This window comes from Equus quagga, unplaced genomic scaffold, assembly GCF_021613505.1.
Source record: "Equus quagga isolate Etosha38 unplaced genomic scaffold, UCLA_HA_Equagga_1.0 72115_RagTag, whole genome shotgun sequence".
Taxonomy (NCBI): Eukaryota; Metazoa; Chordata; class Mammalia; order Perissodactyla; family Equidae; genus Equus; species Equus quagga.
In genome coordinates, this window is record NW_025802337.1 from 200,576 (window position 1) to 260,465 (window position 59,890).

The 59,890-nt window shown below is 42.7% G+C and overlaps 1 pseudogene; it reads right to left on the reverse strand.

The window, feature by feature from the left end:
* Positions 1-32,343: 32,343 nt before the first annotated feature.
* LOC124234157 (butyrophilin subfamily 3 member A3-like) lies at positions 32,344-40,344 on the reverse strand (annotated as a pseudogene).
* Positions 40,345-59,890: the final 19,546 nt, after the last annotated feature.

Below are 59,890 nucleotides of genomic sequence, written 5' to 3' on the forward strand. Positions count from 1 at the left end.
TCTTAATTATAAGCAGTGTTAAAATAGACAAAAATATAAAAGAATGAAATTTAAGTAATCTGTAACGGTAATCTTATACTTTGCTTCATGGGAATGTAAACGTTTCTGGAAGTATTTTGGCCATATGTATATACCAAATGCCTTAAAAATGTTTTATCCTTTGACCGAGAAATTCTACTTTTAGAAATTACTCTTAAAGAAAAATACTCATGTGTTAACACAAAGATTTATGTTTAAGGGTGTTCATCATAGTAAAATCTACAATAGCAAAATGTAGATACAATTTCAATATTCAGATTGGATCTGGTTTTGTTACAATCACAAATAAATGTCTTTATTAAAAACACGATTCTTAATGACTGTATGGAAATCCCTTTATGATTGGACAATGTGTTGTTTATCCATCCTCCAATTGTTTTATATTTATATGTATGATATATATGGAGGCGGGTTCAGATTTTTCTATATTACAAATGACTCTGTAATGAATATCTTTACATATAAATCTTTAAGGTGCATTTCATTTTAAAAAGTCTTAGAATACATTTCCAGACACGACCAGGAGAGATTATAAGAGTCCTTTGCTCCATTCTGACCACAGTAAGTTCCTAAGAACACGCGGTTGGTAAATTTCTTCATTCAGGTTTTCTCCCTCTCACCAAATTTCCCAATGTAGGTCCTGACCTTTTGCACTGCCTCCCACCCCCACCCACATCCCCTCACCACACACAAGCACCAAATCCCTTTTTTTGAGCAAGTTCTTCCCTGTACCCACTCTCAGCATTTTAGCCTCTCTCATTCCATGACCTGAAGCCCTGGCTTTTACCAATTTCCCCCAGTTACCCCTTGGCATTCCCATCTGAAAATCACAGCCCATGGAATGAAGGGAATCAATAGTTTTCCTTTAATGTTAACAGTCTGCTCTGGAAGAAAGAGAAAAGGAGGAGAGGCTGCTCACTGTGGGAAACGGTAGCAGAGTCCCTTTCTGGAGGAATTACTTCTTTGATTGGCTCAGATGGGTGTTTCTTATTAGTTGCTGGACAGACACCAGTGGAGAAGGTTAGAATGAAAACTGAAACTGGACTGGACTGTACAAAATGAAGACAAATTTTAGCCCTAATTCTCACACTGCTTGTGCCTCTGTGTTTACCTGTTTGAATCTTTGATTGGCATCACTGTGTATAATCAGTATTTCATACTGATTATATACACCTGTTTTATGTCTTTATATCACAATAGATTTATCAGCAGAAGTAAGCAGAAAAATTACAAAATTTTACTCTGTGAAGAGAAGAAGATGTGCATTAATTAAAGCGTTTCTGTGGCCATTTGCTAACATCTGTGTAGGTGGGCACATGGAGGAGGACATCATTTACAACTGAGCCAATGGAAGTACAAGTGGAAAGAAAATAACATCCACGCTACATTTTTAGCACCTCTGACACTCAAGTCTCAGATCCATGACAAAATTATATAATTTTCAGGTTTCCAGAGGCAGTGCTGCCAGTGACTGATGGGCATGTCTGACATTTTCAGAACATTCTTATTTGGAGTGCCCTGAGCAGCTTCCTTCACCCTCTGCGCCTTATTTGTGCTACATTTGTATTTTCACATGTATTTGTTTCTCCTCTGCCTGCAGGATTCTGTATTTTCTGAGGTTAGACTCTGGATAAGCTGTTTGTACTAGGAGTCTTTGTCACAAACTGGTCTTACCTGTGGCCTATGGGCTCCCAAGATATTTCACTGTAATCTTGAGATGGTGATTAAAACTCCAAGGGTTTTGATGTGACCTTGGCTGATGGAATTTGATTATATTCCAACAGTTTGAATTTAGGCTTTGGTAGACATGGCTGGTTGCTGGTGCAATATCTATTCCCTAATTCTTCTTAGTGATCAAACCAAATTTTGTAGTTTACTGTAATGTTTCCATCACTCTTATAGATCATATAGACCAAGGGACTAAGTCTGAGCCAATGATTTGTAGGTGGAAGTTGTTGTATTGTTTTTCTCAAGAGAGGTCCATAACCTTCTGACTTCATCCTTCCTTTTGCCTAGAACATGGTCTTTGGAGCTGGAGTGCAGAGACCATTTTGAAACCATGAGGCAACCTTGAGAATTGAAGCCACGTGCTGAAATGGCAGATAATAAAGACAGAAGGAGTCTGGGGTATGAGTGCATCTCTGAGCTGCCAGACCAACTCTGGACAGCTGCTCTCTGACTTCATTTTACATGGAAGGAAAACAAACACTTATTCTGTTGATTCCAGTAGCAGTGCTGGTCTCTGTTATCAGCAGTGAAATATAATTCTTCCCCCTCCACTCCTGACTATTTACAGTTTATCAGGAAACTTTTCAAACAGAGAACAAAGTTAAAAGACTTTTTCAATGAGCATCAAATTTACCTACTATCTAGATTATACAGTGAACATTTTATTTTACTTGCTTTATTATATCTATCCTTCTGTTTACTCCATCCATCCTTATTGATTTATTTCAATTATTTTTTATTTATTTATTTAGTGTCTTTTAAGGTTAGTGACAAACATCTATGCACTTTCCCCTGGTTACTTCAACACATCTATCATGCAGAAGAACACAGTTCTGAAATGCTTGAGGCACCAAGGCTGTGTTTGCAACACAAATTTAGGAGGACCTTTCAGTTATATGTTCTAAAATGCTCAGTGGGGTATTTTTATCTGGGGATCTCTAGCTCCTAAATGCCTCACAATTCCCAAAGATATTTACAGTCTAGCCCCAGGTATCTGGCCCCTCCTAGTAAGAGTCAGGCTCCCTCCAGGAGGCTGTGTGAGCAGGAGGCTCCAGGACTGCCTCTCAGGAACAGCTTGAGACAGGGACAAGCACTGTCTCAGGGCCCTTCTGTCCATTCTCTGGCATCTGCTGGGAAAAGTGCTCTCTTCTCCACTGATGCCGCAAGAAGGGAATCAATGTTCTTGAGGACCTGTAGGATGTAGGGCCCCACAAATCACTTAAAGAAGAGCTGGCGTCAAATTAATTGTGAACGAAGCTGAGGAGAGGCATGGGGTTGAGTTCAGAGACAAAATAAAACAGGAGAGTGGACATTACACTATAGAGGGATGAAAATGCAAAAATTAGTTCAGAATGTAAAAATCTGCCTTGCCAGTTATCAAGCTGGGAAAACAGACATATTTGATGAAGCCAACTACATAGTTATCAGAAAGAATATTTTTCCCAAGTATGCTGCAGCAGCAAAGGGGCAAAACCCCCTCTTCTGAGTGCTTCCTGCTTTCTTACTCACTGAGAAACTTTCCTATAAAAATTCACAATCTACTTTCATTCTCTTGCACGTGGCTGTTTAGTTATCCCAGAACCATTTATTGGTGAGACTTTCCCTTCTCCATTGTATGTTCTTGGCTTCTTTGTTGAAGACTAGCTGTCCCTTATCTTACATCATATACAAAAATTAACTCAAAATGGATTAAAGACTTGTATGTAAGACTTGAAACTGTAAAACACCTAGAAGAAAACATAGGGAAGTATTCTCTTTGACATTAGTCTTAGCAATATCTTTTCAAATATCCTGTCTACTCAGGCAAGGGAAACAAAAGAAAAAATAAACAAGTGGGACTACATGAGACTAAAAAGCTTCTGCAGAGCAAAGGAAATCAACAACAAGACAATGAGACTACCCACCAACTGGGAGAAAATATTTGAAAATCATACATCTGACAAGGAGTTATACCCCAAAATATATAAAGAATTCATTCAAACCAACAACAAAAAAAGTGAACAATCCTATCAACAGTGGACAGAAAATAAGAAAAGACATTTTCCACAGAAGATATACAGATGGCCAAGAGGCACATGAAAAGATGTTCAACATGCCTAATTATGAGGGAAATAGAAACCAAAACTACAATGAAATGCCACTTTACACCCATCAGAATGGGTATAATTAACAAGATCAGAAATAACCAGTGTTGGAGAGGATGTGGAGAAAAGGGAACCCTCATATACAGTTAGTGGGAATGCAAACTGATGCAACCACTGTGGAAAAAAGTATGGAGATTTCTCAAAAATTAAAAATAGAAATATCATATGATCCAGCTATTCCACCACTGGGTATTTATCAAAAGAACCAGAAATCAATAATTCAAAAAGATTTATGAACCCCTGTGTTCATTGCAGAATTATTCACAATAGCCAAAATGTGGAAGCAACACAAGTGCCCATCAACAGATGAATGGATAAAGAAGATGTGTTATATAAAGACAATGGAATATGACTCAGCCATAAAAAGACAAAATAGTGCCATTTGTGAAAACATGGATGGACCTTGAGGGTATTATGCTAAGTGCAATAAGTCAGACAGAAAAAGACAAACACCGTATGATTTCATTCACATGTGGAAGAGAAGCAAACAAACAAATAGATAAGGAGAACAGATTGCTGGTTACCAGGGGGGAAGCTGATGGGGGAAAGGTGAAAGGGGTAAAGGAACACATATGTATGCTGACAGTTAAAAGCTAGACTAGACTATTGGTGGTGAACATGATGTAGTCTGTACAGAAATTCAAATATAATAAGGTACCCCTGGATTCACACAATGTTATAAGCCAACAGAACCTCAACAAAATAATTAAAAAATAAAAATAAATAAACATTCACAGTCTATCAAAAGCTTTGCTGCTGGAAATCATAGCAACAGGAATAAACCATTCTATTCTTGTCTGGAGGATCCAATTTACTTTGACCCAGAAAAGCAGGCTTGATTGCCAATCTACATACTGAATTCAGATAAGGAGTTTCTGGCATTATGGAGTAGTTAAACCATAGATTCTGAATCCAGGTTGTCTGGGTAAGCTTTATCAGATGTGTGACCTTGGGTCAATTACTTATCCTCTCTGTGCCTTAGTTTTTCTATCTGTAAAACAAGGATAATGATAGCATTAGCCTTTTCGGGTTTTATTGTGAGGATGAAATGTGATAATTCAGGCAATTTTCTTCCAAGAGTGCTTCATACAGAATAAGCCATAGAAGTATATGCTAAGCAAAAGTAGATTTGTTCCTCCTTCCCAGAGTTGATAGGTTGGAGTTTTCCCTTGAGGAGAGTGAGATGCCTGGGACTGATGCTGAAGGAATGCACAACTGAAGGGTGGGCTTCTACTGTTGACTTCAGGAGATCACCCTGATAGATACCAAAATGCATGCAGAGACTTCTTTCCTGTAGCAAATAGATAGGCGTGTGCATATACTTAATAACAATTCAAGTCCCTTTTGTACAGCAATTGCACTTTCAAGAGTTTATCCTAATGACAAATGTCATTTGGAAATTTATTCTGTGCTATGCATAACAATTTACATACAAAAATGCTTATAGTAGCATTATGTGTAACAGGAAAACAAGAAAACCATCTTCATTATGAAGAATATAAGTATTTAAGGTTTAGTGTTGTAAAACAAGCATGTCATGGGACAATATATGGAGTAAGGTCCAATCTTCATTAGAAAAACTCTGTATGTATGTGTATTTCTATAGGCACAAAAGAAAGTTAAAGAATATGCACTTAACTGTTGATGAAGTTAAATATTTTAAGGGTAGGAAGTTATTTAGGGAAAAGACTAGTAAACAAATTCACAACCCAGAAAAGAGACCTTGAAAATTCTGGGGTGAGAAGTGTCATTGAAAAGGTCATTGAAATCGCTTGGTAAGGAACGACTGGATTCTCAGAGTTGGTGTGATGTAACATTAGATATAAGAATGTTGAAGGCAGCATCAAGTCCCAGATCAGCAGGTGACCTGGAGAAGTGACTTTTCTCTGTGCGCTTTATTTAGGATCTCCCAGGGTTGCATGTGGGTCAAAATGAAATAAAGTCCTTGTATGAAAAGACTCTGAAAACAGCAAAGCTCCTTCCAGATCCAGCTTCCTGCTGTGGCTCTGTTGTGCAGGCATTCAAGACAACAACTGCTTGTGGGCACTGGCCTTTCTTCTCTTTATGACATTTCCAGGAGATCAAGGTCAGAGGTCACTCTCCAGGCCACTAGTCTTTAGTTTTTTCCATCAGTATTTCTTGTCTCTTGGAGTACCTCTTTCAATTTCCAGCTGAGGTGGCAACACCAGACAGACTCTCTTAACAAGACTCTGAGGATGGCATTGTCCTTTCTGGCCCTCTCCACCACCCTGCCCTGGAGCATTATAAACTGTCCCTTACTTTGTCCAGTCCCCTGGAGGACTGGGAAAGAAATGGCTGCAGCTCTGAGAGCAAAGGTCAGAGGGGCTCCACCTCCACTGTGGTCTCAGGTGGAGCTCTGGGGGAGTTCTCCCTAGAAGCGGCTCCTCAACTCCAGTGCCCAGTTCTCCCTGGAGGTTCAACTGAGAGAAAGTCTGGGGACCGATGGCCTCAGTTGTAGATGGTCAGAGGGGTTGGGTGATAGAACCAGAGGCAGAAGAAAGGGCGGGGGGGGGGGGCCAGAGAAAGAGGCCTGAGGGAAAGTGTAGATGTGGGACCCATCAGCCACACTGTAGAAGGAGACCTCCCCAGTTTCATAGTCCAAGAAGAATTTCAGAGAGGTTAGGGAACCTGTCCCCATTTCTCAGAGTAAGTAGGATAAACAGGGTCCAAGCATGTGTGTTGACCAAACAGAGGAAATGGGCACAGACATGTGAAACCCAGTGATGAATTTGGGGCACTGGAGGTGGTGTGGTCAGGCTGGTACAGGGTGGCACATGGCAGGGAGTGTCCAAGGATGGAGCAGAAATAGGAAGACTGGACCATTGGGTGCCTGCAATGCAAGGATACATCGTCCAGGGATTCGACTTTATCTGTTAGAGTAGTGTTTCTTTAATGGAGTTATGCGAAAAACTTGTGTAGACAAAAATTTATTTCTAGAATACATCTGAAAATATATCTTCAAACTCCTGAGAAAGCCAACTTGAAAATGTGGCACTGAAAGTTAAAATCTGTCAGTAGGGAGTTCATTTGTCAGTGATGGGATTATAAACATAGCAGTTAGCTTGGAAACTGGAACCACTCTGGGATAACTGATTATAAGGATGTTAACCAGGTGACACAGTCTGCTTATGTTGTGTTTGTTTAGATTCAAATTGACATCAAGACCATTTTTCAAAAAATTCTGAAAATTCCTTTAGAGTTTACAAATCTCCATAGCATCCCCAGCTCCAGTGAGACTGCAGGAGGCAATGGGAAGCCACAGGAGGTTTGGGAACTCAGAGGACTATATCAAATGTCCACTTTAGCAAGTATACTCTGAAACTCTAGACTACGGTCAATCTTATAATAACATTTAAAAAGCAATGTGTCGTCTATGCTGGTTCTTTTCCAAATTTCTTGTCTGTCTGTTTCCTAATACTTATTTAAACTAAAAGTCTGAAGAGGAAAAGGACAGCAGTAGTTCTTGGAGGAAGGAAAGCAGAAACCAGAGAGGTAGAGTGGTTTGCTGGAGACGGCTGTGACGAGAACGACTGTGGGAAACTGAGTCCCAGGGAACTGTGATAAAAGAAGAGAGAGAAATTGAGGGAGGTGGTCCATGCTAAGAAGGGGCCCTGGGCTAAGCAGTAAAAAGGACTTTTCCTGAGGGTTAGGAGGGAAAGGAGCCCACCTGGCTGGGTGGTGGCAGCCTTGAGGAATCAAGGGTTCACAGGAGGAAGAGCAGGTGACAGGAAAGGACATGAAGTTCAGTTTTGGACACAGGTTTCAAAAACCTTGGGGGCATCCATGAGGTGTGAGGGAGAGATATTGGGATTATACGGGTTAAGCCCAGATTGTATAAGAGTGAGCAAGGCCTCAGGGGAAAGAATCGAGATAAAGGCACCTATTCAATGAGTCAGATGAAGTCTAAGAGTAAAAATGAAAATTTCAATTTATTTACCATCTACTTTCTGGGCTTTTCTCCAGCCTGAAGCAGAACAAAGAAACCTCATGAGATAGCTGGCACCTGAGAGGGTCTTAAATCCTACACAGAGGAGAGGGAAGCACAGAACTTACTGAGCTCTCCTTGGAGTTTCCCTGCAAAAGGACAAGATATTATTATTATTATTACTGTTATTGTTATTATTATTATTATTATTATCACTTTTACAGAAGAAGATTGGTCCTGGGCTAACATCTGTGCCAATCTTCCTCTTTTTGCTTGAGGAAGATTGTTGCTGAGCTAACATTTGTGGCAATTTTCCTCTGTTTTGTATGTAGGATGCCACCACAGCATAGCTTGATGAACTGTGTGTAGATCTGCACCCTGGATCCGAACCTACAATCCCTGGGCTGCTGAAGCAGAGCATGTGAACTTCACCACTACGCCACCGGACTGGCCCCAAGACAAGATATTAACGATTACTGTTCAAAGCAGAGGAACAAGATCTACTGGGCAATTGGGCCCCTAGGACACCCCTTCTTGGGCTGTATTCAGTGTATCCTTGGAGCTCTCCCAGGACTAAGAAGACTGTGTAGAGTCAGGGTCACAGGTAGGGAGAGAAATGGAGCAGAGCAGGTGGAATTGAGTGGGAAGGACTGCATTAAAAATTTCAATTAAAACATCACCTGATCATCTGATCCTTGCTGTCTCCCTTTCCATCTGTCCAACCTCCTGTTCCACAGTCTTCCTTGGACCTCACTGCCTCTATCTTCTGATTGCTTTACCTTTGGTCAGCCATTCTCGCTCTTTCTCCTGGTGAGGTTTCCAGATGAAACCCAGGACACCATCAGGAGAAGTCCCAGAAGAAGCAAGAGTGAAGTCTGAGCTGCCACCCAAGGAGTCTTTCAGGAAGAAGATGTCTGAGCAGGAATTGATGAGCATTATTCTTGCAGAGAATAGCAGGAGAGGACCAAAGATAGCCTGGTGTTGGGATACAGAGATGCCTCAAGGCATCTCCAAGGTTCCTGGTCCAGCCCAAAGGCAGGGAGGGGCCTGGGTAGGATAGTGACTCCAGCCTTTCTCCATTCTCTCCCACCCGATGGTGGGGAAACCAAGAAACCTTGAGAGTAATTGTGAAAAAAACAAAAAAGAAAGCCCCTGGGACTTAAATCAGGGAGGCATAAATTACCCCTGAATATGAAACTGAATCTGAGATCTGGAGGAATTGTTGGACACTGTTCCCTTTTCCTCAAATCGTGGGAAGAGGAGCCTTCCACTGAGAATTACCTTGAATCACCTAAAGACTTTTTGCTTCTTTTTCTAAGATGCTTTCAGGGACTTGTGCAAGCTCAGAACTAGTTGGTTTTCTGATTTCTAGCCTAGTGATCTTTCCCTGGCCCCAAGCTGCTCATGCTCAACTCTGAGAGGCTCCCTAGGGGGAAAGAGTCCCTCATCCCAGGTATGTGGACAACTTAATTGGCAGTTTTGTCTTTGCATTCAGGCAGAAAGGCTTCTTCTACAAAGGACCAATCTATGCATAGAAGATGAAGGCATCTCCTGGATGGTACAAGGGCAGGGGTCTACAATAGCACAGGTGATGCTTGGATGCAGGAAAGGAATGCACCAAAATAGACAGGAGAAGCTGGTTCTAAAGAGAAGGAGGTGGTGGAGATGGTGGAGGGCAGGGTTGCAGTCTCACTTCTGGGTGCTTCTTCTTTCTGTGGGTAGCACTCCTTAAGCTCCATCACTAGTCTTTCAAACTGCATCCAGTCTCAACCCTTTCTCTTCTCCTCTGTCCTCTCTTCCCACCTCTTGCTTGCTATTAAACCTTTGAAGTGAGAGCCCCCATACCCAAAAGTTTCCTCTGCAGCTAGAACAGCTGTCACCTCAAGGATGGAATGAGCATTCCCACAATTGGCTGTAGACTGTTCTTCCTAGAACAGCCCATGTCTCTAGGATATTCTCATTCAACCCTGCTGCTACTATAGGTCTGTGAATGCTGAGACTCTAGGATCCTTGTCGGCCTTCCATTCAATCCCTGCCCCCTGGACTTACATAAACAAAGCAAACACCCAGATCCAGAGTGTCTTAATGACTCTTTTCCTTAACATCCTTTAGCACAGTGACAGGTCTGGACCTCTCTGACTAAACTTCATTACTGTGATTGCAACTCACTGCTAGTGTTCTTCACACCCAACACTGCTTTCCCAAATACTGTAATGTGACAACGTATTTGACAAAGTTGGTGACTGTGGAGGACATCCATGCCTCCAAAATCTTCATCATCTCCCATCCTTTACCCTGTTGACATTTTCTTCAATTGCATGAGAAGTGCTGTCCACATGTGCTGTGCATATGCAGCTTTAGGTCACCCAAGACATGCACACACACCTGCCCCTCTGTAGAGAATTCTTGAGCCTTCCATCACCTTCTCAGATGAAAATTAGAGAGTTCTCTGAAGTGAGGAGGAAGATCACAGAAGAGGAGGGGAAGAATCTCTCCTTCATTCCTCCAAACTTTGCTCCTTCCTGGGAAAAGATCACACTTCAGAATCCTTGTTGTGCCCTCTCTCTAGGACCCCAATAATAACACCCAGTAGTTATTCAGTGCCCCCCCTGCTGTATGGGCTGTGTGCATCCTTACGACTCAAGCAAGCCCCAGGGGATGAGTTTTTGTTTATCCTTCTCATTGCACCAAACCTGCCAGGGAGGTATTATGATCCCAATTTGTCTCATTGAACCAAACCTGCCAGGCAGGTATTATGGTCCCAATTTTTGTAGGCAACTGAGGCTGAGAGAAGTTGAATGACCTGATCAAAGTCATCAGGCTAGTGAGCAACAATGCCAGGGTTGAACCCAGCTCTGTCTGCCCACAAAGCTTGACCTCTGGACCTTGTCTTCTGTGCAGCAGGACTTGCCTTCATTGCCTTGGCCTGCCGTGGCCCCCAGGACTGACCAGGGAACCAGGACCTCAGCTGAGATTGGTGCAGGCCCCTGATGACCACACTTGGCCAACGAAAACAGGAGAGAAATTGCTGTCCAGCTGAGAACCATCACACAACAGTGCAAAGGTCCTTGGCCAGGGCACAGGAGGTCTTTTTCCTCCCCTCCCCAACCCAGAGTTTATTTGCCCAAAGAGGGTAACACGAAAGTGATAATATAGGTTTCTTTTTCCCTCTCAGGCTTTCCCCGATACTTACACAGAATGTCCCTTGCCTTTCTACTTCCCTTTCTTCCAACACCTCAGGTTGAGCGATATGAGATGTTTATTCTCTGGAGTTTGTCAAATCTGGGTTCCAGGAGCAGAAGAGCCTGGGTCAGAGGCTGGACCAGGAGAGGACAGGCAGGGGAGTGCACAGTAGCCCCCTCTCTCTGCCTGCAGAGATGGCTCAGCTCCAGATCTAGCAACCACTGCCTCTAAGATGAGAGAATGACAGAGCCAGGGAGGTGATGAGACCTAGAAATAGGCAGGTATGTGGAGGTAGCAGAAGCCTGGGTGGAGAGCGGCCCCAGGAAGGACATCCATGGGGCCTGGGAAAGATAGAGCCCTGTGAACAGGAGCCTTCTTGACTCTGGATAAAGCCTAGGCCAGGTAAGGATTTATAATCTTCCTCCTCAAGGTTCTAGGTTGGAATTTAAAGCAGACAAGTTCAGGGGCCAGCCTGGTGGTACAGCCATTAAATTCACAGGTTCTGCTTCGGTAACCCAGGGATTGCCAGTTTGGCTCCTGGGTGTGGACCTATGCACCACTTGTCAAGCCATGCTGTGGCAGGCGTCCCACATATAAAGTAGAGGAAGATGGTCATGGATATTCCCTCAGGGCCAGTCTTCCTCAGCGAAAAAAAAAAAAAAAAAAAAGAGGATTGGCGGCAGATGTTAGCTCAGGGCTAATCTTCCTCAAAAACAAATAAATAAAAAATTAAAGCAGACAAGTTCAATCAATAAGCACACCTCATTGTGTGCCAGGGATTGTATGAGGAGCCAGGGGTGCAATAAATACAACATAGTTCCTGCTGGCCAGGAACTCACAGCCAAGTCATCAAACAGCAAATAATACCATTTACTATGTGTCAGAAATCATTCTAAGTGGTTTATACACATGTGGTTTATACACTGAGTCCTTACAACAACCCTCAGAGGCAGGCACTGTTACTCTCATCCCCACCCTCCTCATCACGCTCATTTTACAGACATGGGAAGTGAGTCAGAAAGAGATTAAGGAACTTGTCACAATTAGAGAAGAGTGACTCTTTCTAAACTTTGAAATCAGGCTATTGGATCCCAGAGTCTGCTGTGAGCCAAACAGCACTGACTATACTAACAAGGAGCCATGTGTTGGTGCTGTGATAAGGGGAGTGATGGGAGAGGCCAGGGAGACTTCCAGGAGGGGGCAGCCTCTGAGATGTGACTTGGAGGAAAGGAGGGAGAAAGTAGCTAATACAGATAACGCCCAGTTAAAATTTGAATTTCAGATAAACAACAAATAATTTTTAAATACGTCCCAAATATTGCATGGGGAAAATTTAAATGGGCATCCTGTATTTTTATTTGCTAAATATGGCAACACTCCCTGTCAGGCAGGCTTTTCCTTATATAAAGATTGTGTGTCAGGAGTTGAGGGTGTGGAGAAGATGAGACTGTAGAGACAGGCAGAGGCAGATCATAGTGAGACTTGGATGCCGTGCTTAGCATTTTATACTTTATTCTCATGGAAGGATTTAAAAGGAGAGGGAATGAGAGGCCCAGATTAAGTATGTGCTCAATGAAGGCCTATCTCAGGACAACGAGGAGGAAGGATAGTAAAGGAAACAGGAAGTAGGGCAACTACTGTGACAGTCCAGGGGAGAAATTACAGTGACTTGGACAGAGATCAGAGGGCTGAAGAGGAGGGGCAGTTCCAAGAGGTAATGAAGAGAAAGAAATAGGCTGGCTTCACAGGGTGTCACCTGTGCAGTTGCACAGGACCCTGCACTCAGAAGGTCCTCACACTTGCTACAATGCTCTGCTGTTGTCATGTTGAAATTCTTAATAATTTTATCTTTGAACTTGCAGGTTTTTTAAATTAAGATATAATTTACATATAACATTATATTACTTCCAGGTGTATGACATAATGATTGGACATTTTTATATATTGCAAAATGATCAACACAATAAGTCTAGTTAATATCCATCACCACACATAGCTATACATTTTCTTTTTCTTTTGATAAGAACTTTTAGAATCTACTCTCTTAGCCACTTTCAAATATACCATACAGTATTGTTACATTACAGCCCCATGTGTTACTATTTTATAACTGGAACTTTGTTCCTTTTGACTCCTTTCACCCACTTTATCCACTCCCCACATTTCATCCACTCCCCACCCCCTCCTCTGGCACCTACCAATCTGTACTCTATGTCTATGAGTTTGGGTTTGGGGTTTTTTTTTAGGTTCTACATATAAGCGAGGTCATATGGTATTTGCCTTTCTCTATCTGACTTATTTCACTTAGCTTAATAAGATTTGTTTATGTTATTGCAAATGGAAAGATTCTCTTCTTTCTCATGGATAAATAATATTCCATTATGAATATATATACACAACACATTTTCTTTATCCATTCATCCATTGATGGGTGCTTTGGTTGTTTCCGTATCCTGTCTATCATAAATAATACTGCAATGAACATGGGGGTGGACATACCTTTTCAAGTTAGTGTCATAATTTTCTTCAGACAAATGCCTATAAGTGGAATTGCTGAATCATATGGTAGTTCACTTTTTAATTTTTTGAAAAACTGTTTTTCATAGTGGCTGCACCAATTTACATTCCCACTAACAGTGCACAAGGGTTCCCTTTTCTACATCTTCTTGCCAAGACTTATTATCTCTAATCTTTTTGCTAATGGTCAGGCTAAGAGGTGTGAGGTGGTTTTGCTTTGCATTTCCCTGATGAGTAGTGATGTTGAGCACCTTTTCATGTACCTGTTGGCCATCTGTATGTCTTTTTTGGAAAAATATCTTATTACTTCCTCTACCAATTTTTAAACTGGATTTTTTTTTTTTTTGCTATTGAGTTGTATGAATGCTTTATATATTTTAAATATTAACCCCGTTCAAATATAAGATTTACAAATATTTTCTCCCATTCAGTAGATTGACTTTTCATTTTGTTAGTGGCTTCCTTTGCTGTGAAGAAGTTTTTAGTTTGATATAGTCCTACTTGATTATGTTTACTTTTGTTGCCTTTGCTTTTGGTGTTAAGTCCAAATTATCATTCTCAAGACTGATGTCAAGGAGCTTACCACCTACATTTTCTTCTAGGAGTTCTATGGTTGCAGGTCTTATGTTTAGGTCTTTAATCCATTTTGATTTAATTTTTGTGTTTAGTTTAAGATAGTGGCTCAGCTTCATTCTTTTGCATGTGGCTGTCCAGTGAACTCATGTTTTTTAAGTGAAATCCAATGGACTAACAGAGGATATATGCCCAATATGCATGTCCACCATTCCTTGCCACTCCATTCACATATAGCACTTGTGATGCTCCATGAGTACAGCTTTCCAGTGGATCCACATGCAATGGAGTTCAGCAAAGCTCAGGATGTGTACAGGGTAAGCCACTTACATCTATGACTGAGTAAATGTAATATCTACATAAAATGCTGATAGCACCAAGAAGTCATGCTTCCCTTTTGAACCAAACCTTGCTCCAAATGCGAAAAGAAGTCAATGGAGTTCTAAGAAACATAATCCTATCATATCCTCTCATGTGTTACTTCCCTGTATTTGCCAAAAAATAGTGCTTAAAATAATGACATAGATGGTAAGGAAAAGATGGGGAAACCTACAGTTCCTTTTCCTTCTGTTCCTTCCCTGCTCATCAATACCAAAGAAAGTGTTAGCAGAATGTCCACATACCAAGAAGAGAAATAAAAACAGTTAAGTTAGTTTTGTGCAGGGTTTCCACTGTTCTGGTAAGAGTGGAATACATGTACAAGCTATAAATGCAACTGATGCAAGTTTAGTAATTCTGTATGTGCATCAAATGCTCTTATTTTAGCATTTAAAACTTGCATTGCACATCACAAAGATGAGCGGTAAAGTTCATGCTAATAGTTAAAAATTCCAATGTTTCTTTGCTTAGAACAGTGATAATTAACAGATAAAAGCCACTATGACAAGTTGAGAGAGAGAAAGAAAGAGTGTAGGAGAAAGGGAAAAACTTTATATTTTAGTAGTTTTAAGCCACTTTTTCCTGCTTTTAGAACAAGGGGCCCAATATTGTCATTGTGCCATGAGCCCTGCAAATTACGTAGGCAGCCCCGATTAAAAATGGCACCTGCTAGACGTGGGATGGAGAAAATGAGTTTTTTGGCATGATTTGAAGGTCTTGGTTTAGTGACTAGGGATGACAGTGCCATTACTGGGTCAGGGGAACCAGGAGGAAGAGCAGGGGGAGATAATGATGACAGCTCAGTAAATATTGCATTTGAGGTGACTGTGGGACATTTAGGGAGACATATAAGGCAGATGGGGAGACAGGCCTGGGCTTATGAGAGAGGTGGGTTATCCATGGAAGAGGGAGCTCATGGAAATGGTGAAGATCATCCAGGGAGCAGTCAGAGAGAGAGAAAACAGCTCTGAGAGGAGACTCCAGGTGAAATGAGGATCAGTGTGGAAGCAGAACCTCATGTGTAGGGCAGGACTTGAACACAACACTCCAGGTTTAAGAAATGTCATATTTTTTAACGTTTCTAAATAAATTAAATTCTGCCTTGGATCCCATGTGAAAGATTGGCAAGCAGCTCTCTACACAGTCACTTTGCATGGCTCCATGTCCCTCTGCTGGTGGAGAGCACTCTCGAGGGTTACACAATCTTGCAAACTCTTTTGGCTTCACAGTATTGCTACAAAGCCCCTTAGCTGAGAGAGGGAAAATGTGTAGGCAGTGTTCTTTCTTTTTGACCTGAAAGCCTCCTTTGCTGTCCATCTTCTTCTGCAGGCATGAGAGGTGGATTTAGCTGGATACAAATAAAACTTAAGTTTCAGAGCTCCTTCCAAGGGCCTCTACTTAGTTTATATGCATAATTTTGTATCTTTTCCTTAAAAAGGAGCTGAAAATTTCATAAGCTTCAGGGCCCCAGAAGGGACAGTTTTTCCCCAGATACCACATAACATACACACCCAAGCCCCAGACATGCTGATAAGGCCATATGCTCTAGGCCAGGGTGTCTTGATTGCAATGTGAATGTTACACAATTCCTCTGATGCCATTTTCATCAGAGCCTTTTAGGGAGGGACTACCACACTGGGGAAAGTGAGAAAACTTTTTGAGATACAACCTTCCTGGAGAACTGTTGCTATTTCTATATATTCTGGAATATGCAAGGTATAGATGTTGCTTAAAGGATTGCCAGCTGCTGCAACAAATATCTTCCAAAATGTCAGGGGCCAAACCCGACAGTAATTGAGTTCTTACTCAGGAAATTGTCAATGCAGTTGCTCCTGGCTGGCAGGCAGGTTTCATGGGTGTGACTCCTTTCATCTGACTCCCCATCCCCAGAGCACAGAGTGTCTACAACTAGCAAGAAAGAAGGAGGAGAAAGTGGCCACCTCCTAAAGGCCTTGGCCCAGAGGAGACATACCTCGCTTCCACCCATATTCCATTGCTGAGAAACAGTCCATGGACCCACCTAGATGCAAGGGGTGCTGGGAAATGCCTTCCCTGGCTGGATAACTGGTTACCAGTGATAATTCTATATTATGGAAGGAAAAAACATGAATCGTGGTGGAGAGGGAGATTTCTCACCCTTAGTAGGGGAAGCTGCTGTTCAGACCACACACAAAGGGCAAATCCCACTTTCTGATTACACTGGGAAAAGTAAATAAATGTTGCAGGTAATATCTTCTGCTTTTTTTTTTCCCTGTGGGACTATCATTAGCCAAAAGGAAGGTGGTCTCCAGACATGTAAGTCTCTGCTCCAGGGATGGTAACTAACAGAGCACTTGTAAAGGCTGCTCCAGGATCTGAATGAAGCACATGCCTTTAAACCCAACTTAAGTTTGCTTCAAAAATAGACCGTACCAGAGGCCAATTTGTGGAATTTGAGAAGTTTGACTGCAGGATGTCCAGTCTCCTCTTGGTACTCAGTTTCAGATGCCCAGGGCCTGCTGACTCTGTAAACCTACCCCTTAATAGACAAGCTGCTCCAAGGCAAGGCCCTTATCCATTTCATATTTGCATACTGGAAGGAGTGGAGTTAGTGCCTGAAAGACAGGGGTAGGTGCCCAAAGTATTTGTAGAATAAAAAGAGAAAGAGACAGAGAGAAATTATGATCACTGTTTACTTTAATAACTCATTTGCTCTACTTCTTTTACATGCATTTGACGTCTTTTCTTTCTCATTGTGGAATAAAGGCTCTCTCCTTCCTTAAACAGACTTCAGGCAACAGGAAGCAGGTGGGAGTCTTCTGGTGCAAGGGAGTCTCCTCACCCCAGGATTATCCTTTATCCAAATCCTGCCCTGGGGTTAATCCTGTTTTCAACACTTCCCCTTTGGGCGAGGGAGAGCAAGAGCCCTTCCTCCTCACGTTCCTTCCCCACCTTCAAGCTTAGCAAGATGATTAAGCTGCTCTGATCCACTAAAGAGGGAACCTCAGACCTAGCCAAAATAGTCCTCCAAACAATCTGTTGCAAGGAAATACGACTATTATGAAAACTAATAATAATGGTAATAACATTTACTCTGTACTGGGTGTATGTGTATGAGACAGGTTTTTATGGCAATCATGCCTCAGAACAAACACCAAACGTCTCAAGAGATTACATCAATATTTACTTTTCTCCTTCGTGGGTCTGCAGGGTGACTGGAGTGCAGCTGGTCTTGGGTGAGCTCCCCTGGGCTTGGCTGACTAGGTTGGATTCCAGGCTGGAAGTTGGTTCCAGTCAACTCCAGAGGTCTCTTTATTCTGGGACCAGGAGCCACAAGACATGAGCTTCTCCCAGTGCTGGCAGATTACAGTATCAAAGGGGCCAAGACAAACCACACAAGCATATTTAGAGCCTCTATTTCACTGACATTCCATTAACCAAGCAAGTCACATGGCCAAGCCCAAAGTCAATGAGGTGTGACACTGCAAAGACTCATGGCTGACAACAGGTGAACTGCGGACAGTGAGTCTGTCTTCCACAGGAGAAAGCTCTGACCACAAAAGTATCACGTGCTAAACACAGAAAACCAGAAACACCCCCCTACACACACACGCTCACAATCACACAGAGCATACATAATCCCACCACCAAAGGAAACACAATTGAAATACTTTTCTCCTAGTCTCCCACCATCCACCCAGATGCTCAATCCAAAACCTAAAAGTCATCCTTGCTTCTATCCTCCTCTCACCCCAGCATCTAACCCATCAGCAAGTCCTATCGCTAAAGAAATCCCGAATCTACTACATTCTGCAACTTCATGGTTACCACCATGGTCGAAAGCTACATCATCATCTCTTGCATAGACAACTGCAATTGTTTCCTAATTGGTCTCCCTCCTCCGCACTTGCTCCTGCCGCAGGGACCCACCACAGGATAGACACAAGATGTACCCACAACACGGCAGACACAGCATGCACCCACCACAGGACAGATAGAGTGATCTTTACCATGTCAGACTCCTACCTATACCTTTCACTGGTCCTTGTAGTTCAAATAATGTCCAAATTCCTTACCATTCTCCAGAGCAGGACTTCTCTAACTATAATGAGGATATCAGTCACCTGGGTACAGATGTTACTAAAATGTAGACTGACTTAATGAGTCTGAGATGGGGCCTGAGATTTGACATTTTTAGTGATCTTAGTGATTTTGGTTCATGTACTCTAGTGGAACACCCTATCTGCTCTGGCCCACTCCTTCCTCTTCAGCCACATCCCCTCACAGGCCTTCTCTCTATTCCTCTCCCACAGAGATCTCTTCCTGCTCCAAGCACTCTGCTTCCTCTGCCTGGATGCTCCCCTCTCAGCTCTGCACCTGGCTTAATCCTTCTTGTCATTCATGTTCAACTCAACCATCCTCTCCTTAAACAGGCTATTCCTGAGCACCCAAGCCCCAGCCCCATCTTACTTGGGAGTTTCTCAACCTCAGCACTGTTGACAGTGGGGAGCTGTCCTGTACATTGTAGGATGTTTAGTAGCTTCCCTGGACTCTCTCCTCTAGATGCCAGTAGCATAACCTGCCCTCCCAATTTGTAGTAATCAAAAATATCTCCAGATGTTGCCAAAGGTTCCCTGAAGGGCCAATCATCCTCGATCCCCAGCTGAGAAACACTGCTCTGTCTTGACCCCTTTATTTCCTTCATTCCTCTGGTTTATCAGTCTTTATCATTATCTTGTTTACTTGTTTGTTATCATTCTAGAGTGTGAACTTGTTCACATCTTGACCTTTGTCCTGGGCACTTTGAACAGTACCCGACACATAGTAGGTGTTTGGTAAATATTTGTGGAATGGATCAATGAATAAATGTGCTTTTCTTCCAAATGAATTCTTAATGTTTTGTGGGCTACGTTTTTATACTTAGCAATGTTCTAGGAAGATTTTCATGCCATTTTGTTTTTAGTATATTTTAAAACTTTTTATTATGAAAATTTTCAAACATACACAGAAGTAGAGAAAACAGTACAATGAGTCCCTCACGTGTCCATCCCCAGCTTCAGTAACTTTAACATTTTGCCAGATGGAAAATGTTTTATCTCTCCACCCTCACTTTTCTCCCCACACACCATACTATTTCATTCATAAAGATAAATCTACAATAGATAAGAGTGTTTTTATAGAAGCACGATACCTTTATTATGCCTAGTAAAAATTAACAATATTGTAGTTTCTTTGAGTCATCTAAACCTAGTCATACACAGATTTCCCCAATTATCTCAAAAATATATTTTACAGTTGATTTATTCAAATCAGGGTCCAAAAAAGGTCAGATCATTGCCCTTTAGTGCGTGTCATATTCAGTGGTATGTGGGGGATGGGGATAACTAGTTTTATTAACTGCTGATTATTGACGTATTCTTTCACAGGCACTGTGCTGGTGTTTTATATAGGCATTATCACACATAATCTTGAAAACACCACTTTTCAACTGTAAATGATGAACTCATTCTGCAGATAAGACACCTGAGGCTCAGAGAACTGAGCAACCTGCCCCAGGTCACTGAGAGGAACACTTTGCTGAGATTTAAAGCCAAATGTCTTATCCCAAAGTTTCTCCTCCTGACCTTTGTGCTCTTTTGAATCTGCATGATAATAGAGAAAACAGCGCATAATTATTCAGGTTATAGATATTATAACACAAATAAACCATGAAGGGAAACATTCTGACTTTACGAATGTAATGCAGAAATGTGTTATGCCACCTGCTGACTGTTTGTGAACATGATGTTTAATGTAACAGTTGTATTTCCACTAGTAAACTCTATGCTTTTTTAAAATTTTTCTTTTTAAATTTTTTTTCATTTTGTGATAACATTGGTTCATAACAGGATAAAAGTTTTCAGGTGTACATCATTATATTTCAGTTTCTGTGTAGACTACGTCATCTTCACCACCCAAAGACTAATTACCATCCATTACTGTACACATGTGCCTAATCACCCCTTTCACCCTCCCCTCTCCTCCCCTCGCCTTTGGTAACCACCAATCCAATCTCTGTTTCTATGTGTTTGTCTGTTGTTGTTAAACTCTAAGCTTAAGCACCGAAAATGACCAAGAGAAGAGATTAAAAAGGATTTGTTGAGTGAATGTGCGCCATTTGATATATGTCAGATTAATTTATGGGTAAATTTTAGTTGAATCATGAAGTGTGAGATTTGGAAAGAATTATAAAACTCAGTTAATTTAGTTGCCCACAGAGTGCAGAAACCCTGTTGACTACATCCTTCAGTGGCAGCCATCAGATTTCTGCTTAAACATTCCCTGTATGCAGAGCTCACTATCTCACAAAATGGACAAGGCTAATCATGAGAAAGTTTGTTCTCCCACAGAGCAAAATCTGACTCTCTGTGCCTTTCGCCTTTTGTCTGTAGTTCTGCTCTGTGGAGCCAAACAAAATTAATCCAATCCCTCAAACATTACAGCTCCAAATGTTTTGATTACAATAATAAACTCTCAAATTCTCTTGTATTGTTCACGTTTATGGAGCACTTGCTAAGGCCCATGATAACTCCTTTGTTCCTCACCACAACCCTACGAGGCGGGGGCTGTTCTCCCCATGTCACAGTTGGGAGACTGCTCAAACCCTCCCTGACCCTTCCCTCCCCCTAGCCCTCTTTCTCTCTCTTCATGATTGATTTTCCTCCATGACATTTAGGTCACCATCTGACATGCTGTATATGTTACTCATTTATTTTCTCTCGCCCTCTCACTAGCATGCCAACTCCCTGAGGGTAGACTGCTGTTCAGTTTTGACAACTGCTCTATCTGGCTGCCTCTGTGTCTGAGCTCTGACAGGAGGATTGCAGCCTCTGATGGTATTCAGAATTCCCACAGAAATGGATTCAATAAAACTGTGAAATATAGCAAAGGTCCATTTGTCTTGCCATCCCCCCAAATGTTTCTCTTTATTTTGTCATCTATAAAGTAAACATATATTTTATAATCCACAATATTTCAGGTTGAAAATAAAATAAAATGTCAGTTGGAATCATTATCCAACTGGTTTGTTATTGCCAGGAGGATATGAAAGAGTATCTATAACTCGTAGTAAAATGTAAAGTACCTACAAATGTCACTAACTGCTGTCCAGAAAGTTACTTTTTCCCTCGGTAACCTGCTTTCCCTTCCCCTGCTCTTTCCACCTCTCATTCCTCCTTCCAGCCCTTCTACTCACCTCTTTCTCCTCCTTCCCCTTCCTTCCTCTCTTCTCTCCTCTTCCCCTTTCCTGTCACTTGTCCCCCTCCCTCCGCTGCTCCTCTTTGCTCCATCCTCTTCCCTCTTCTTCCCGCACTGACCCTTCAGCTCCTCCTCCTCCTTCTACTTCTGAGAGGATAATCTTTAGGCTTCTCGGACCCCTCGTGGTCGCTGCGTGTCACTGCTGCGCTGTGTGCCAAAGTAACAGTCTCAACCTCGGGCTGCTACGCTGAAAATAAGCAAACCATGGGCTGTGTGCGGTGGGGAATCCCAAGAACCGAAAGACATGGGCTCCCCCCGCAAGAACATTATAATAGTATTAGAAGGTCTCATGAATAGGTTTGAATTATGTAGGCCGCAAACTCAGGAGTTAAATTTGTACATTTATTTGTATGTAAACTGAGGTTTATTTCGGTCCCCAGCCCCTTTTCTGCTTAATGGCAGGACCTTGATCTTAGTCAGTCAGGCTACACCTAAGTCAGTGGTCTTTGTCTGAGTCAATTCAGGGCTTCATCAATCGATTTTGGGGCTCCCTTTATCTTCAACTGTATCTCAGTTTGCGAATGACGAGAAGAGCTCTGTCTTGTCCAGGCTCAGGGAAGAGTCGCCAACTCTCCGTTGTCATCTGTCCCCTCTGACATCTGCCCGCACATCCTTGTGCCCTGGTTTTTCCTTGTGGAACCGCGCACATCCCTGCTTCTTTGCTCCGCATCCTGGCGAGGTGTCCTTGGGCCTCTGTGTGAACTGGGAAACCCGTGGAGCTTCCCTTCCACCCTGCGGTTCTGCCTCAGGCCCTTCCTCCCAATAACTGTGTCCTACTAAGTTCCTACATCTTAGTTCTAATGTCATCTCAAACCTTTTTTTCCCCTAGGGACCCACAGTAAGAAATACATTTTATATCATAACTCAGGACACACATTCAAATTTGTATATTCTGTGTGCTCTTATGGTTCCATTCTGCTCTATCTGATTTTTTTTAAATGTCAGTCACTACTCAATATATTGATTTTTACATTACGTTAATGGACCAGAACCCACAGGTTGAAAAGCACTGTTCTGTGACTGTCTTATGCTGTAAAAATTATGCCCCAAGTCCTACCGGGCTCTGCTTTTGTTGCCCAAAGGACAGTTTTGAGACTCAAAACTTTACTTTCAAATTACATTTTTTGACATGGGTTTTTAAAAATAACTTTTAAAGTTAAAAATGTACTTGTTTCTCTTCATATTAATGCTGTAAGAAGCCTTTCATTTGAGCATGAGGCAGAGCAGAGAGTTTCTGTTGCAGAAGGATAAACACATGGGTTAACATTTCTTAGTGTTTTCTTGCCTACCCCTCCCCCCATATATATAAAATACTTCAAACCTGACATCTATGTCAAGGCATTGTACAGGTGCATATTAGATTCCCAGAGCTGCACAAAGTGCCACAAACTGGGTGACATAAAGAACAGAAATTTATCATCTCACAGTTCTGGAGTCTGAAAGTCTGGGATCAATGTGTCAGCAGGGTTGGTTCCTTCTGAGGGTGAGAAGGAAGAATCTGCTCCAGGCCTCTTCCTCAGCTTCTGGTGGTTGGCCTGCAGTCTTTGGTGTATTTTGGCCTATACAAGTGTCACTCCGATATCTGCCTTTGTTTTCACATGACGTTGTCCCCGAGAAACTTGTCTTTCTATCTTCTCCCATGGAGAAAGAAGCAGGGTCAGTTCTCTATTTCCTGCTAAATGCAGTTAGATCTCAGAAATTCCAAGTCAGTCGTCTGTTAGAAGGAGCTCTCTTGATTTAACTCAACTGTGATACCATCTCCTCTGGAAAGTCTCATTTCTGAGTTCTTTTATTTAATGTTGATGTTACCACACAAAAATTGGGTTCTCCTACCTGATGTATATGAATGAGCCAAATAATTATGCCATCAGTTTTTGGGGGAGAAATCAGCTTTATTCTGTGAGATCAATCTGCAGGGAGACAGGGGGTGTGTGCCCTCAGATCTGTCTCTCTGCTTCAGGATTTGGGGCAAAATTTAAGAGGTTAAGGAGAAGAGGCTGGCACTCAGTAACACTGGTGGGACTGGTTTTGATAGGTGGGTTTCAAGCATTTATGGTAATGTTCTAAACATTTATGATGAGGTTTTAAACATTTATGATAGGGTGGGGAAGGAATTTTAACATCAGATCCTCCTGAATGATGGACCCTTCACTTCTGATAAGAGTCCAACTTCTAAGTTCCAGTCATGTCCTGGTCCTTTGGTTCCATGGGGAGGAGAATCTTGGGTTCCTCAGTCATTTCAGGGCAAGATTTATTCTTCTGCACATGCTCTGACTACATGACTTAGCAAACTTTCTGAAAGGCAATTCTTAACCACTCTGTTGATAAGATGGGGTCAGTTGAACTGGTCCTGGAGGGCCCACGTATACATGAGTGAAGGAAGACATTTCAAGACCAAGGTTAAAGAGGGATAGTCGGAGTGGGAGAATGGGGTTGAGCCTCAGAAACCCTAATCTCCTGCACTCCAACCATCACTAATCGATTCTATACCATTGGCTGTCAGATTGCTTTACTGGCTTAAATAATAAGGAATATTTTTCTCAATTAATGAGAAATTCTGAGGTGGGACATGGGGAGGGTATAGTGAGGTGGGACTCTATAGCCATCATCCCTCCCTTTAGTGGTCTTTTCTGTACTAGAGAAGTGGGAAAACTAAACACTACATTTCTCATGTTTCATGCAGCAATGATTTGTGAGAGATTTAGTTTTGGCAAATCAGATGCACTCACGTGGGATGAGGAGAATGGAAATGAGGCAGGGGCTGTGTTTCTGCAGTTTCCAGTGTTGTTTTAAGTCAGGTACCTGAGGATTACTGTAACTATTCAGTAAGATTACTTTTCGACCTTGTTTCCAACAGAGACATAGATGATGAGAAATTAATCTGGTCAATTTGCTGGGGTTTTTTTTTTTAAGATTTTATTTTTTTTCTTTTTCTCCCCAAAGCCCCCTAGTACATAGTTGTGTATTTTTAGTTGTGGGTCTTTCTGGTTGTGGCATGTGGGATGCTGCCACAGCATGGCTTGATGAGTGGTTGCATGTCTGTCCCCAGGATCTGAACTGGTGAAACCTGGGCCACAGAAGTAGAGCGCAGGAACTTAACCTCTCAGCCACTGGGTCAGCCCCTGCTGTTTTCTTGTTTAACCTGAGGAGTGACTCAAGGGTCACAAGGACTTATGAAATTGTTTTACAGAAGAAAGAGAATGCCTTCAAGGAAATTACGATCACTAGATAACCAGCCTCCAGCTGCTTTGACACCCAGAAGTCAGATTGCCCAAGGGCTTATCTGGAGTGAAAGAAACACAGATTACCACTTAGTTTCTCTGACACTCCTTCTGCCAAGCCCCTTAGCTCTATAAAACCCCCTGCTATCTGTTCTTGTTAAGGCAGATTTGAAAGAACCTATCCTCCCACCTTATCATTTTGGCCAATTCGAATAATCCTTTCTTTATCTCCAAGCACAGATGTCTCAGTGATTGGCTTATTGCACATCTGGCAGATGAATTTGAGATTAAGAGGTTTGATATCAGTTTGGTTTTCCTGTGTAGTGTTAGCAGAGTCTTCAGTGACCCATTATGGACTTTGTAAGAATTAAGAGGTAAACTGGAAAGCATCTGCTTTGCTGATACAGATGGTAGCAGGTGCTGCTCAATTTTGGAGCTGATAGCAAGCAGGGCTTCCTGATGGTAGTGGTTTTCTTGGCTGTGGCAGTGGCATTGTAGTCCTGATTATAGAAGTGCCAACATCTCCCTTGGTGGCTCAATTCTGCAGCATAATTTTGGGAGTCAGTTCTAAGTGGTCAATATAGAGAGTACCTTGTAATGAATCCTTTCCTGCTTAGGCAAGCTAAAGTGCCTTCTATTCTCTTAAACAGAACAATGACCAACACAGGGGACAACTTGAGGGCATGTCATCAAGGATCCAGGTTTTTTCCATCTTTATACTTTGCAGGCTTAGCAAATCAGATTAGCTCTCCTCCTGGTCACAAGATGGCTGCAGTTGCCCCTATGATCTTAGCCAGGCCTAGTAACATCCAAAAGAATTTTTATGTTTGTTTTAATTGTTTTGTTAACAATTAAGTATCCCCTGAATCTAGAAAAGTGCCTGTCACATAGTAGGCCAATAATAAATATTTGTTGTATGAATGAATGGGTCACTGGAACCACAAAAGGGCCTGTTTACTTTTCTGGTAAGAGGATATAATAGCCTACACTCCCCCTAAAAGGGAAAGAATGTTTCTTCTAAAGTAAAACACACACACACACACACACACAACACAAGTTGAGCTTTCATATTTTAATACTTTGATTTCTAACAATGCAATTCAAACTTAGTTAAGGAGAAAAACAAAGAATGTATTATATTATTATAAGGATACACTGTTGAATTGTGGAACTCAAGAGCAGAGCTCCAGCTGGGCCTCCAGCCAGGGCTGGGAACCCGCAAAGGCAGAGAGGCAGGCTGGCCAGCTGGCCTGCTGTTGTTGCTGAAGGCCATCAGGCACTCAGGTCACCGCTAGGCACTCAGGTCTGTGGGCTGCATGGGCTGGGGCCTTGGGCAACAGTGCTCATGGGATGCTTAGATCCTTCGTCCTCCTAGACCTGAACTTCCCCCATGACATTCGGAGAATGGTCAACACCAAGAGAGGAGCAGCTATCTTGTCTCCAAGAAAATTCTTTCCTCTACCCCAGGCATCTGGAAACTTTTTTCTGTAAAGGTCTGGATAGTGTATATTTTTGGCTTTGCAGGCCACATGGTCTCTGTCATAACTACTCTTGTAGCACAGCCATAGATGAACGGACATGGCCGTGTGCCAATAAAACCTTATTTATGGGTGCTGAATCACAAGAATAAGTCAACATCCCCATTTTCCAGCTTAACAGAGGGACTGTCCTTTCTGACCGATGACATCTCCAGGCCCAATTTACTTCTCCTTCCTCCTGGCTAAAAATTACAGAGACACCCAGTTACTGAATTATCCCACTTCCTGACAACACCCAGTTCAGAACTGATGTCTGATTTCCTTACACCCTCCTGAGAATAAGAAGCTTCTCCCAGCTCCCTCTTAGCCAGATGCCCCACGGTTCCTCCAGAGGGCGTTCTCCCTGCTGCAGCGAGTTAAGTAAACCAACTGTTTGACCACAGCTGTGTCCCTAGAGGTCTTTGGTCAGTCGTCTTTAACAGTGTCAATAACTTCACTTCACAGCAGAGAAAATGAAAGTTTAACCTGAAGAGTCCTCAGGGAGTCTGTCCTCTGAAGTAGGATTTCATACAAGAGACTGCCTTACCTGCCTACAAGGAGCAGATGGTCAGGGCTGAATTTAAAAGACATTGTCTGAGAGCAAAATGAACTAGCTACCAGGATAGGAACTCACATTGAAAATCCTAGAAGGAAGTAGTCCAAAGGGTAAACTCTAATCAGAAGATTCATTTACAGATTTATTCAAATAATTTTTTTGTAGATGTAATACTTTGATCATAGCTGAGAGGCTTATTGTGTCAATCAAGTTGCCTGTTGTCAGATTCATTCCCCACACTTCACTTGCTCTGCTCTGGGTCACAAGGAACTACATTTCCCAGGCTCCCTTGCTCTCTCACTTCTTGTTTAGCCAATGGCAGTACTGACAAAAGATTGGCATGAAGAAGGAAGGCAGAAACCAGGATATTCTCCTACCTCTCTGCTTCATGTAGCATTTTCAGACACAGCTGCATCTATTCTCTGATTTGAGATCCTCCTCTGGTATCCCAGCTCCTGCTGCTCATCCCTGGGGCATCCACTGTCACTGTTCCAGCTCCCGCTGTGGCCTCCCATGCCACCTCGTCCCACTGTCTCTCCATCTTTAGGAGTGATAACAGCTTCTTGCTTTTGTTCATCTCTGGTTTACTCTCCTGTGAGTCCCTGTCCTAGCAGCCAGAAAGCTTCCCCTTCTCCAGGGGACTCCGCCTTTCCCTCCCTCAGGATCCCTTCCTCCACTTACCACCCCAACCTTGCCCCAGGGCTGTAGTGCTTCTTCTCTCTTCCCTACCTTCTAGACTTTGCTTCTGCAATTTCTTGTCTCCTCTGATGCTCAAATGATGATCTTCTGCTTCTCCCTCTTCTCTCTAACCCACTCATGGGCACAGTCACAATCAGAGAACAAACTGTGGGGAAAGCAGAGAAAATAATTTTCTTATCTGCTTGCTACTCACAGTGTGCAGGGCTGCTGGACCTGGGACGTTGTCCACTCTGTGACCACAAAGTCCCAAGATGTCCAGTGAAAAGTTTAGAGCCCAGGATTGTCCTGCTGTGGGTCAGCTAGCCAATGGTATCCCTGAGCCTGCTTTCTCCCAGTTTCTAGATAGAATAAACAGAAATCTTTAAGATTTAAAAGTGCACATTGAATAGCCTTTTGAGATGACATGGCCTTTTTATTTCCTTTTTTCAGTTTTCAGAATGAAGATGCTTTTCATCTTTTTTGCAAAACCTTGAGATTCCCTGAGGTTTTGGTGTTGCTGATAACCAGGAGGAAAAGTCTCCTGTGTAGAAGTGTGTATGTAGTAGTGGATGGGGATGGGGGTGGGGAGGTGATGAGGTAAACATGAAGAACCTGATTTCCAAAGCCAGAGGAATCTTATGGAAGTTGTTGCGCTTGTGGTGGGCAATGGAGAGATAAGGGGGAACACAGGGAAGGGTGGAAGGGATAGAGAATGAAGAAAGACAGCAGCTGCCATAGTAGACTGCAGATCTTGCCATTCATTCAAAAATGATTGAGGGAGAGATGCTGAGGATACAGAGAGGAAAAGAAACCCTTCTCTCAAACACCTGCCTTTCTAGTGGGGCAGGAAGATGACAGCAAACAAAGACTTTCTAGTTGTGCTTCATCCTCTCCAGTAGATGGACATGTTGAGTCCAGCACCCACTACACCCACACAATGCTCCCCTCCCATGCCCCACAGAGTCCAATCGGGTCATTGCATAGATTTCTTCTAAAATAATCTTCCTGAGACACATTTATTCATATTTCCTTCAAGAGTCTAAACGCTTCCCCTGGAGGCCTCCAATTCCTTTCTGATTCTACTCAAAACAGCTCAAAACTAGCAATGGTTCCACAGTTTCCTCCCAGGACTGGGTTCCTCTTGGGAAGAGACAGAAGAGAGGGCTGTGAGACTGTAAGAGCCTGGTCTGCCTACAGCCTGTATCTGAATAAAATAAGACCCAGGGGTTCTGGGGAAGTCTGTGCCAGAAGCATCCAGTGAAGCCAGGCATTAACCCCTATGATAGCTGACCTGAGCCAGAGGGAAACACATGTGTTCTGAGCATGAGGGGGAGCCATTGACCATGAGGTAGCTCATCAGGAAAACAGGTCTAGACAGGGTGTGCCACTTCTGATCATGACAACCTGACCCAATCATTCTCTATCTTGAGAGGAATGAACCTGGAAGGTGTGTTCTTTCCTTTGAGTCATCTCCAGCTGGGGATTTCTACCAGCCATTGGCACCCAGAGAAGATATTCCTGCTCTATCCTGTTCAAATTCAAAACTACTGACTCATGGAATCAGTCAGGATAGGAAAATGATTATGTTCAGTTGCTAATTTTCAGGGCTACAACAATAGTAACCAGTACATTTACCTTGTCACAAGAGAACAAATTTCACAGAACACACAACACGAATAAAACTGGGCCCCTAGAGGCATTGGAAACAAGGATGGGAAAGTTGCCCAAACTCTCTCCACCTTGAACCCTTCTCTCTGCATGTCTGCTTCTGTCTAATCTCTCTGTAGATCTCCCTCCTTTAGCTTCTCTAGACCACACTGTGGATGGAAACTGCCTTCCCACAGCTCCCATGAATACCTGCAACTAACCAGGTGTAACTGGTTACATATCACTGAGCCATTCAGTCAAAATGTGCAAGGTATTCACTCTTGTCTAGTCTGGGTCAGATGTCCATCCAAGATCCAGTCCATGTCAGGGGACAATGGGGTCACATTATATGGGCATTATATGTATTGGAAGACAGGATGTCACCAGTGCTAAATGGATGGGGTTGGAATGAGGGGAGACAGGTCTTAATAGGCATTCACTATATTCTCAGAGGCAAAGCCTTATAGACAAATGCTGTTGATGCCCAATCCCATAGCCCATTGCTCCACTTCAGATAGACAGTTTCATGCAAGGTCACAATTTCCCAGGTGCCTGCATTTCCTCCTCTCCACCTGAGAGCTTTTTCTAACACCAATGGTGCTTGCTTCTTGCATATACACAGCTCAGCCTTGAAGTATAAGGGAGTTAACACCCCAGGGGCCACCTTCAACTGATGGTGGATAGGAGTTTTGGATAAATGGCCTGGCTCCCACCCCTATTAGGAGGATTCTGGGGAATAGCCCACAATTTCACACGGTTTCTCAGTGTCCTTGGTAGACTGAGCTCAGTTGCCTGCATGATAATGAAATAATTAATGTATCCCCTTTGCCATTTTTCACCTAGTTGGCATCTCCTTTTATTTACTTTCAAACTTGGATTTCCTGGGATCACTTTGAAAATAGACTATCTGAACCCAAGTCCTTGACTCAGCGTCAGCTTTTGGGGAACCCAAACTAAGAGATGGGATTAGGTACAAATTTCACCACATATTGCATCCAACAGTGAGAATTATCTTTTCTGGAGAAGTACGCTCTGGCATGTATACCTGAGTCTAGTAGGTGAATAAAGGGTACAAAGAAAATTGCCAAAATTCCCGGGAATCTCCAATCATGGAGGCCCTTAGTCTACAGAGGGACCTACCAGGATGGAGACCTCCTCCTGCTTAGCCAGAGTGAGTGAGGCTGTGACTATTACAAGAGTAGTAGGATAAATAGTCCACACCATCATCTCTGCAACCTGTGAATATGATTCATTACATGGCAAAAGGAAACTTACCGACAGAATTAAGCCTTTGGACCTTAAAGTTGGGAGATTATCCTGGAATGTTAGGAAAGTGACCCTGGATTATCTGGGTGGACTCAATCTAATTACATGAATTCTTAAAAGTAGAGGAAGACAGAAGAGTCAAAGAGATTCAGTGGAAGAAAGCCCAGGAGAGATTCAAAGATTGAGAGGAACTCAATCTGCCATTGCTGCTTTGAAGGTGGAGAAAGACCATCACAAGCCAAGGAAGGTGGCAGCATCTAGAGGCTGGGAATAGCCCTCAGTGGACAGCCAGTAAGGAATGGCAATCTCATTCCTACAACTGCAAGAAATTGAATGCTGCCAACAATCTAAACAGATTTTCTCCTAGGGCCACCAGAAAGGAACACAGCCTACAGACACCTTGACTGTAGCCCAGTGAGACCCATGTTGGACTTCTGACATACAGAAATGTGAGATAATAAATTTATGTTGTCTTTGGTCCTGGAATTTGTCGCAATTTATTATGGCAGCAAAAGAAAACTAATACAATAAGGATTTTGTGAAAATGTTGTAATGAGGTAAACTGTGCAACTGTGGCGAATAAACTGTGGGGGCTTAAAATATAGAAAAAGTTCAGTTGAAGAGTGAAGGTTATTAACAAATTTATTTAAGAAATGTAACTTGACACCTGCCTTTAACAAATGTAACTCTACCACCTGCTGGGTAAAGGGGATACACTGGTGAAAAATAATAGCAATGATAATGAACAGTAGCCTTTACCCAGAATCTATCAGTTGAAAGGAACATCCATTAACATAAATTAATGATCAGGGGTGGAAATATCCCTTTCCTGGAGAAAAATTCTACAGTGTGATGTAAATACCACTAAAATTCATCTAGCTGCCTTGCTCCCACATTCTTTCCATAGACAATCTTTAGTTATTAAGTTAGGCTTCCTAGAGACCTTCAAAATAGGAGGATTAGTTCTGGCTATATGATCACGCATCACATTGACAGAGTGGGTGCACATGTGCCCATTATTAGTTAAGAGTTTGGGCTCTAGTCCTTTCACATCCTGTGTAATACAGTCCCTGTGAATTCATTCTCTGGACCACGTCACCCTGCAGCTCAATCCAATGAAGTGCTGGACCTGTGGCTCTGACAATCAACCTTGAAGTTATCAAGCGGGGTGTGGCCTCTGTGGTCACCTACAGTGATCCTCACCCTGGAGTGCCCTGGGAAGGGAACCTCAGGGCTGCTCATGGTCTCTTCCCCACAGGGGCAATGGGGCTGGAAAAGAACAGGTTAACGGTTGGGAGTGGGACAGGGACAGAATCTCTCCCAGCAGCACAATTTTCTGTATGTATTGTACAAGTATTATACCTGGCCCTGCCTCACTTTCCACAATCTCGAAAAGGGACTACCCCGAGGGTTGTTTTTATGATTAAATGAGTGAAATTCACTTAAAGCATTTGACACAGGAACCAGTACATTTTAAGTTATCTACAAATATTAGTTATTGTTGTTTGAGCCCAGCTGTCATTCACTTGCTGTGTCTCCTTTGGAAAGTTAATTCACTTTTCTGCATACCTCTTCCCTTATCTACAGAAAGTGGTACCAAACTCAACTGTCATATGGAATAATGGAATTAATATGAGTGAAGTGCTTCACACATTGTGTGCATTTAGAAAGTATTTTATTTTTGTGATGTGTTGCTGTTAAGAAGGAGGGCCTCAGCTCCAGGCTGGCCAGTGGAAAACAAGGATATTACTTCATTTTCAGGGCCCCCATTTCCATCAGCAGAGCCCATGGTCACTGGGGTCTCCAGGGAAAGGTCACACACTAGGTCAGGAACAAAGCAATTCTACACTCAGGTCAGCGCTGGGCAAATGGTCAGGGGAGTGGTCTCCAATGTCCAAACTCTAAAAACAGGGTACAGAGGCCCAGAGAAGGACGTGTGTGGGAAGGTATAGATATGAGATCCATCCACGGCATTGTAGAATGAGACCTCACCAGTCTCATAGTCCAGGAAAACACCAACTCTTTGAGGAGGGTTGGCAATAATCAAGTCAGTAGCAATGTTAGTGAGAGCTTCATAGTTTTTCCCATGGGAAAGCTGCATAGTCCAGAATCCATTCATGGGTGCCATTTCAAGACTATGTATTCTATTCACATCCTCCCTACACACCCCAACACACCAGTCTTTCCTGTCGCCCACCTCTACCTCCCAGAAATGTCTCCCTGATGTGAAGCTCTTGCAGCCAAGCACACAGTAACGCCCATAAAATCTCTTAGGGTTGGCTGGCAGGTTCCGTCGTGCATCTGCCCGCTGCAGGTTCCTCTGATCCTCAGAAACAAGGAGGATGGGGTGTGCTGTGTCCAGATCCAGAATCACATCCGCTGCAGAAAGTTTGGGATGGGCCATGGGGTCAGCCACTGTTCCCAGACCTCAGAGCCACAGCCTTCAAACCTGCATCCGGCTAAGGAGATCTGAATCCAGAGCCTGGTATCCCCAGCCTGCCTTGAATGTGACTCCCTCAGCAATACTAAAAGAAAGGCCCAGGAGTCTTGTGTTCAGTGGAATAGAGTGCTGAGGGTCAAGGTCTGCCTAACCCAACGTCTCAAGCTGGCTCCTTCCTTCCATCTTTTTCCTATGTCCCTCCCCAAAATGACTCTGCTTACCTGTGCTTTACAGTCACATAGATTTACATTTCAATCCTTGCTCTACCACTACTGAGCTGAATGACTTTTCCTTTTCTACAGTCTCTTTTTCCAGAGACCCAAGCTATATACTATCTTTGAGCCTCAACTTCGTTATCTGAAAATGGGGATAAAAATAGTAATCTCTAGAACAGAAAAAGACAAAACATGTTTTATATGTAGCCTAAGGCAGGGCATGGAGGAAGTATCTGATATTATAATAGTTGTCATGCCTTTTCTGTGCCAGAGGCCATGCTGGGGACTTTCTGTGCTCCCAGATCCTCTCTCCACCTTTCTCTGTCCTCTATGGACAGCATCATTGGGCTCCCTTATCTCTAGTTATCTATTGGGTTTGGCCAATGGGAGGTATTAGCTGAAGATTGGAAGGAGAAAGAAAAGAGAGGCACAGCATAATTTCCCCCACTTCCTCCCTGCCAGTGTCAGATGGTGATGCTCTCACAAAGGCATGACTCCTCTCACGCAGCCCTGTCCTTGAACTACAGCTTCCTCTGGGCTCCAGTAACAACCCCCCTTCTCTATTCCTTCAAGCCTAGGGGTGGTGACAGCTCCCCACTATTTTAAGCCCTGGGGCACTTCACATTCCCTTGTTGGTTTCCCTTAACGCCACTCCTGCCTTTGTAAACAGTTCCTTTTCTACACCTCCTTCAGTCACCCAGTTGAAACAAGCCATCAATTTCTTGTTGATTTTTTGACAAATACATGTTCATTACCTCATTTAGTCTTTACCTCAACCCTCACATAATAGGAATTATGGTTACCATATAAAAATGAGGAGACTGAAGTTCAGAAATATTAAGTAACTTGGGGACACACAGCAGCAGGAGGTGGCATAAGAAGCTTGGGAAAAGCAAAGATCTTTGTGAGTTGCCTTCTCTCCTTGGTCATTCCACATCCTCACTCTCCCTGCAGTGTTAGTTCACTCTGCCTCTCCTTCCCTCAGCTCTACCCTTTATGCCTCTTCCTTCCCACGAAGATCTGCGAAACCCAGGAAAGCAATCCTCCCTGGTTGTCTGGGCTCTCAGCAGGAAGGCCCTGGAGATGGGCACACCTTTGAGACCAGGACCTCAAGTCACCCACCCTGAACTCTCCCAGTCTTGGAGACTTTTCTTCCCAGAATCTGAAGAGTTGGAGAAGAAAAAGGGAAATTATGGTCCCTCAGGTTGTTGTCCTAGGGAACACACAGAGATTCACTCACCAGGTTGGAAGAGGGCCGTCTTCCATTCTGAAAGGCAGGAAACACAGATAAGGAAAGGGCATTTATTTCTGTTCTTCCCCCACCCATTCTCCTCACTAAGCCTTTTCTCCCTCCCTTTCTTTAATCTCTCCCAATGTCCAGCTTCCTTCATCTATAGCTCTGCCAAATCAGGCATACGACACCTCAAAAATGGTGGACTTCCTTCCCTTCATCATGCTGGGGATGCAAGCAACATGGCCAGGCTTTGCTAGGGTGTGGATATGTGTGCCAGCTGGGTGAGGGGTGGCTGAAAATGCCCAGATCCTGTATCTGAAAGTTCTTCTCTGAGGCTACAGAAAATCAGGGTTGGTATCCCCCACAGAAAATGAGCCTCTGGGCTAGATCTGATTATTCCTACTGGGAAAGATAGGGGGTCACACAGTAGAGAAAGGCTTAAATGCTTAGTACACATGTGCCAGGAAACTCAGAGAACATCAGGGCCACTTACCAGCATAGGCCTGAGACTTCTCTCCACCTACAATGGAAGAAAGGTACAGATGTCACCTGAAATATGTCATTTCTGAGTCATGTCCTTTCTCTTCTTTTGCACCCAACTAACCTTCCTTTTTGACCCTCATCCAAACCCTTCCTACCTTCTCCTTCTGCCTGTTCAATTCTCTCCTCCACTCCCCTCCTTAATAGCAAGTCTGAGAACATCAATTGCACACTGAGGATACTACAGCCACCATGTAAGTACTTTCCCAGCTGAGAACTGCAGATCTATCTTGTATGTATCTACACTCCCATACCTGGGCATAGGTGTCACTTTATCACTGTGTGTATATGTGTCTGTATATGTGTACTAGAATCTGTCTCAAGTTGTATACTGTCCTACCTACTTCTGAAAAGAATTGGTCAACTTCATGAGGAAATTTCAGATACTATTTTTTTTAAAGCCATTCTAATAAATCCTTGTCAACTGAGTCACTGTGGCCACTCTTCTCTTTAAGAGGCCTTTTTCTCTTTTCTTCTTCTCTGATTTTCTCATTATTTTAAATCTTACATTCTCTGTTTTCTTCTCAGCAACCTACGGGTTAAGTAAACCAACTAGTGAGTTTCCCAGCATAGGGAAGTCACTTCATCTAGGGAGTTCCATTTTGCTCCTCCTCCTTTCCGTTCAAGTGCACCACTGGATATTCCCTGGTGCCTTGCTGGCTGAGGAGTCTGTGGGCCCCTCCTAGAGAGAGATTGAAGGGCCCTTTTCTCCATTAAAAAACACAACTTCCTCCTGCTTCCCACCAATCAGCCATCCTTATTTTTTTCCCTTGGTAAATGTATCCTGGACTCTTCTCAGCCCTGGGCAGAGTTAGAGGTGAGGAAAGGGTCTGGGAAATATCCCAGCACAGTCTTAGACACGAATTCATAGAACATGTCAGAGTCACTCACGAGCCATATACTGGATCTTTCTCCACTCTGCAATGGAAGAAGCATGAAGAGTCATTACATTGCTTAAAGTAGTGATAGGGAAACATATATGGGTCCCTGGGAAAATAGGAACTTATTGAGTTCATGCTGCAGCTCCTCTGGAAATTAAGCAGGAAAAAGAAATTACTGATACGGGGATGGAGCTTGGAGGACCTCTGCAAAATAAACCTTACAAATGACCCTGTGCAGGGGTGAGTGTACAGGGTGGGGAGGGAGTGAAGTTCTCAGGGGCACCCTCCCATAAGCCAGTGCCTTGGTTTCCTTCCTTGGTCTGATACCTCTTGCCCTTCCTTCCAAATCCTTTTCCACTTGCTCTCTCTCTTTCTCCTTCTTCTGTCGCCACAAGAAGAAACCCATCCCTGAAAGAATCAGCAACAAGATGGGCAGGGTCTCCGAGAAGGCTGCGATCCAGGGCCAGGTCCTCCAGAAGGGGTCTGCAATGGAATGGAGATTAAGTCTCTCGCCCCCAGGGTGGGGATCTTGGAGTTGATCTCATGACATTAAATGATCTCTCTCCTCCTGAAGTCTCAGGGAACTTCAGACAAGAATTTAGAAAACTCTTACTATGACACAATATTATTAGTTATCTTGAATGTCTGCTTCTCGCATCTGAATATGAGTTACCTGGGCGTCAGAATCACATGTTTTTCAGAATTTAATTTTTCAATAGGCTACATTTACATGGTTCAAATATCAAAAACATAAATGAAATGGCATCCAAGTCTCCCATCCACTCACTCCTCCCTCCTTCCATTTATTAGCCTCTCATTAGTCAGCTTAATATGGTGGGTAAGAATAGGAACTTTGGAGCTGGAGGGCCTGCATTCAAATTCTGGCTCCTCCACTTGACTAGCAGTGTGGTCTTGGACTAATTACCCGCTTTATTCCTGGTGACCCAATCTGTAACATGGGGTAATAATAGCACTTCATTCATAAGGTTAAAGGATTCAATTAATGCTTATAAACTGGTTGACACATAGTACTATGCAAGTGTGTATTAAATTTTAATCATATAAAGATATTCTTATTTTTTCTCTTTTATAGCAAAGATAGTATTTTATAAAATCTTCTCTGCATCTGGCTTTTTGTCTTCATCTTGGAGATCCTGCCATATTAGTACAGAGAGAACGTCTGTGTTTTCTTTCCCAGCTGTGCAATATTCCATTACATAAAAGTTCCTCATTGATGGACATTTAAATAATTTCTAACTTCTTGCTATTATGATTAATGCTATAAGAAACAACATTTTATGTGGGTCATTTCATACAAATGCAAGTATATCTGTCAGATAGACTCCCAGAAGTGGGATTTTGTGTCAGTAAATAAGTAGTTTGGAGAAATACTGCTATATGGACCCCAAAGATGTTGTACCAATTTATACCAAAAATATACAAAATCGTGAAAACAAATGTCTAAGAGTGACTATATCCCCAAATTCCTACCATGAGGATGTGTGATCTGCCACCCAGGTGTGTTTGGTTGCCAATATCACAGGCAGAAAATATTTTAATACACATTCCTCTATTGAGTGAGATTGGATACTGCCTCGTGTGTTATTTCCTTTTCTGTGAACTTTGCTCATTTTCCTACTGGATTGCTTTATATGTTAAGGAGATAGCTCTTTCTCTAAGATATGTGTTGTATGTATTCTTTTCTCATTTTGTCATTTATCTTTGCTTAGGGGTCTGATCTTTACCATCTTCCCCCAATTCTCATTGCCTGCACAGTTTCTAGCACACAGGAAAAAGTCAGTAAGTATTTGTGACATAAGCAGCTTTATGGGGAAATGAAACATCCCTGGAGTAAGAAGAAGGCTCCAGACCCATGTTTTCTGCCTTATATTTACTGCGAAAACCCAAGTCAGCCACAGAGAATCACACATCCTCCTTTTTATAGCCACAGCTCAACATAGTGTACCTGAGGCTCAGCAGGGCACTGACCTACAATGGAAATCCTGGCTGTCTTTTGCTGCCTGAGGAGGAGATTTCTGATGAAACAGGATACCCCTTCCCCAGAGCTGGTTTTCAATATTACAGAAGCTGCGACTGAATACAATCCAGCTCTCTCTGCATCCAAAGGTGTTGCCACAGCTGGCATGTCCTCTCCCTTGACATCTCTCCACTGTATTTGGGCCTGGGGATACTAGCTGGTGGACATGCACTCCAGATGGATTCCTCCATCCTTATAAACCTTTATTTAATGTGAAAATCAGAACTCAGAGCTGTGGAAGGATAAATGAGCCTACTCTATCAATGAGGGTCTCAAATGAATTGGTGCCACACTCATATTAGAAAATTCAAGGAGTATTTTATGAAAAGATAATTCAAGAGGTGTTTACAAAAGTGTGGTCATGGTGAGGGAAAAACTACATGGGATAGAGTAATACTCCAGGGCCAAGAACACTGGAGCTGTTACCCCCTACCCCTATACCCAAAAAGAGATGGAGAGGAAGCCCTTTTGAACACCTAAAATAAGACAATCTTGTAGAGAGGGCTTTCTTGAGAGGAGGCTTGATCTTCTGGAAGGGAATGCAGCAAACTAGAGGTAATCGTGCAGGGAGAAACCCAGGAGGATGAGTACCTAGACCTCCCTCTCCTCTCTGCCTCCTCCCATCTTCTGCTATGGCTCCCCATTGACTAAACTCATTCAGAAGCCACAGCGCAAGAAAGTGTCCTGAGAAACAGAAATGCAACCCTTGACATCTGGACATCAGCCTGGTGTCACGTTCTCCTGTTGAACATAAGCAGTTTCATGGGACATCAACATCAGACAAGGGCCCTTTGTCAGAATGGTGGGTCAAGACAAAAACAAGACCACTCAACAATCGTGTTTCAAATTAGAGAAAAACATGAACACTGTCCAAACCACAATCATGACCAAACATTTCCCTCTCTTGACTATGAGTGACCGCTGCTCCTTGACCAATTATAGCTTTAGCCTCACTCTAGTCTTCTTCCTAGATAAGACTTATTAAGACACCCACCCACAGAACCACACCCCCCCAACTTCCTGGCAGTATACAATCCAGAGCAAAGCCCCACTTCCATAAGCCCTCCCCCAACTCCCCTAACGCAAGCCCAAATTCTATACCAATCTTCTGTCTCACCATCTTGTTAAGACGCCCCACGGTTTCAACGTATCATGCATTCTCCCTCCTTGCAACAAATATTAAACACAACTAGGTCAAATCCAGGTGTGTTCCTGGGGGTCTTTTGTTGGAGAATATTGGCAGCACAGATGACATCCCACAGGTCAGCCTCCCAGGACCCACAGCAGCATGGGGGGCCAGGAAAGCTAACTGGAACACAGCTGAACCCAATCAACTGTGTGCCATCATGGAGGAGATATTTTCTTATCCTTCCTCTCCCCAACCTTCTACTTGCCTGCTTAGACCCTGGTGGCCAGCATGAGTGAGTTTTTTACTTGATATTATACAGTACAGGAGAGATTATTCCTGGAAGAAAACCTGTGTCTTTCCCAAGGACCTCAGAGAAACAAAGAGGGAAGGCAGTGGAGCCAGTTCCTAGTGATGAGCCAGGATGATAGGAGGTGGATTTGGAGCATGAACTCTGCATCTGCCCACAGGGTACAGGAAGGAACAAGATAAAACAAAACCTGAAGGCTCACCTGCAACTTTCAGCTCCACCAGGGCTTCTTCAAGGAAGTTGCCATCTTGGAAATAACACTGGTATCTTCCACTGTCAGAGGCTCTGACATCGTAAATTCAGAGAGCAGCCATCCCTTCAGTGATGCCGTCTCTTAAAATTGAAGTTCTCCCTCAATACTCTGCCATCTGTTGGTCTTCTACTTCCTCCCCGTATACGTACATGTATACTACCTGACTAAGGCTGGATCTCACCCACCTCAGCTGCATGGCCTCCACATTCATCTCTGGGGACAGACGACAGGGCAGATCAGCATATTCACCCACTAGGGCCAGGACGGGACCAGGGGGTCCAATCACAGCAAACTGAGCTGGTTGGCAAAAGGAGAAGCTCCATCAGAGGGATTTCAGGCCATGAGAGTAAAGGGGGAGGATCTCAGGCAGCGAGGGTGAGGTAAGAAAAACCTAGAGAGGAACAAGATCCTAACAGAAGTACAATTTGGCTTAATGGCATGTACACCTTAAGGTTGGAATGGGACTTCCAGGTATGAGAAGTTGTCAGAGGTTCTGACTGATCACTAATTGTTAATTGTCTGCTTCAGATACACCAAAGCAGAATGTTCCCTACCTGAGCAAGGGGAAAGCAGCTGGACCAGGACGAGGCAGACATGGAGGTCGAGCAGAGGGAAGTCTAGGGAACTTGCCATTTTCATCTGTGCTGCAGAAAGATGACGGAAAGAGTTAGGCAGAAATTATAACCTGAAAGAAAATGGAAAATTCTACATCAAACCTCCACCTCCCCAGGGACATCTCTTGGTGAAACACAGTCACTAGTGTGGTGACTCAAGATCCTCCTCTGCCAAAATGTCTGTTTGGGAGCCTCTTAACATTTGAGTTCCAACATGGAAAACTGCTGAAAAAAACTTGTAATGCTAAATGTGCATACATTTAACATATAAATATTATGTATGTAGTGTTTAATGTACATACATTAACCCTAACCCAACAGGAAATCCTGGCTCTACTGTCCGACTATGTTCAGCATATTTCCATTTTCCCACACTTCCCCTGCTGCAGGCAGGTTTAAGCCTCCACCATCACACTCTGATTAACGCAGGACCCTCCTTTCTGGGTCCCCTGATTTCACCTGTGTCCCCTACAATCTATGCTCAACACGACAGCCAGAATGTTCCTTAAGTCACATCATGTTACTCCTCTGCTCAAGGCCTTCCAGTAGTTCCCATTTCACTCAGAGGAGATGCTGAAGTTCTCACAAGGCCCTGCAAGACCTGTGCCTTTCACATACTCTCTCCCCTGTTCTCCTAGTCTGCTCCAGGCACACTGCCCTTCTTGTTTGTCTTTGAACAGACCAGGACAGAGGACACCAGCCCTGACTTTTCCCTCTACCTGGAACCCTGGTCCCCAAATATCCACAAGGCTTATTCCCTCACCTCCTTCAAGTCTTTCTTCTAATGTCCGTTCCTCCATGAGACCTTCTCCAACCACAGGGGTATGGCAAACTGCTCCAATCCCCCTGAGCCTGCTCTCTTTTCTCCATTAAATTTTCCCCATCTAACATATCCTTTGTTTACTGTCTGTCTCCACCTACTCGAACGCAAACTCCACAAACAAGGATATTGGTCTATATTGTTTACTGATGTATAACAATCTTACAACATGGAATCCTCAGTACATATTTGTTGAATGAGTGAATGGATGAGGGGTAACATATTAACTGATCAGTACTTACTAGCATTTTAAATCAGTTTAGATGGTCAGATTAAGTGGTTGTCATCCAACAAGAAGGAAGGTGAAAAGTTGTGAAGATGAGCCTCTGCCTCCATAATGACGTGCTGTTTTGGTCTGGCTTAGAGACCACAGCCGGGCCTCCTGCGCTCTCACTGGCACTCGCCCATATTAATGTATTTATTCACACTTTTCAGTGAAGTGGTATCAAGGATCAAGCATGTCCTGAATACACATGTAAGAGTGTTACAACTCAGTGAGCATCAGTGCATTTTTTTAGAATTGTTCTTTGGAGGAAGAACATCCCTGGGAAAGAAATCATTCATTTCTTGTGTTCCCTTTCCCCAGGTATTTACCAGTTCTCCTTGGCCGATGTCCTCTGTGCTCACCAGCAATGGATAAGCTCCCTGGCCCTAGTCTTATCACTACTAAAGAAGTGCCTTTTCGATGCAGAGATGTAAGAGCTGGCACGTGCAAAGTAGGGGCAAATATGTCAAGTTAATAGCACACAGCAGCCCAACAAAGATCATGACTCTGCAAACTGCTGAGGTTCTCTCAGCTCAGAAGCAAGACCCTTGCAACTCCCACTCCCTGAGCAGAGCTCCCAACTGTATCTTGGCTCGGAAAAGCACCTCCACCATCTTTTAGGCTTGGTCTGTGGCATCACTGTGAACCTTTGTGATAAGGGAAGTGTGGGGACCTGGCCAGCTGGCAAAGCTTGATTTTAGCTGGAGTTCTAGCTTGGCTTCCATCCTAACCACCCCGGAGTTGGCTGCATGCCTAGATAGTGGAAACTTGAAAGCAGGTCTGGGTAGATTACTCAGAGACAGAACTAAGATCTCATGACCTAGCCCCTCCCTTCTCCCTTGCACCTCTTTCATCATGTATCCTCTCCCTCCCTGAAGATGTCAGATGGAATGGAGTGCTGACAAATGACTTGAGGGTGTGCCCATCTCAGGAGCAACATTCCAGGCTCCTCTAAGCCCCAATCCACCACCATCACCAAGTTCAAATCATGCTCCCATCACTCTGGGTAAGATCCAGACAGACGAACTGGTGGAGGCTCTGGAGTCGGTCAGAGACTAAACCCATCACTTCTGAATTGCAAGGCTAGTGAATGGGAGAGCTAGGAGTAAGACCTGGTCTCACCCAACTTTTCATTACTTCAGCAAATATTTACTGAGCACACACTGTGGGCCAGGCCACTGCTATCTTAGGTATAGGAACCAAAAGCATGTGGGAACTAGGTAATGCAGTATGATTCACAAGGTGTGTGATCTCAGTCATGTGCCAAAATAGAACTCCAGTTACTCATGAAACAATGTGAAATATGACTTTAGAATGTACAGAATTGGCCCAGCAATTCCACTTTCAGATATCTGGGCCAGCAAAGCACTTATAGGTTCCAGGGAGAAGAATGTGTAAGGATGACAGAGCAGCATTATTTTTAAAAGTAAAAAAGGGATCAACAACCTACCCAGCCACCCATAGGAGACTGGTTAGTTAAATAATGGCTCATCCCTATGAAGAAATTCAATGTGGCAGGTAAGACTAAGTTATCATCACTAACTCAGATAATAAAGACATATTAAGTGAACAAAAAGCACATTGCAGATCAGTACTAATGATTCTATTAAAAAACAAAAGCAAAGCTATAAACTGATATACACACGTTTATGTCATTGCCTTATAAAAGGTCTAAAAGGACGCATGCTACACTGAGAATTTGGGACTGAGCGAAAGATACTTTTGTCCTTTGTGCCCTATACTTTGAAAATTATTTGAACATTTTAAGTTTGAAAAGGTTTCATGTATAACTTAATTAATTATTACAAGTAATTATAGTGACTGCAATGTATCAGTTGTTCAGAAAATAGCAACTCCTCCAAAACAAACCCCCACTCATGGTACCTGCAAGTCCGGGACCTGCCGGGGGACAAGGGAGCAGAACTCTGTGCAGCTGGCACTCCTTCAGACACTTGTCTGAAACCTGGACACAGCCTCAGACAAAACATCGCCTTTATTGTCTTTCACCACATCCTCTGCCTTTCAAAACTGTTCTCTGTGCTGCTAGAGAGAGGACAGTATTATTATTACCATAATAGGTAACAACTTCTCTACTGTCCTCACAGTGTGGAATATGTCTTGATTTATTTTTAGGATATTTATTGTTTTTTGTTCCTGATTATAGACAATTTTAAAATGGAGAAAATATATACAAGAATAAAATTTATGTAATTTATTATGGTAATTATATACTTCTTTTGGGGAATGTAACTATTTGTGGAAGTATTTTGGCAATTTATATACACCAAATGCCTGCAACAAGTTTGATCTTTGATCCAGAAATACCACCTTTAGGAATTACTCTTAAAGAAAAATAATCAGATGTTAACACAAAGATTGATGTTTATGGCTGTTCATCATAGTAAAATCTACAATAGCAACATATAGATACAATTAAAATACTCAAATTGGATCCAATTTTGTTACAATTATAAATAAAACTCTTTATTAAACACATGATTCCTAACGACTGTTTGGAAATTCCCTTATGACTGGACAATGTGCTCTTTATCCATCCTCCAACAGTTTTATATTTATATGTATGTTATATATGGAGGCGGGTTCAGAGTTTTCTATATTACAAATGACTCTGTAATGAACATTTTTACAAATAAATCTTTAAAGCCCATCTCTTTTTAGCATCTCTTGGAATACATTCCCAGATGACCAGGAGAGATTATAAGAGTCCTTTGCCCCTTTCTGACCACAGAAAGTTCCTAAGAGTACTCAGTTGGCAAGTTTTTTCATTCAGGTTGTCTCCCTCCCACCAAATTTCCCAATGCAGGTCCTTACCTTTTGCACTGCCTCCTGCGCTCACCCCCATCCCCTCACCACACACACAAGCACCAAACCCCTTTCTCTGGGTGAGGACTTCCCTGCACCTTCTCTCAGCTTTTTATCCTCTCTCCTTCCAGGGCCTGTGGCCCTGGATTTTACCAATTTCCCCCACTTACCCCTTGGCACTCCCATCTGAAAATCACAGCCCATAGAATGAAGGTAAGCAATAATTCTTCCATATAGTTAACAGTCTGCTCTGAAAGAAAGGGGAAAGAAAGAAATTCTGCTCACTGTGAGAAACAGTAACAGAGTCCCTCTCTGGAGGAATTAGTTTTTTGATTGGCTCAGATGGGTGTTTCTTATCATTTGCTGGACAGAAACCTGTGGGGAAGATTAGAATGAAAACTGAAACTGTACTGGATGGCACAAAATGAAGAAAAATTCTATCCCTAATTCCTACACTGCTTGTGTCTTTCTGTGTATACCTATGTGAATCATTCATTTGCATCTTTATGTATAATCAGTATTTCATCGTATACACCTGTTTTATGTCTTTTATATCACAATAGATTTCTCAGGAGAACTAAGAAGAAAAATTACAGGAATTTAACCTGTGAAGAGAGAAAAATGTGCATTAATTAAAATGTTTCTCAGAGCTGGCCCGGTGCGCCAGTGGTTAAGTTCACACGTTCTGCTTTGGCGGCCTGGGGTTCGCAGACTTGGATTCCAGGTGCAGACCTACACACCGCTGGTCAAGCCATGCTGTGGCAGGAATCCAACATATGAAGTAGAGGAAGATGGGCATCGATGTTAGTTCAAGGTCAGTCTTCCTCAGCAAAAAGAGGAGGATTGGTGGCAGATATTAGCTCAGAGCTAATCTTCCTCAAAAAAAAAAAACATTTCTGTGGCCATTGGCTAACATCTGTGTGCATGTAAGTGGGCACATGGAGAAGTACATCTTTTACAACAGAGCCAAATGGAATTATGAATGGAAAGAAAACCAGATGCACTCCACTTTTTAGCACCTCTGAAACTCAAATCTCAGATCCATGACCACATCATATAATTTTCTGGTTTCCAGAGGCAGTGCTGCCAGTGATTAATGGGCGTGTCTTACATTTTCAGAACATTCTTATTTGGAGTGTTGCTGAGCAGCTTCCTTCACCCTCTGCGCCTTATTTGTGCTACATTTGTATTTTCACGTGTACTTGTTTCTTCTTTCCCTGCAGGATTCTGTATTCTCTGAGGTTAGACTCTGGATAGGCTGTGAAGACTGTTTCTACTAGGAGTCTTTGGCACAAACTGGTCTTACCTATGGCCTATGGCCTCCCAAGACATTTTATTGTCATCTGGAGATGGTGATTAAAGCTCCAATGGCTTTGATGTGACCTTGGCTGATGGAATTTGATTATATTCCAACAGTTTAAATTTAGGCTTTGGTAGACATGGATGGTTGCTGGTGCAAAATCTATTCTCTAATTCTTCTTAGTGCTAATACCCAATTTGGGAGTTTACTGTAATGTGTGCATTGCTCTTATAGATCGTGTAGACTAAGGGACTAAGTTTGAGCCAACGATTTGTAGCTGGAAGTTGTGGGGTTGTTTTTCTCAAGAGAGATCCCTACCCTTTCTATTTCCTCCTTCCTTTTGCCTAGAACATAGTCCTTGATCTGGGGTGCAGGGACCATCTTGTGACCGTGAGGCAATCTTGACAATGGAAGCCATGTGCTTAGATGGCAGAGAATAAAGACAGAAGGAAGCTGGGGCATGGATGCATCTCTGAGCTGCCAGATCAGCTCTGGACTGCTGCCCTCTGAATTAATTTTATGTGGGAGGAAAACAAATGCTTGTTCTGTTGTTGACTTTGGTACTTATGGTCTCTGTTATCAGCAGCAAAATACAGTTCTTCCCTACCCACTCCCAACTATTAACAGTTTATCAGCAAACTTCAAACAGAGAGCAAAGTTAAAAGACTCAACATCAAATTTACCTACTATCTAGATTGTACAGAGAGCATTTTACTATGCTTGCTTTATTGTAATCTATCCTCCTGTTTACTCCATCCATCCTTATTTATTTCAATTATTTATTTATTTATTTATTTGGTGTCTTTTAAAGTAAGTTGCAGACATCAATGCACTTTGCCCTGGATACTTCAGTACACCCATCATGTAGAAGAACACAGTACAGAAATGCTTGAGGCACCAATGTTGTGTTTGCAACACAAATGTGAGAGTGCCCTTTAGTTATATGTTCTAAAATGATCAGTGGGGTATTTTTATCTGGGTGTCTCTAGCCACTACATACCTCGCCATCCCCAACAATATTGACAGTCTGGCCCCAGGTACCTGCCCCTCCTAGTAAGAGTCAGTCTCCCTCCAGGAGGCTGTGTGAGCAGGAGGCTCCAGGACTGCCTCTCAGGAACAGCTTGAGACAGGGACAAGCACTGCCTCAGGGCCCTTCTGTCCATTCCCTGGCATCTGCAGAGAGAAGTGCTGTCTTCTCCGCTGATACCACAAGAAGGGAATCCATGTTCTGGAGGACCTGTAGCATGTACGCCCCCACAAATCACTTGAAGAAGAGCAGGCATAAAATCACTTGTGAAGGGAACTTAGGAGAGGCATGGGGTTGAGTACCGAGAGAAAATAAAATAGAGTGGGCCTTACACTACGGAGGGGTGAGAAAGTAAAAATTATCTCAGAATGTAAAAATCTGCCCTGCCAGTCATCAGGCTGAGATAACAGACATATTTGATGAAGCCAACTGCATAATTATCAGAAATAATATTTCTCCCAAAGTCGTGCTGTAGCTCCAAAGGGGAAAAACAACCCCCTTCTGTGAGTGCTTCCTGCTTTCTTACTCACTGAGAAAATTTCCTTTAAAAATTCACAGTCTACTTTCATTCTTTTGCAACTGGCTGTTTAGTTTTCCCAACACCTTTTATTGAAGGGACTTTCCTTTCTCCATTGCATATTCTTGGCTTCTTTGTTGAAGATTAGCTGTCCCTTAACTTACATCATACACAAAAATTATCTCAAGATGGATTAAAGACTTGAATGTAACACTTGAAACTGTAAAACTCCTAGAAGAAAACAAAGGCATTGTTCTCTTTGACATCAATCTCAGCATTATCTTTTCGAATATCATGTCTACTCAGGCAAGGGAAACAGAAGAAAAAATAAACAAGTGGAACTACATCAGACTAAAAAGCTTCTGCAGGACAAAGGAAATCATCAACAAAACAATAAGACTACTTGCCAACTGGGAGAAAATATTTGAGAATCATACACCTGACAAGGAATTAAACTCCAAAATATATAAAGAATTCATTCAATTCAATAGCAAATAAGTGAACAACCCGATCAAAAAATGGGTAGAAGATATGAAAAGACATTTTTCCAAAGAAGATATACAGATGGCCAACAGGCATATGAAAAGATGTTCAACATCACTAATTATTAGCGAAATAGAAATTGAAACTACAATGAAATATCACCTCACACCCATCAGCGTGGCTATAATTAACAAGATAAGAAATAGCAAGTGTTGGAGAGCATGTGGAGAAAAGGCAACCCTCATACCGTTGGTGGCAATGAAAACTGGTGCAACCACTATGGAAAAAAGTATGGAGATTTCTCAAAAATTAAAAATAGAAATATCATAGGATCCAGCTATTCCACTACTGGGCATCTATCCAAAGAACCTGAAATCAATAACTTAAAAAGATTTATACACCCCTGTGTTCATTGCAGTATTATTCAAAATAGCCAAAATGTGGAAGCAACACAAATGCCCATCAACAGATGAATGGATAAAGAAGATGTGTTATATACAGTCAATGGAATACTACACAGCCATAAAAAAGACAAAATATTGCCATTTGTGAAATCAAGGATGGACCTTGAGGGTATTATGATAAGCGCAGTAAGTCAGATAGAGAAAGACAAACACCATATGATTTCACTCATATGTGGAAGATAAGCAAACAAACAAATAGATAAGGAGAACAGATTGGTTGTTACTAGAAGGGAAGGTGGTGAGGGGAGGGTGAAAGGGGTAAAGGAGCACATACGTATGGTGACAGATAAAATCTAGACTACAGTATTGGTGAATATGATGCAGTCTGTACAGAAACTGAAATATAATAATGTACCCCTGGATTTACACAATGTAATGAGCTGAAATGACCTCAATAAAATAATTAAAAAATAAAAATAAATAAAAATTCATAGTCTGTCAAAAGCTTTGCTGCTGGAAATCATATTAATAGGAATGAACCATTCCATTCTTGTCTGGAGGATCCAATTTACTTCGACCCAGAAAAGCAGGCTTGATTTCCAACCTATATGCCAAACTTCAAATAAGGAGTTTCAGGGCATTATGGAGTAGTTAAACCATAGATTCTGAAGCCAGGTTGCCTGGGTGAGCTTTACTAGATGTGTGACCTCAGGCCAGTTACTTAATCTCTCTGTGCCTTAGTTTGTCTATCTGTAAAACGGAGATAATGATAGCATTAGCCTTTTTGGTTTTTATTGCGAGGATGAAATGAGATAATTCGGGTCATTTTCCTATAACAGTGCTTCATAGAGAATAAACCATAAAACTTATGCTGAGTAAAAAGATTTCGTTCTCCTTCTCAGAGTTGATAGGTTGAAGCTTCTTCTTGAGGAGAGTGAGAAGCCTGGGATTGATGCTGAAGGAATGCAAACCTGAAGGGTGGGCTTCGACTGTTAACTTCAGGAGATCAGCCTGATAGACACCAAAATGTATGCAGAGACTTTTTTACTATAGCAAATAGGTGGGTATGTGCATATACTTCATAACAATTCACATCCCTTTTGTACAGCAATTGCACTTTCAAGAATTTATCCTAATGACAAATGTCATTTGGAAATTTATTCTGTGCTATGCATAACAATTTACATACAAAGATGTTTATAGTAGCATTATTTGTAACAGGAAAACAAGAAAACCATCTTCATTATGAAGAATACAAGATAAGTATTTAAGGTTTAGTGTTGTAAAACAAGCATGTCACGGGACAATATATGGAGTAAGGTCCAATTTTCATTAGAAAAACTCTGTATGTACGTGTATTTCTATAGGCATAGAAGAAAGTTAAAGAATATTCACTTAACTGTTGATGAAGTTAAATATTTTAAAGGTAGGAAGTTATTTAGGGAAAAGAGTAGTAAACAAATTCACAAGCCAGAAAAGAGATGTTGAAAATTCTGGGGTGAAAAGTGTCATTGAAAGGGTCATTGAAATCGCTTGATAAGGAACAACTGGATTCTCAGAGTTGGTGTGATGTGACATTAGATATAAGAATGTTGAAGGCAGTATCAAGTCCCAGACCAGCAGGTGACCTGGAGAAGTGACTTTTCTCTGTGCACTTTATTTAGTATTTCCCAGGGTTGCATGTGGGTCAAAAGGAAATAAAGTCCTTGTATGAAAAGACTGTGAAAACAGCAAAGCCCCTTCCAGATCCAGCTTCCTGCTGTTGCTCTGTTGTGCAGGCATTCAAGACAACCGCTGCTTGTGGACATTGGCCTCTCTTCTCTTGATAACACTTCCAGGAGACCAAGGTCAGAGATCACTCTCCAGGCCACTAGTCTTTAGTCTTCCCATCAGTAATTCTTGTCTCTTGAGGTTTCTTTTCCAGTTTCCAGCTGAGTTGGAAACACCAGACAGATTTTTCTAACAAGACTCTGAGGGTTGCATTGTCCTTTCTGGCCCTCTGCATCACTCAGCCGTGGAGCATTATAAACTGCCCCCCTGCTTTGTCCAGTCCCCTGGAGGACTGGGAAAGAAATGGCTGCAGCTCTGACAGCAAAGGTCAGAGGGGCTCCACCTCCACTGGCTCTGGTGGAGCTCTGGGGGAGCTGTCCCTAGAAGTGGCTCCTCAACCCCAGTGCCCAGTTCTCCCCTGGAGGTTCAACTGAGAGAAAGTCTGGGGGCTGATGGCCTCAGAGACACATGGTCAGAACTTGGGTGATAGAACCAAAGGTAGAATAAAGGATGGAGGGGCCCAGTGAAGGAGGCCTGGGGGAAAGTGTAGATGTGGGACCCATCAGCCACACTATAGAAGGAGACAGCCCCAGCCTCATAGTCCAAGAAGGGTTGCAGAGAGGTTAAGGAACCTGCCCCCATTTGTCGTCATAAGTAGGATAAACAGGGTCCAAGCGGGTGCATTGGACAAGCAGAGGAAATTGGCATAGACGTATGAAACCCAGTAATGAATTTGGGGCACTGGAGGTGGTGTGGTCAGGCCGGTACAGGGTGACACATGGCAGGGAGTGTCCAGGGATGGAGCAGAAATAGGAGGACTGGACCGTTGTGTGCCTGCAATGCAAGGATAAATTGTCCATGGATTCGGTTTTATCTTTTAGAGTAGTGTTTCTTTAATTGAGTTATGTGAAAAACTTATTTAGACAAAAATTAATTTCTAGAATATGTTTGAAAATATATCTTCAATCTCCTGAGGGAGCCAATTTAAAAATGCAGCACTAAAAGTTAAAATCTGTCAGTAAGGAGTTCATTTGTCAGTGATGGGATTATAAACATAGCAGTTAGCTTGGAAACTGGAACCACTCTGGGATAATTGATCACAAGGATGTTAACCAGGTGACACAGTCTGCTTATGTTGTGTTTGTTTAGATTCAAATTGACATTAAGACAATTTTTCAAAAAAATTTGAAAATTCCTTTAGAGTTTACAAATCTCCATACCACCCCCCACCCCAGTAAGACTGCAGGAGGCAATGGGAAGTCACAGGAGGTTTGGGAACTCAGAGGACTATATTAGATGTCTATTTTAGCAAGTTTACTCTGAAACTCTAGACTACAGACAATATTATAATAACATCTAAAAAGCAATGTGTTGTCTATGCTGGTTATTTTCCAAATTTCTTGTCTGTTTCCTAACACTTATTTAAACTAAAAGTCTGAAGAGGAAAAGGAAAGCAGTAGCTCTTGGAGGAAGGAAAGCAGAAACCAGAGAGGTAGAGTGGTTTACTGGTGAAAGCCATGAAGAGAAGGGCTGTGGTAAACTGATTCCCAGGGATATGTGATAGAAGAAGCACAAAAAAAAATTGGGGGAGGAGATCCATGCTGAGAAGGGGCCCTGGGCTAAGCAGTAGAACAGACTTGCCCTGAGGGTTAGGAGGGAAAGGAGCCCACTTGGCTGGGTGGTGGCAGCCTTGAGGAATCAAGGATACACAGGAGGAAGAGCAGGTGACAGGAAAGGGTATGGAGTTCAGTTTTGGACACAGGTTTTAAAACCCTTGGAGGCGTCCATGAGGTGTGAGCCAAAGATAGTGGGATTATGAGTTAAGCCCAGATTGTATAAGAGTGAGCAAGGCCTCAGGGGAAAGAATCAAGATAAAGGCACCTATTAAATGAAGCAGTTGAGTTTAAGAGTAAACATGAAAATTCCAATTCACTCACTATCTACTTTCTGGGCTTTTCTCCAGCCTGAAGTAGAACAAAGAAACCTCATGAGATAACTGGCACGTAAGAGGGTCTTAAATACTACACAGAGGAGAGGGAAGCACCAAACTTACTGACCTCTCCTTGGAGTTTTTCTGCAAAACGACAAGATATTATTATTATTATTATTATTATTATTATTATTATTGGTGAGGAAGATTGGCCCTGAGCTAACATCTGTGCCAATCTTCCTCTTTTTATAGGTGGGCCACAGCATAGCTTGATGAGCCATGTGTAGGTCTGCACCCTGGGCTATGAACCCCCGGCTGCTGAAGTGGAGCAAGTGAACTTAACCACTATGCCACTGGCTGGCCCCAAGACAAGATATTAATGAGCATTCTTCACAGCAGAGAAACGAGTTCTACTGGGCAATTGGGCCTCTAGGAAATCCCTTCCTGGACTGCATTCAGTGTGTCCTTGGAGCTGTCCCCGGACTAGGAACTCTAGGGCACAGTCAGGGTCACAGGTAGGGAATGAAGTGGAGACGGGTAGGTGAGTGAGGAAGGACTGCATTAAAAACCTCAGTTGAAACATCCCCTGATCCTCTTCATCTTTGTCCTCTCCCTTTCCATCTGTCCAATCTCCTGTTCCACAGTCTTCTTTGGACCTCACTGCCTAGGTCTTCTGATTGCTGTACCTTTGGCCTGGCATTCGCACTCTTTCTCCAGCAATGTTCCTGGATGAAACTCAGCCCACCCGCCAGAAGTCCCAGAAGAAGCAAGAGTGAAGTGAGATGCTGCCCAAGGAAAGTCCTTCAGGAAGAACACGCCTGAGCCAGAATTGCTGAGTATTATTGCTGCAGAGAAAAGTAGGAAGGAGCCAAAGACAGAGGGGTGCTGGAGACACAGAAATGCCTCAAGGACTCTTCAAGATTCCTGGCCCAACCCTATGGCAGGGAGCGGCCTGGCTGGGATAGTGACTCCAACCTTGCCCCATTCTCTCCCACTGGATGGCTGGGAAATCAAGAAACCTTGAGAGCCGTGTGAAAAAACAACAACAAAGAAGCCCCAAACGCTGAAATCAGAGAGGCATAAATCATCCCTGAAATATAGAACTGAAACTGAGATCTGGAAGAATGGGTGGAAATTGTTCCCTTTTCTTCAAATCATGGAAGAGGAGGCTTCCACTGAGAATTACCTTGACCCCTAAGACATTTCACTTCTTCGGCTAAGATGCTTTAATGCACTTGCCCAAGCTCAGAGATAATTGGTTTTCTGATTTCTAGCCTAGTGATCTTTCCCTGGTCCGAAGGTGCTCTTGCTGAACTCTGAGTGTCAGATCTGGAGTTTCCTAGGGAGAAAGAGTCCCTGATCCCAGGAGTGTGAAGATCTGAATTGGCAGTTTTGCTTTGCATTAAGGCATATGGGCTTCCTATCCATTCCATGCATAGAAGATGAAGGCATCTCCTGGATGGGGCAAAGGTTGGGATAGATGATGGGCCAGGGGACCCCTGGGCACAGGAAAGGAATTCACCAAAATGAACTGGAGAGGCATGGTCTAAAGAGGAGGAGGAGAAGGTAGAAAGCAGGGTTGCAGTCTCACTTCTGGGTGCAACTTCTTGCTGTGGGCAGCACTCCTTAAGCTCCATTGTTAGTGTCCTTCCAAATTGCATCCAGTCTCAACTCTTTCTCTTCTCCTCTATCCCCTCCTCCCACCTCTTGGTTGCCACTAAAGCTTTGAAGTGAGAACCACGATTCCCTAAAATTTCTTCTGCAGCTATAATAGCTGCCACCCCAACAACAGGATGAACGTTTCCATAATTGGCTGCAGACTTTTATTCCTAGAATAGTGTATGTCTCTAGGATATTCTCATTCAGACCAGCTGCTACTGAAGGTCTGTGAATGCTAAGACTCTGGGATCCTTGTTGGTCTTCCAGCCCAATCCCTGCCCCCTGGACTTACATAAACAAAGCAAACACCCAGATCCAGGGTGGCTTAGTGACTCTTTTCCTTAACATCCCTTAACACAGTGACGGCTCTGCACCTCTCTGACTAAACTTGTGACTGTTATTCCAATTCACTGCCAGTGTTCTTCACACCCTACATCGCCTTGCCAACCATTGTATTGTGAAAACATAATTAACAAAGCTGGGGACTATGGAGGACATTCTTGCCCCCAAAATCTTCATAATCTCCCATTCTTTATCCCATTGACATTTTCTTCAGCTGCATGAGAAGTGCTGGCATATGCAGCTTTAGGTCCCTCAGACACATACACACGCCTGTCCTTCACTAGAGAATTCTTGAGCCTCCTGTCACTTTCTCACTTGAAAACTAGAGAATTCTCCAAAGTGAGGAAGATCACAGAAGAGGAGAGGACGAATCTCTCCTTCATTCCTCTAAACTTTGCTCCTTCCTGGGAAAAGTTCACACTTCAGAATCCTTGTTGTGCCCTCTCTCTAAGATCCCAATAATAACACCCAGTAGTTATTCAGTGCTTCCCCTGCTCCAGGGGCTGTGTGCATCCCCATGACTCAAGCAAGCCCAAGGGGGTGAATTTTGTTTATCTTTCTCATTGCACCAAACCTGCCAGGGAGGTATTATGATCCCAAGTTTTGTAGGAAACTGAGGCTGAGGGAAGGTGAATGACTGGATCGAAGTCACCCGGCAAGTGAGTAGCAATGCCAGGGTTGAACCCCACTCTGTCTGACTACAAAGCCTGACATTTTGACCATGCCTGCTATTCAGCAGGCCCTGCCTTCATTGCCTTAGCCTGCTGAGGCCCCCCGTGCTGGCCCTGGGTAACCAGGACTTCAGCTCAGACTGGTGCAGGCCTCTGATGACCATACTCAGCCAATGAAAACAGGAGACAAATTGCTGTCCAGCTGAGAACCATCACACAACAGTGCAAAGGTCCTTGGCCAGGGCACAGGAGGTCTTTTTCCTCCTCTCCCCCACCAAGAGTTTATTTGCCCAAAGAGGGTAACATGAAAGGGGTAATATGGGTTTCTTTTTCCCTCTCAGGCTTTCCGCCATACTTGCCTCACACAGAATGTTCCTTGTCCTTCGACCTCCCCTGTCTTCTAGCACCTCAGGTTGAGTGATATGAGATGTTTATTCTCTGTGTTTGTCAGAGTTGAGTCACAGGACCAGAAGAGACTGGCTCAGAGGCTGAACCAGGAGAGGCCAGGCAGGGGGTTGTACAGTAGCCACCTCTCTCTGCCTGTAGAGATAGGTCATCTGCAGATCCAGCAAACACTGCCACCGAGACAAGAGAAGGTCAAAGCCAGGGAGGCCATAGGACCTAGAAATAGGCAGGTGTGTGGAAGCAGCAGAAGCCAGGGTGGAGAGCTGCCACAGGAAGGACAACAAGGGGCCTGGGAAAGATGGAGCCCTGTCAACAGGAGCCTTCTGATTCTGAATAAGTCCTTAGGCCAGGTAAGATTTTATAATCTTCCTTCTCAAGGTTCTAGGTTGGAGTTAAAGCAGATACATTCATTCAGTAAGTGCGCCTCATTTGTGTGCCAGGGATTCTATGAGGAGCCAGGGGTGCAATCAATAGAACATGCTTCCTGATGGCCAGGAATTCCCAACCAAGTCACCAAACAGCAAGTAATTACCATTTACTATATGCCAGGAGTAATTCTAAGTGGTTTAGACAGGTGTGAACTCCTGAGTCCTCACAACAACCTTCAGAGGAAGGCACTGTTCCCCTCATCACCACCCTCCTCATCATGCCCATTTTACAGATGCAAGAAGTGAGGCAGAAAGAGATTGAGTAACTTGTCACAATTAGAGAAGAGTGACTCTTTCTAAACTTTGAAATCAGGCTATTGGATCCCAGAGTCCCAGAGAGCACGGACTATACTAACAAGGAGCCATGTATTGGTTCTGTGATAAGGGGAGTGATGGGAGAGGCCAGGGAGACTTCCAGGAGAGGGCGGGCTCTGAGGTGTGACTTGGAGAAAAAGAGAGAGAGTGACTAATACAGATAACGCACAAGTTAAAATTTAAATTTCAGATAATTAAATTTTTTTTGTTAAAGGATGTGTCAAATATTGCATGGGGACACTTATGTCCTAGGAATTAAACACTCGCCATCAGTCAGGCTTTTCCTTGTATGAAGACTGTCAGATGTTGAGGGTGTGGAGAAGATGAGACTGTAGAGCCAGATGGGGCAGGTCATAGAGCGCCTTGGATGCCATGCTTAGCATTTTATACTTTATTCTCATGGAAGGATTTAAAAGGAGAGGGGATTAAAGGTCCAGATTAAGTGTGTGCTTTATGAAGGTCTCTCTCAGGACAACGTGGAGGAAGGATAGGAAAGGGAACAGGAAGTAGGGGACTACTGTAAGAGTCCCAGGGAGAAACTACAATGACTTGGACAGAGGCCAGGGGACTGCAGAGGAGGGGCAATTCCAACAGGTGATAAAGAGAAAGAAACAGGGCTGGCTTCACAGGGGTGTCACCCATGCAGTTGCACAGGAACCTGCACTCAGAAGGGCACCACATATGGTTTAATGCTCTGCTGTTGCCATTTTAAAATTATTAACAATTTTATCTTTGTACTTGTGAGTTTTTAAAATTAAGACATAATTGACATATAACATTATTTTAGTTTCTGGTGTACAACTAATGAGTAAATATTTTCTATATTATGAAATTATCACCACAGTAAGTCTAATTATCATCCGTCGCCACACAGAGTTACAATTTCTTTTTCTTGTGATGAGAACTTTTAGGATCTACTCTCTTAGAAACTTTCCTATATACAATACAGTATTATTAACTATAGTCACCATGCTATACAGTATAACTCCATGACTTAGTTATTTTTTACCTGGAAGTTTATAGCTTTTGACTCCCTTCACCTATTTCACCCACCCTCTAACCCCTGCCGCTGGCAACTACCAATCTGTTCTTTGTATCTATGAGCTCATTTTTTGTTTTTTGTGGGTTTTTTTGAGGAATATTAGCCTTGAGCTAACATCTGTGCCCATCTTTCTCCATTTTATATTTGGGACGGCTGCCACAGCATAGCTTGATAAGCAATGCATATGTCCACGCCTGGTATCCAAACTGGCGAACCATGGGCTGCTGAAACAGAGTGTGCGAACTTAACCGCTGTGCCACTGAGCCAGTCCCTATGAGCTAGTCTTTTCTTTTCTTTTTTTTTAGATTTCACATATGAGTGAGATCATATAGTATTCCTCTTTCTTCTCTGACTTATTTCACTGAGCATAATGAGGTCAATATATGTTGTTGCAAATGGCAAGAATTTCTTTGTCATGGTTTAATAATATTCTATTGTATGTATATACACCACATTTTCTTTATTCATTCGTTCATTGATGGAGACTTAGGTTATTTCCATATCTTGTCTACTGTAAATAATGCTGCAATGAATATAGGGGTTCATATATCTTTTCAAGTTAGAGTTATTATTTTCTTCAGATAAATACCTAGAAGTGGAATTGCTGAATCATATGGTAGTTCTATTTTTACTTATTTGAGGAACCTCCATACTGTTTTCCATAGTGGCTGCACTAATTTATATTCTCACCAACAGTGCACAAGGGCTCCCTTTTCTACACATCCACTCCAGTGCTTGGTATTTCTTGTCTTCCTGATGACATTCATTTTCACTGATGTGAGGTGATATCTCATTGTGGTTTTGATTTGCATTTCCCTGATGATTAGTGACATTGAGCACCTTTTTACGTACCTGTTGGCCACCTGCATGTTTTCTTTGGAAAAATGTGTATTTAGTTCCTCTGCCCATTTTTAATTTGGAATGTTTGGTTTTTTTACTATTGAGTTCTTTATATATTTTGGATAGTAACCCCTCATCAAATATATGATTTTCAAGTATTTTCTCCCACTCAGTAGGTTGCTTTTTCATTTTGTGGATGGGTTCTTTGATGTGCCGAAATTTTTTAATCTGATGTAGTCTCACGTGATTATTTTTGCTTTTGTTGCCTTTGATCTTGGTGTTAATCCAAAAAAATCATCCCCAAAAGAGAAGTAAATGAGCTTACCGCCTATGTTTTCTTCTAGCAGTTTTATGGTTTTGGGTCTTGTATTCAAGTCTTTAAGTCATTTTGAGTTAATTTCTGTGTATGGTGTAAGATAGTGGTCCAGTGTCATTCTTTTGCGTGTGACTGTCCAGTGAACTTGTATTTTTTAGGTGAAATCCAGTGGAAAAACAGAGGATGTTTATGAGGAAAGGATATATGCCCAAAATGTGTCTCCACATTCCTTTCCACTCTATTCACTTATAGCATTTATGATGTCCCGAGATCACAGATTTCCTATGGACCCACATTTGTGTGAGTTCAGTGAAACTCAGAGTATGTACAGGGTAAAGCAGTTACATTTGCAGCTGAGTAAACCGGGGTGCTGACTGTCCTTGAGGTCATGCTTCCCTTTGAACCAAACCTTGCTTCAAACACAAAAAAAGTCAAGGGAGTTCTAAGAAACACAATCCTATAATATCCTTTCTTGTGTTACTTCCCTGTATTTGCAAACTATTTATGCTAAAAATGGTGACACAGAAGATAAGGGAAAGATAGGGCAACCATAGTTCCTTTTCCTTCCAGTCCTTCCTTACTTGTCAATAACCCAAAGAAAGTGTTGGGAGAATATACACATACCAAGAAAAGAGATAAAAACAGTTGAGTTAGTGTTGTGCAGGATTTCCACTCTTCTGGTAAGAATGAAAAACATATACACCCCATGAAATACAAATGACGCAAGTTTAGTGATTCCACACATGAGTTCAATACTCTTACATTTGCATTTAAAACTAACATTGCACATTATAAAGATGAGAAGTAAAATTCATGGTAATAATTAAAAATTATAATGTTTCTTTACTTAGAACAGTAATAACTAGCAAATAAAATCCACTATGACAAGTCACACGAGAGAGAGAGATTGGAGAAGAAAGAGAAAAGATTTGTATTTTGGTAGTTTCAAAGGCTCTTTTTCCTGCTTTTTAAACAAGGGGCCCCACCGCGTCATTGTGCACTGATGCCGCTGGGCAGAGCAGCAGTCTCGAAATTTACACAGTTGTGCAAAAGCTTTTAGTTTCACAGTATTGCTACCAAGCACCTTAGCTGAAAAAGGAAAAATGTGTAGGCAGCTTTCTTTCTTTCTTCTTTGCCTACACACCTCACTTGCCATACGTCTTCTTCTGTAGGCACGAAAGGTGGATTTAGAGGGATGCAAATAAAACTTAAGTTTCAGAGCCCCTTCCAAGGGCCTGTACTGAACTTGTATGCATAATTTTGTATCTTTTCCTTAAAGTGTGACCTGAAATTATGTAAGTTTCAGGGCAACTGAAAGCACGTTTTTTTTCCCCCAGATACCGCATAATGTACACTTGAAAGCCCCAGACACGCAGATAAGGTCACGTGCTCTAGGTCTGGGTGTCTTGATTGCAGTGTGACTGTTACAAACTTCCTCTGATACTATTTTCATCAGTTATTTAGGAAGGGCCTGCCAAGCTGAGGAAAGTGAGGAAACTTTTTGAGATGTGACCTCCCAGAAAAACTATTGTTATTTCTATATAGTCTAGAATCTGCAAAGTGTATATATTGCTTAAAGTATTGCCAGCTGCTGCAACAAATACCTTCCAAAACATCAGGGGCTGAACCCAACATTAATTGAGTCCTTCCTCACATAACTGTCAACGCAGTTGTTCCTGGCTGGCAGGCAGGTTTCATGGGTGTGACCCCTTTCATCTGACTCCCCAACCCCAGAGCACAGAATCCTCTGCATCTAGCCAGAAAGAAGGAAGAGAAAGTGGACACCTCCTAAAGACTTTGGCCCAGAGGGGACACACTTCGCTTCCAACCGTATTCTATGGTGAGAAACAGTCCAGGGAGCCACCTAGTTCAAGGGGTGCTGAGAAATGTACTTCCTGGCTGGACAACTAATTACCCATGACAATTTTATGCTCTGGAAGGAAAAACCATGAATTTTGGTGGACAGTTTGGTTTCTCAGCCTCAGTGGGGAAAAGTATTATTCAGACCACACATCAAGAGCAAATCTCACTTTCCAATTACACTGGAAAGAACAATTAAATGTTGCAATCTCTTCTGCTTGTTTTCATTTTTGCTTTTTTCTCTGTGGCGTTATTGTTAGCCAAAAGAGACCTCTCTCCAGAATTGTTAGTCTCAGCTCCAGGGATGGTAATTCCTAACTAATAAAACAATTGTAAAGGCTGCCACAGGCACTG